The following is a 72089-nucleotide window of genomic DNA, read 5'->3' as shown; positions in this document are numbered from 1 at the left end:
GCAGAAAAACCCCGGGACCTAGTCCAGGTTTGACCACCACACTATATCAAGCCGCTACAGACACTAGCCTACTACAAGTTAACTGCAGACTGGAATGTAATTGATCCCTAACTAAGTCTCAGACCGATTAAGGTACAGTCGTGTTCCTTACGCCTCTAGAACCACGACGAATTCTGTGCACTTGATTCCCTTAGATGATCTCACCCACAACTAAGAGTTGCTACGACCCAAAGTCGAAGACTTATAAACAAATCTGTTTCTCACAGATAAGTCTATTCTGCTAGAAAAATCTGTCTCCCACGGAAGTACCTACGAAGTTTTTGTTCCGTCTTTTGATAAATCAAGGTGAACATGAACCAATTGATAATCCGGTCATATACTCCTGAAGAGCATCCTAGAAATAACAATCACCTTATAATAACTTAACTATATGGTAGTAGAAGAAGTTATTGCGGAATCACAAAGAATGAGACGAAGAGCTTTGTGATTACTTTTTATATCTTACCTATCAGAGATAAATCTCGGGCAAATGTTAGAGAAGATAGTACCCAATACGATGAAACAAGTAAGATCATAATACGCAACTATAGAGAAAATAGTTGGATCTGGCTTCACGAATCCCAAATGAAGACTTCCAGTAGTTAACCTATAATGGTTTTGGAAAAACCTAGGTTAAAGGAGAATCGACTCTAGTCGCAACTAGGACACAGGAAAGTGTCGGGATTAGGTTTTCCCGTTGCTAGAGTTCTCCCTTATGTAGTCTTTCAAATCAGGGTTTGGTTTCAATCAAAGCTAACTAAGATAACTTAGTAGCAAAGCATTCAATATTCACCGTTAGATGAAAACCTGATTTAAGATTCAAGCTAAGTCTGCTTAAAACCAAAGCAATATCTCTCCACAGTTAGATGGTCTTAGCTTGTTACACACAAATGAAATATACCTTCATTTAGATATAGGTAACCGTACCTAAACGTGTATATTGAGTTGGCTCAATAACAGTTAACCGAAGTTAGCCATATGAACACTTTTGTCTTAACCACATTTATCTAACACATCCAGATCCAACTATGATGATCAATCAATCATGAAAGATAATCAAATGAATCTAATTGTGTTTCACATAGAGTTGTTCAGTTGTTCACTATCTCATGGAAATATATATGAACCAATTGAAACAAAATCGGATTGATTCATAAGAATTAATTCATGAGCATTAAGCCATAGTTTGCAAAGATTGCATTTCTCATAAATGTATTAGTTTATAAGTATGAAAAATATACTTAACCGATTTTAGAACTTAAACTACTAAGTTTGCAAACAGGTACACAAACTATAGCTTCCAGACTTTGGTCTTGTACATCCGTTTATAGACGGATATGCAAACAGCCGTCCCAGACCTAACTCAGGTAGAATCATTCGCATACTAGTATGCAAACAAGGTTCCCGGACTTTACAGTTAAAACCGTTCGCATACTAGGTATGCAAACAAGTTTCCCGGAGCTGATTCATACCAAAACAGTTTGCATACTAGGTACACATATTGTGTTGTATCCAGACAAAGGTTTTTGTTTTAAACTACCATTTCAATGATTAAAACATCCTTAGAAGACGACAATAACTGTCTCACACGAAATATTAGGTTCAAGTGATCGAATGATCAATACGAAACATTCCAAGTGATGTAGATTTTACAGTGGAAGTAAGGAATTCGATTCTCGTACTTTTATGAACTGATAAAAAAAAGTACTACAAAAAAAAACTAAATTTGATTTTTGGTTTACCAAGGAGATACGAGTCTAGGATTTAAGATTCCATCACTACTAAGACTATTAGAAGGTTGCAACCACTTCTCTAACACTCTCCTTGAAATTACACAAGATGATTTATGACAAAATATTTACGTCTTGGAAAATATAAAATTATAATCAATTAATTTTTGTCAGAATACTAATAATTTCCTTCACTGTAGAATGCTAATCGCTGGAAAAACAAACATAAACCACTGATCAAGCATTATAGGGCACATGAAGAAAATTATTATCATGACTTAACAAGAAAACAAGGGCCTAAAAAGAATTATTATAGAAAATTATTTCAATAATCTAACAAATATAGTAGGTCTTCCTCTTAATCCTAGAAAAAATAATTTAGCTACTCATGGCAAAATTAAAGAAAGAAAGAAAATAAACCATCGTATTTATTTGAATAGAAATGCTTACGAGACAGAGCCATTTGGGTGCCAAGCAATACTCACCTTAATTTTGATCAGATTTATTCATTTCTTTTTCTTAGTTTACCAAGCACCAATCGATGGACAAATCAATGGAAAGACAAAAACTTCCAAACTATTCCTTTATTTCTTAAAAACAGATACTTTCACTTTTTCAATTTGACCTATTTTTAGGCTAAAATGAAAAAAAAAATGAAAATATCTCCATTTAAGAAACGGAGGTAGTATTAAACGTGAACAGCTTCCCAAACTCCACTAAGTGGACCAAAACTGATGACCCCCCTTCAGGAATACCAATACCCATTTATATACTTGCCACTTCCACTCATTTCCATAGTTACTTAACCATCAGGGTCAATCCAGTTGACCAGGAGCCTGACTCTCAAATAGGAGGTTAGCGGATCGAGTCTCCACTCAAGAATTTGAAAATCTCATGAAATACTCGTCTTATGTAATTTAAAAGATTTAAGTTCTCAATATATCTTTTTTCCTATTAAAAAAACAAAAAAAAGATAGAATATAAATGCATTATTTCTTGAGGTTCTTCTCTTGATCCTCATTTCCAAAACTAGTCGTGCAAATTTCCATTGGATCAGCCTCTATTAATTCTCTTAGTATATAACAGCACACATCCTTAACTAATGATGTCGACATACCATCTGCATCTTTTTAGAGCATCTCCAATGCAAGGGGTGAAGATCTTGAAAAAATATGTCACATATGATTTAAGACTTTTTACACCACACTTTCATCTCTAAGTGTAAATATCAAAGTCAAAAAAGTGATGACATGGCTAAGCGGGGTAGAGGAGAAAGTCTAAATTAGACTTTCTTCATGACCTTGGGTCATAGATCCACATCATCGTTTTGTCTCTAAATTCAAAGAAAAATGATTGAATAAGACCTTAAGGATTGGAGATGAATTTTAGCTAAAACCTTTTACCTTCATCATTTTTTGATCTAGCAATAACCCATAAGTAAGAATGTGTAAATATGATCTCCACCTAAAATGACCTTGATCCTTTGCAAGGGAGATGCTGTTAAGCCAATTCAAACAAGAGAAATGAACAAGTCCGTTGTAGCCTTGTTGGTGACTGATCCCATGTCACAGTGTATAGGACCCACTGGCAATGACGGTTTTAAGTTGTCGTAGCAATAGCTTACCCATGCTTACTACGTGCACAACGTGTGGTCTCCAACTTACGAAGGTCCGATGCAATTTCTTTAGGCTTCGTCTGTTATTGGGCTTGGCCCACTGTTTTAACTCTTGGGTCATTGTGCATCCACTTAGGTCCGCAACTTAGTTTTCATCCATTTTGAGCGCAAAGCTCCACATTTTATTCCACCAAACTTTAATTTCCAAATAAACTTCAAAACTAAATAAAACCATCAAATCTCTAAAAATAGAGAAATAAAAATTGTAAATCGAGATGTAAAAATGTCGTGTTTACACACTCATCACCAAGTCGACATCAAATGATTGTCTCACACATATCATGTAAGATGTTTCAAGGCAATTTCCACATGGTCATCTTTTGATTTAATATTTAGTTTCCAACAAATAAATTGTTTCCCACTAAACTCGTCCAGAATATGATGAACGTAGCTAAAGAAAAAAATCTTCCAACACATATTTTGAGAAACAGATAAGCGAGATAAACTCGGATCGAAATATCAAATGTGTATAATATAAAAATCGATATAGCTATACGACTTAGTCTCATTAGGAGATAGAATAGAATAGACTTCTGAGTGATAGATAAGTTTTAGTCTCCACATACCTTTTGTTGACGAAGTTCCTCCAAGCTCTCCTCAGTAGATCTTCGTCCTCAATCGATGAACGTCGTGAAGTCTAAAGCTCAACTACACATTCAATGTTAATCCGAGACATAGCTATAAGTAGACTAGAAATCAAGACTATAGTTTTGATCAACTAAACTTGAAAAACAAGCTTGAGATAGCAACGCTTGCGAGTTCGACCTAGCAAAGCTCTAACAGAGCTTAATCTCAATTACTCAATACAATCTGCAATCGAACAGATAGAAATCTGTGAGCCTGATTATTATGAGAAATAACTTGGACGGTACCAAAGACCAATTCCCAAGTGCCAATCAATTCATATCCAACAATCAAGGTCGGATTTATTAATTAATTGAACTACACACGACCCGTGATGTTTCAATTATATAAAAATATAATGCGGAAAAGAAATAGCACAGACACTAGAAATTTTGTTAACGAGGAAACCGCAAATGCAGAAAAACCCCGGTACCTAGTCCAGATTGCACACCACACTGTATTAAGCAGCTACAAACACTAGCCTACTACAAGTAAACTTCGAACTGGAATGTAGTTGAGCCTTAACCAAGTGTCACACTGATTAAGGTACAATCGCGTTCTTTACGCCTCTAGAACCACGTCGGATTCTACGCACTTGATTTCCTTAGCTGATCTCACCCATAACAAAGAATTTCTACGACCCAAAGTCGAAGACTTATAAATAAATTTGTCTCCCCCAGAAAAGTCTATTCTGATAAATAAATCTGTCTCCCACAGAAGCACATATGAAGTTTTGCTCTGTCTTACGATAAATCAAGGTGAACAGCAACCAATTGATAATCTGGTCTTATACTCACGAAGAGTAGCCTAGAAATATCAATCACCTCACAATAACTTAACTATATGGTAGTAGATGAAGTTACTGCGGAATCACAAAGTATGAGACGAAGAACTTTGTAACTACTTTTTATATCTTACCTATCGGAGATAAATATCGAGCAAATCTTAGAGAAGATAGTACTCAACAGGATAGAACAAGTAATATCTGAATACGCAACTACGAAGAAAATAGTTGGATCTGTCTTCACGAATACCAAATGAAGTCTTCAAGTCGTTAGCCTAATAGAGTTTTGGAAAAACCTAGGTTAAAGGATAATCGACTCTAGTTTGCAACTAGGACACATGAAAGCGTCGGGATTAGATTTTCCAGTTGCTAGAGTTTTCCCTTATATAGTCTTTCAAATCAGGGTTTGCTTATAGTCAAAGCTAAGATAGCTTGGGAACAAAACATTCAATATTCAGCGTTAGATGAACTCCTAATTTAAGATTCAAGCTAAGTCTGCTTTAAAATAAAGCAATCAATCTCCACCGTTAGATGGTCTTAGCTTGATACACACAAATGAAATATACCTTCATTTAGATATGGGTAACCGTACCTAAACGTGTATATTGAGTTGGCTCAATAACAGTTAACCGAAGTTAGCCAGATGAACACTTTTGTCTTAACCACATTCATCTAACACTTCTAAATCAAATATGATGATCAATCAATCATGAAAGATAATCAAATGAATCTAATTGTGTTTCAAATAGAGTTGTTCAATTATTCACTATCTCATAGAAATATATACGAATCAATTGAAACAAAATCGGATTGATTCATAATTGTACAAAGTACTTATATAAGAATCAATTCATGAATATTAAGCCATGATTTCCAAAGATTGCATTCCTTAACTCATAAATGTTTAGTTCATGAGTATGAAAATCATACTTAACCGATTTTAGAACTTAAACCACTGTGTTCACAAACCAGGTATGCAAACAACAGCTCCGGACCTTGGTCTTGTCCAGTCGTTCACAAACCAGGTATGCAAGCAGCTATCCCGGACCCAACTCAGGTAGAACCGTTCGCATACTAGGCACACAAACAAGGTTCCTGGACCTTTACAGTTAAAACCGTTAGCATACTAGGTACGCAAACAAGGTTCCCGGACCTGAATCATAACAATAAAGTTCGCATACTAGGTATGCATACCTGTTGTATCCAGACATGGTTAATTGTTCTAAACTCTCATTTCATTCATTGAAACATCCTTTGAAGACAACAGTAGTTGTCTCACACAAACTATTAGCTTCAATTAATTTTCAAGTGATCGAATGATTAATACGAAACTTTCCAAATCGACAGCAAAGGATTGTCTCGCACAAATCATATAAGATGTTTCAAGGCAATTTCACATGATCATCTTTTGACTTAGTTTCCAACAAATAAATTGTTTCCAACTAAACTCGTCAGGAATAGTGATGAACATAGTTAAAGCAAAAAGCTTCATAAATATATTTCGAGAAATAGATAACCGAGATAAACTCATCTCTATATATCAAATATGTATAATGTAAAAGTCTATAACTCTATATACCTATACGACTTAGTCTCATTAAAAATATAGATTAGAATAGACTTCTGAGTGATAGATAAGTTTCAGTCTCCACATACCTTTTGTTGATGAAGTTCCTCCAAGCTCTCCTCAGTATATCTTCGTCTTCAGTCGATGAACGCCGTGAGGTATGATACAATTGTTTCCGTAATCCTTTATGAAACTTAGTTAACCTCAATCTAAGTTGAGGGAAGAATCCTATTCTAGGCAGGAATCCTTGTTTAGGCAGAATTCCTATTTAGAGAAGAGTTTTGTTTTAGGCAATACTCTTAGTTTAGGAAATAAATTCCTAATAGAAGTCCTTGGTCGGCTGAGTACGATGAAGGCTATAAATAGAGGGTTTTGGCTAATATCTAAGGACATATAGTAGATACATAAAACCTAGAGTAAGCTTGGAATAATACTTGTGCAAGCTTAGCAAACAGCTTAAGGTTGATCAATTTTTTAGAGAGATTGTGAGCGTAACAAAGAGAGAATTGTAAATTGTTTTCTTGTTCATAATCTAGAGAAGATATTTTTCTTCGAATTACTTTCTTGTGTCTCTGTTTTCTAAGTGTTTTCGTCTATTATTATTCTGAATTCCGCCTCTATAATAATAGCTACCAAGGTAAAGGGATCAAACGTATCAAGTTGGTGCCAGGAGCAAGGTTCGTTTCTAGGGTAGATCCTTGTGGTTTATGGTTTTCACTAGATCTCAATACATAAAACTTGGTAAGGTACTCGAGAAGCTGGAAGACGTTAGGAGAACAAGGGGATTAAGGATGACGAAGTCAGATGATGATGATCCTAAGCAAAGCGAACCACAAACTATGGAAGAAAAGGTGGCTACGCTAAAAAAAGACATGAAGTCGATTCAAACCACCCTTGAAAATTGACTGAATGTATACGTTCTCATATACCCAAGCCGAAGATGAAAAAGAAGATTATATCTTCACCTGAAGTTTCGGAAGAGGGGGACGAAGAAGAGGAATAGGAAGAAGAAGAAGAAGAAGAAGAAGAAGAGGAAGAAGATGAGGACGAAAAGAAGAAAAGTGAGATTCTTAAAAGTCATACTTCAACTAAACTTCATGGTAAGAATTTGAAAATTGATTTCCGTGTTGATATTCCACTTTATGATGGAAATGTTGACGTAGAAAAATTGGATGATTGGGTTGAACGTTTAGAGACGTATTTTTCTTTATTTGAATACGGTTCAAAGAAAAAGATCTTTTTCGCGGCATTGAAGCTACAAAAGCATGCTCTAACCTGGTGGAAAGCTTATCAAAGACAAAATCTAGGTAAGTGAGTATTGTCGTGGAAAAGATTCAAGGCAGTTGTAAGGAAACAATTTTATTCGGTTGGCTACCTTGAGGAGAGATGGTTCAAGTGGTATAATTTGAAGCAATCATACAACCAAACCGTGCAAGAATATACTTCGGAATTTCAAAATCAAGCTATGGTTTTGGATTTAGACTTAAAAGATCATGTTATCTATATGAAGTATATTTTCGGGTTCCATGAGTATATGCGGAAGGAGTTGAAGATGTTTTCAGTTGATAATATTGCTGAAGCAAGTATAAAAGCTAATGTTATTGAAGGAAAGCTTAAGAAATCTGACTCAAAGGGAAATTCCAAGGGAAAATCTGGAGGTACCACTGTGAAAGGAGGTGAAAGGAGCAAAGAATAAAGGAAGTCTAATGACAAGAAAGGTTTAACTTGCACCCATTGCAAACAGTCGGGTCATGTTATCGACAAGTATTGGGTAAAGAATGTTGGAGAAAAAGAGTTTTATTGCTTTGGTTTTATAGTCTTGGTTGGAATGGAACTTAGGACTTTTGAGTCTCTAAGGGCACTTGCTCATTTTCTTATGAGTGAATGAAATATGACCTTTAGTCCCGCATAGGGTATAACTAAAGAGGATCTCCACTATTTAACTATTCCATTATGGATAGTTAGAAAAACAATGTGGGTGGAACGGGTGGGGAAAACAATACTTGTTTTCACTAAGGCTTGGGCTCAAGGCTCGGGCTTGTTCTTACGCCGTGGACATAGGTCAATCAAGACTTATCTTTTTGACAAAAATTCTTTTGAATTATTTCCTTAAATATTTTAATATCAAAATAAATTTTTGTCTTCAACGACATAATGTGGGTAAAGATTTATATTCCTTCCGTTTTGATTTGATGACGACATAATGTGTAGTTATATTTTGTGACCATTTTAAAAAATCCTTTTATTAATTAGAATTTATTTTCTGTCATTAATTCAGATTTTATTCTCATTAATAGCATTAACTATACATTATTTTGTATCTTCTATCTTCTCCTCTGTATAAACTAAACGAGTTACTCATTCCAATTTGTGTTCAAAAGAAGCCATTATCTTCTTCTATTCGTCTTTCTCCCTCTGTGCGGTTTTTAATTCTGTGCTATTGTTATTGAGTTCGTAAGAGTGGGCAAGTACTATAGTGATTATAGTATTTGCAATGGGCAGTTTTATCCTGGATACGACTTCACCATAGGATATGCATCACTCATTATTGAGACGTACCGGTGAACTATCGTGTTAAGGACAGCTTGATGATCAAGTGACTCTGTCCTCTGTTTGTTGTCTTTCTTAGAGTGTCTACTTTTTAGTTTCAGAAATTTATTTCTTAACATTATTACTTTCAGTGTTTTATTATTGCAGTTCCAACAATCTTAACACGATAGTCTTTTTCTCTAACAATGGGAAAGAACGATGTCAAAAAGCCTGCAAAATTCGTTGGGAAAGACTTTAAAAGGTGGCAGTCGAAGATGTTGTTTTATTTGAGTTATCATGAGTTAGATCAGTGTGTTGCTGCTCCGTTTGATGATTCCATGAATGAAGATGGTAATGAAATTGAGCTTGAAGATTGGAACAGACAGAATTATATGGAAAAAAATCATATCCTAAACTGTTTAGATGATGCTATGTATGATTTTATAATGTTAAGGAGAACTTTACTGTTTTTGATTTGTGGGATGCATTAGAAGCAAAATATCAAGCCGAGACTGCAGGGAGCAAGAAATTTCTGGTTGCTTGGATTATAAGATGTCGAATGATAAGTCTGTTGTTGATCAATTTCTAGAGCTTCAACGAATCATTAATAAAATTCTTGCTGAAGGTATGGTTGTTGATGAAACTTTTCAAGTGTCTGTTGTGATTGAAAAGTTACCGTCTTCCTAGTCAGAATACAAGCGACGGTTAAGGCATGAAACTGGTGAAGTCAATATGGTTGATTTGGGTAAGAAGATTCAAGTAAAATAACTATTGTGCACCAAGGACAAGACTGTGTCTTCTTCAAGGGACATGTCAAACAAGGCTCATGTATCTGAACACAAGTGTTCCAATGCTGAAAGAGGTGAGAAGAACAAACACAACTCTAAGCCTGGTTCTCACAAGAAATGTACTTTTCAGAAACCCAAATCTGGCATTAATAAAATTAAGGGCCCATGTTATACTTGTGATGTTAATGGTCATATGGCAGTTCACTGTAGAAACCGTAAGGACCTTAATAATAAAAAGAAAAATAATGCTAACTTGGTTGAAAATAACAAGGACGAGTTTTCTGGTACAATTTCTGAAGTAAATTTGGTGACCAATGTGAGAGACTGCTGGGTAGACTCTGGAGCTACCAAGCATGTCTGTGCAAGCAGAGAAATTTTCACCTCCTATCAGAAGGTAGGGGAAGGCGAGAAAATCTATATGGGTAACTCAACTGCATCAAAGGTTGCAGGAAAAGGCAAAGTTGGGCTGAAGCTCACTTCTGTAAAGACTCTCACATTGAATGAAGTTCTTCAAGTTCCGGATATCTGCAAAAATCTTGTTTCTTGTGGTGTATTAGATGATAAGGGTTTCAAAATTGTAATTGGATCTGGCAAAGTTGTTGTCACTAAGGGTAAGGATTATGTAGGTCAGGGTTATAAGACTGAGGGTCTGTATAAGATTAATGTAAACTTTGTTATAATGAATAAGAATGATTTTTATGCTTATGTTTGTGTGTCTTTGAATGTTTTGCATGGTAGACTTGGACATGTAAATTAAAAGTCAATGCATAAACTGGCTAATGTAGGCCGCATACCCAAATTTAGTTTGGAAAAGAAACACAAATGTGAAATATGCGTAGAATCAAAGTATGCTAGAAAACCTTTTAGCAAAAATGTTCATAGAAATTCTAAACCCTTAGAATTAATTCTATCAGACCTAGTTGACATGAAATCGGTTCAAACTAGAGGTGGTAAGAAATGGTTTGTTACTTTTGTAGACAACTGCACGAGGTATTGTCATATATATTTTCTTAGAGATAAGGATGATGTCTTAGAAGCCTTTAAGATGTATAAACTAGAAGTTGAAAACCAATTGAATGCTCCCATTAAAACAATAAGGTTTGACCGTGGTGGTGAGTACAAAGTTCCGATAGGAGATTTTTTTATAAGACATGGCATAATACACGAGGTTACCCCTCCTTATTCACCTAAATCTAATGGTGTAGCTGAACGTAAGAACCGTGCCCTTAAGGAAATGATGAATGCCATGTTAATTAGTTCGGGATTACCTTCGAACTTGTGGGGGGGAGTTGTTCTCTCAGCTTGCTATATCCTAAATAGAGTACCCTTTAAAGGATCAGATAAAACTCCATATGAATTATGGAAAGGTATACAACCTTCTTTTGCATACTTCAAAGTGTGGGGGTGTTTGGCTAAGGTTGCCATCTGAAAAAGCGGGGGTCTAACAACACCACCCAATATTTCGCTTAGCAATCTGTATGGACAAACTCGAATATACTTTTAAGAGAATCAAAATTACTCAATCAATTAAAAGTATATCAACGAGCTTGTATCTCTCTCTTGATTTGATTTCCTCAAACAGAAACTGCGAGCACTAATAAAATACAAGGAATAACTTGGATGGTACCGAATACCAATATCCAAGTGTTAATCAATATCAGTAAACAACCGTCAGGTCGGATTCTCCAATTGATTGATCTAACGCACAACCTGTATTATTTCAATTATAAAGATAAAACAATATAATGTTGAAATAACACAGACACCAGAAATTTTGTTAACGAGGAAACTGCAAATGCTGAAAAACCCCGGAACCTAGTCCAGATTGAACACACACTGTATTAAGCCGCTACAGACACTAGCCTACTCCAAGCTAACTTCGGACTGGACTGTAGTTGAACCCCAATCAGTCTCCCACTGATCCAAGGTACATTTGTACCCCCTACGCCTCTGATCCCAGTAGGATACTGCGCACTTGATTCCCTTAGCTGATCTCACCCACAACTAAGAGTTGCTGATAGACGCATTTATGTGTCTAATTTGTTCTCAATGTTTCGTATTGTTAGTACTCGATTTCGTACTTATTATGGTGTTTTGTGTGTTTGTAGGCATTTTTGGGAAATAAACATTTTTGGAAAATTCGGGTCGAAAAGTTGATTTTGACACCCAGAGGACACGTGTTATTCGGACTCCCCTGCCTTGATAAGGGGAACCTCAGTTTATAAGGGGCACCCTAACTGGACAACTGCTATTTACACTCCACAGACGGATAGGGGGCAACCCTTCTTCTTCATTTCAAATTCATTTTTTTGGCGGGAAGAAGAGTTCACTCCTGGCAGTTTTCTCGATCGGATTTTGGATGGGTTAGAGGTAGACTAAATCGCTGAAAATTCATGGGTGGACGTGATATAGCCTAAAAGGCTTGGTATGGGCCTTTGTTTCGTATTGTTAGTACTCGATTTCGTACTTATTATGGTGTTTTGTGTGTTTGTAGGCATTTTTGGGAAATAAACATTTTTGGAAAATTCGGCTCGAAAAGTTGATTTTGACACCCAGAGGACACGTGTTATTCGGACTCCCCTGCCTTGATAAGGGGAACCTCAGTTTATAAGGGGCACCCTAACTGGACAACTGCTATTTACACTCCACAGACGGATAGGGGGCAACCCTTCTTCTTCATTTCAAATTCATTTTTTTGGCGGAAGAAGAGTTTACTCCTGGCAGTTTTCTCGATCGGATTTTGGATGGGTTAGAGGTAGACTAAATCGCTGAAACTTCATGGGTGGACGTGATATATCCTAAAAGGCTTGGTATGGGCCTTTGGTTCGATCCAAATTGGTTAAAACTCGAGTTAGAAGGAAACAGAGAAGCACGATTTTTGCAGGAGAATATCACGGGATTACGCAAGATTTAGACGTGTAATGCTTGTGCTTGGATTGTGCCAAACTGGAGCAGAAACGTGTAGAAATCAAATAAGGATAGTTTACAGTAACAGACGCGTGAAGAAGAAGAAAAAGGAAATAAAAATATCTCCGAGGCTGTCAGAGTTAAGGAGAATTATTACGAGTTATTACAAGAGATTTTCATCGCATGTTGTGTATAAATAGCGTCTAAGGGTAGCAGAGAAGAGGGATGGAGAGTTTGGGAGAGGAATAGAGCACCACAGAGTCGAAAAATCAAGCTGCAGAAACTCCATTTCTGCTGCTGCAAAGCTGAAGAACACGAAGAACAGACTTACCAGGACAGTCGTTTTCCAACAGTGACAGCGACACAAGGACGACAGACTTATTTGCTACAACGTTTGCGACACAGAGTCGTGGGTCTTAGAGCTACAGTACCAGTGACACATACTGTGGGTCGTTCTGGTTTGTAACACATATAACTGTTACAAACCCGGTTTTCATTATATTTCTCCCTTTTCATCATTTGTAAACCATTTTTGAGCAATAATAATGAATTTCGAGCGTGTTTCCAACATGATGATGTGTTAATTATCTCACAACCAAGGCAATGAGGAAGCTATTTACGCATGAATAATTTGGTAACTATTATATTTTCTCTAATATTTAATTATAATTCACTCAATCACTGCTTTTGCAGAGTTTTTAGTTGTTTGCATAATTTTCTTCATTAGTTGTGATTCAAGTAGATAGGTTATGCTTTGATTAGATAATCTATGCTTAGGGGATACAATTAATTTTTGAGAATTTGCATGATTATTTGTGAGTTAAGAAAATAAGGGACTTAAAAGATAATTAGAGTTTTGGGTTATTTACCATCATTCATTCATGTGTAATAGTGGAATCAGTGTCTTGGTTATTTCTCATATCTTGAAATCAAATTTTGAGTTAAGTTTTCTTTAATTTTTAAGTCTAAATTCTTTTGCTTTCACAAGTCTCAACGAACCTTATTACTACAACATTATTGAGTCACATCAGTTGCTACGACCCAAAATCGTAGGCTTTGACAATAAACAAATTTGTCTCACACAGATAAGTCTATCAAAGGATCAATCTGTCTCCCACAGAAAAACCCTAAAGTTTTTGTTCCGTCTTTTGATAATAATCAAGGTGAACAGGAACCAATTGATAATCTGGTCTTATATTCCCGAAGAACAACCTAGATTAATCAATCACCTCACAACAATCTTAATCGTATGGTAGCAAAACAAGATATTGTGGAATCACAAACAATGAGACGAAGATGTTTGTGATTACTTTTTATATCTTGCCTATCGGGGATATCAAATCTCAAGCCAATCAATCTGATTGTACTCGTACGATAGAAGATGCAAGATCAGATCACACAACTACGATAAAAGTAGTATCGGTATGGCTTCACAATCCCAATTAAGTCTTTAAGTCGTTAACCTGGTTTTAGAAGAAGAAAACCAAAGGTTAAAGGAGAACCGACTCTAGTACGCAAACTAGTATCACACGTAAGATGTGGGGATTAGTTTTGCACAATACTAGATGTCTCCTTTATATAGTCTTTCAAATCAGGGTTTTACCTTGGTAAAAAAGCAATCAATATTCACCGTTAGATGAAAACCTGATATAGATTCAAGCTAATATTTCTCAACCGTTAGATCGAAAACTTAACTTGTTATACACAAATGAAATGCACGCTTCTAGGTTTGTTAACCGTACCCAAACGTGTATATTGTTGGTTCAACAATAGTTAACCAAAAGGTTATCCATATGAGCATTTCATATCAACCATGTTCTTCTTCACCATAACTAGTTCAAATGACTAAAATGATCTAGTTAGGGATTTGTTCAATTGCAAGGAAATCTTATGTAACTACACAAGACACAATTGAAGCAAAGATGATTTGATTCACTTGAATCGGTTCTTGAACTTTTATAGCCACGGTTTGCAAACTGCATACCTTAGTCTTTTTAAAGTTTAAGTTCAGAAATCATCTTCAGATATATAACCTTCTTAAGTTCTCACACTAGGTTCGCGGATTTAAGCAACCGGACAGAGTTTACAAACTCCAGCAGAAATTCTCGGGATGAGAACTTCGCCGGTTCACGGACTTAGCTCACGCAAGTAGTTTGTCAACTCCAGTAGAAATTCTCGGGTTTGAGAACTTCGGCAGTTCGCGGACTTGGCAACAAGCCATTCTTCCGGTTTCTCTTGATCAACAAAGTTCGCAAACTTTGGTTCAAGGAATATGACTTATACATAAATGTGTTTCCACAACAATGCTTATGTCCATCATTGGTTATGTAATCTTAACTCTCATTTCAATCATTGAAACATTCTTAGAGGACGTTATATAGTTGTTACACCATTTCTCGTCAAAGCAATTTTCAAGATGATTGAAACATATCATGACTTTCGTCACTAGGTAAAGATAAACTTGGTCGAAGCGAAAAGCTTACCAACACATATTTCGAGATATATATAGGCGAGGTATACTCAACTCGAAGTACCAAATGTGTATAATCTAAGTCTATATATATAGCATACGACTTTTTGTCTCAAGAAGTAGGAGATAGAGTAGATAGACTTTTGAGTGACAGATAAGTTCAAGTCTTCACATACCTTTTTGTCAAGAAGTTCCACCGGTTCCTTGAGTAGTTCTTCTACTTGTATGATGAATCGCCATGAAGTCCTTGAGCTCAACTACATTATCTATCCTAGTCCGAGACTTAGTTATAATAGACTAGAAATCAAGACTTATAGTTTTGATCACTAACATTGACAAACATGCTTGAGATAGCAACGCATGCGAGTTCGACCGAGCAATGCTCTAACAATCTCCCCTTTTGTCAATTTTAGTGACAAAACTATCAATACATATGGAATACAAAAAAGATAAAGAAACTTAAGTAGCTCCTATTCCACATGTCTAATCTTCAACATTCCTCGAAATCTTCTTCACTTCCAAGTACTCCAATGATCCCAAAGGTTGTAAGTTTAGCATCACCGCTGTTGAAGATCCATAGCTATAACAATGAGAAAGCATCGGTCTCGATCATTGTTATACAATGTCATAATATTATTACACAGCGTCAAAGTTCAATTGTATCACAACTTCAACAATAATACTATGGTGATATGTATCACCCCGCCTTAGTCAATACTCCATCTCACATGGAAACCACTCCCCCCTACATAATGACCCGAAGACCATATGTATTTGTAGTGTGAACTACATATTAACTCTCCCCCTTTTTTTCAATAAAATTGGCAAAGGTACAAGAACGGGATCATAATGAAATTTTCGTAAGAGACATTTCATGACTAAAAAGAAAGAACACACATCATCTTATTTAGATGCAATCATATAGCCGAAGATAATAGCATTCATCAAGGAGTTTAAATATACAAGATAACCCCTCTAAAATTCCACAGCCGCACACCCCTCAAGATATGACCATTAAGCACAAGTTCAAAAGAACTCTCCCCCGTTTGATGTCATTCCCGAAAGAACAACAAGAGCGACCTTAATTTCAAAAGAAAAGAAGGATTTTATTGGACACCAAAAACCATAAGAATGATTTTTTTTATATCCAAAAACTCAATCAAATTAATCACAAGTAAAACTTGTGATTAATTTAGTTGGTATACACAATCAAATTAAACATAAAAAGTGATCAATTCAAATGTTTGTGCTCAACATAAGAAAACTCATGGAGACACAAAAAAAACTCAACTAGATTAATTACAAGAGAACCCATAATTAATCTAATTGGAATACACAACCAAACTAATTACGAAAGTAATCAATTTAATTGTCAATTGTTTTGCTCGACATAAGAAAACTTACGGAGTGATAACTAAATAACCAAACAAGATGATTAATTTAGTTCAAAATGCTCAACATAAAGTACCTTACGGAACAACCAACAAAGCTAATAAAAAATAATCAACTTGGTTGTATCGTGTTCAACATAAGACACATTACAGAGCCTCACAGTAATACATATGAATATGGATCAGGGATGATGAATACTGCGGAATACACAAGGATTCATTCTATCTTCAATCATTATTTGCATAAAAACAATAATAGACACAATCCTTGAAAATAAAATATTTTAACCTATCTTCGATCAACATAATTGACAATATAGGCTTAACTTTTGTATTTGTCAAAAATCCATTCATCCTTTTACCAATACATGAATACCGAACACGAACGACTTTACTTTTGACAAAGTATGGGACCTTCAAGTTCACGGACACAAACATACACATCCCATAAAAAGTTGCAATATCACAAATCATAAATATTAATACTGCAAAAACATCATCTTCTAAATATTTTTAGAATTTAAAACCAATAAACCTAAAAAATAATACAAGAAGATGAAAAATAATAACTATGTGTAGTCACAATCATTGTTATTCAAAGCAGTAGTTATTCTTCCAACTAAACCAAAAAGAAGACATACTAGGCAATAATGTCTTTGAGAAATTCTTTACCATTCCCGAACTTCTTGTCATCAACAGCCATTGGAATATAAGGTTCGTGGAGGAAGGAGTCAATACCAACAAACCGTCTTGGCTGATGATGTCGAACCAGGGCTTTCTGAATTTCCAACGATCTTAAAACACAAGCCTTTATTTCACTAATCTCCTTTCTTATTTCCTTCAACTCATCAAGAACATCGGAAAACTTCTGAGAGTTAGAAGGGACAGCCATTGGCTTTCTTTTATTTCTCCTTTTTCTTTTCAGGGAAGGAGTTACTGGAGATTTCTCTTTTTCTTTGATTGATGGCTTAACAATCATGTTGACATCTTTTCCATCCAAAGACATGATGCTTGGAGAACAGTTATAAACAACTGGTTTTTGTGAGTGGAATTCACAATCTCAACAAGCAGTCTTAAGATATAAAGGATATCAAAGAGGAAAAAGGAATGTAGGCTTCGCAACCTTTTACACAGGTTCGTGGACGCCCAATTCTAAACCCTATAAAGAGTAGAATTGTAGATAATAACCCTTTACTTTATTTTATAGACAAGAAATACAAACCTAAGAAAAAAAACTTTTTCTGAAGCCTGAGCAGTACACAATCTCATCTCTTTTGATCAGGCACATGAGACAATATTTACCAAACAACACAATTAATTTGTGTTGTGGTGAACAACAATTTGTCCACCATTTTCCTCTTGAGAGGAATCCTCTGACTTCTGTCTATCAAAACGATTTGACCATTCCTTCTTCTCTAATGGTCTAATTTTGTCTTTGGAAACCAACTTCTTAGTCGAAGATAAAATCCTACATACCTCAGCAGTCTTCTGGGCAAGTTTAAGCTTCTTTGCCAATCGATTTGTTCTTCGTTGAAGTTTGTTGGCGTGCCTCACTTGATGCTTATACTTGTAACATCTTGATAGTTCATGACCCTTCTGAGAACAAAATGAGCACGTCAAATTTGGATTGTATTCAGGCATCTGTGATGTGAACGCAGCTATACACATAGTGGATCCTGAAACATTAAAACCAACGTTTCCAAAGGATGGGTCAATTGATTCTTCCAGCTTGATTGTATTCTCCTCTTCACCGAAACCATCAAGGTTGATATATGTATTGCTACAATTATCAAAATCAATGTTTTCACATAGAAGACCGACACTTGATTTCATGTCTTCATCAGAATCATAGATCTCAGACATATCATCAAGTGTTACAGCAAGACCTTTGTTCCCAGTGTATTTTCTACGATTTGGGCACTCGTTTGCAAAATGACCAAAACCTTTACTCTTAAAGCACTGTGGAATATCCTCGTCATCAGCCTCGTCAGCATCCCTGTTTTTAGGAGGGACGTGATTGTGAGGTTTATCTGACGACCTAGGTTTGTCTCTTGAAAACCATTTAATTCTCTTCAATAGACATGATGCTTGGAGAACAGTTATAAACAACTGGTTTTTGTGAGTGGAATTCACAATATCAACAAGCAGTCTTAAGATATAAAGGATATCAGAGAGGAAAAAGGAATGTAGGTTTCGCAACCTTTTACACAGGTTTGTGGACGCCCAATTCTAAACCCTATAAAGAGTAGAATTGTAGATAATAACCCTTTACTTTATTTTATAGACAAGAAATACAAACCTAAGAAAAAAAAACTTTTTCTGAAGCCTGAGAAGTACACAATCTCATCTCTTTTGATCAGGCACATGAGACAATATTTACCAAACAACACAATTAATTTGTGCTGTGGTGAACAACAATTTGTCCACCATTTTCCTCTTGAGATGAATCCTCTGACTTCTGTCTATCAAAACGATTTGACCATTCCTTCTTCTCTAATGGTCTAATTTTGTCTTTGGAAACCAACTTCTTAGTCGAAGATAAAATCCTACATACGTCAGCAGTCTTCTGGGCAAGTTTAAGATTCCTTTCCAATCGATTTGCTCTTCGTTGAAGTTTGTTGGCGTGCCTCACTTGATGCTTATACTTGTAACATCTTGATAGTTCATGACCCTTCTGAGAACAAAATGAGAACGTCAAATTTGGATTGTATTCAGGCATCTGTGATGTGAACGCAGCTATACACATAGTGGATCCTGAAACATTAAAACCAGCGTTTCCAAAGGATGGGTCAATTGATTCTTCCAGCTTGATTGGATTCTCCTCTTCACCGAAACCATCAAGGTTGATATATGTATTGCTACAATTATCAAAATCAATGTTTTCACATAGAAGACCGACACTTGATTTCATGTCTTCATCAGAATCATAGATCTTAGACATATCATCAAGTGTTACAACAATACCTTTGTTCCCAGTGTATTTTCTACGATTTGGGCACTCGTTTGCAAAATGACCAAAACCTTTACACTTAAAGCACTGTGGCATATCCTCGTCATCAGCCTCGTCAGCATCCCTGTTTTTAGGAGGGACGTGATTGTGAAGTTTATCTGACGACCTAGGTTTGTCTCTTGAAAACCATTTACTTCTCTTCAATAGACATGATGCTTGGAGAACAGTTATAAAAAACTGGTTTTTGTGAGTGTATATTGTTGGTTCAACAATAGTTAACCAAAAGGTTAGCCATATGAGCATTTCATATCAACCATGTTCTTCTTCACCATAAATAGTTCAAATGACTCAAATGAACTAGTTAGAGAGTTGCTCAATTGTAAGGAAATCTTATGTAACTACACAAGATACAATTGAAGCAAAGATGATTTGATTCACTTGAATCGGTTCATGAACTTTTATAGCCACGATTTGCAAACTGCATTCCTTAGTCTTTTTAAAGTTTAAGTTCAGAAATCATCTTCAGATATATAACCTTCTTAAGTTCGCACACTAGGTTCGCGGACTTAAGCAACCGGACAGAGTTTACAAACTCCAGCAGAAATTCTCGAGATGAGAACTTCGCCGGTTCGCGGACTGGGTTCGCGGAATTAGCTCACGCAAGTAGTTTTTCAACTCCAGCACAAATTCTTGGGTTTGAGAACTTCGGCAGTTCGCGGACTTGGCAACAAGCCATTCTTCCAGTTTCTCTTGATCAACAAAGTTCGCAAACTTTGGTTCAAGGAATAAGACTTATACATAAATGTGTTTCCACAAAAATGCTTATGTCCATCATTGGTTATGTAATCTAAACTCTCATTACAATCATTGAAACATTATTAGAGGACGTTACACAGTTGTTACACCATTTCTCGTCGAAGCAATTTTCAAGATGGTTGAAACATATCATGACTTTCGTCACTAGGTAAAGATAAACTTGGTCGAAGCGAAAATCTTACCAACACATATTTCGAGATATAGGTAGGCGAGGTATACTCGGCTCGAAATACCAAATGTGTATAATCTAAGTCTATATATATAGCATACGACTTTTTGTCTCAAGAAGTAGGAGATAGATTAGATAGACTTTTCAGTGAAAGATAAGTTCAAGTCTTCACATACCTTTTTGTCGAGAAGTTCCACCGGTTCCTTGATTAGTTCTTCTACTTGTATGATGAATCGCCATGAAGTCCTTGAGCTCAACTACACTTTCTATCCTAGTCCGAGACTTAGCTATAATAGACTATAAATCAAGACTTATAGTTTTGATCACTAACATTGACAAACATGCTTGAGATATCAACGCATGCGAGTTCGACCGAGCAATGCTCTAACACCATCCCTCCTTCTAAGACAACCAAGATGGGACCCACAATTATTGACTGTTTCTTCATAGGGTATCCTGAGCATACTCCTGCATATAGATTTATGGTTGTGAGTTCTAAAATTTCTGAAATTAGTGTGAATACTATTATGGAGTCTAGGGATGTTGTGTTCTTTGAAAATGTGTTTCCATTGAAATCTGACTCTCGTAAGAGAGGTCTTGATCCCCTAGATGTCCCTTCGACCAGTCAGGCTTTACTTTTAGAGGAAAATGAAGTAGAGATTGAGCCTAGGAGAAGTAAAAGGGATATAACCAAAACCTCCTTTGGATCTGACTTCATAACATGCCTAGCCGAGACTGATCCTCGGACTTTTAGAGAATCCATGGCTTCTTCTGAAGCTCCATGGTGGAAAGAGTCTACTATTAGTGAAATGGAATCTATCAAAGAAAATAATACGTGGGAGATAATAGATTTACCTCCAGGGTGCAAAGTCATAGGATATAAATGGGTCTTCAAGAGGAAACGTAACGTAGATGGAACTGTTGAAAAATACAAGGCTAGGTTAGTAGCTAAAGGTTATAAACAAAAGGAAGGTGTAGATTTCTTTGATACTTACTCACCTGTTACGAGAATTACTTCCATTAGGATGTTAATTGCTATAGTTGTGGTTCATAACCTAGAGATACATCAAATGGATGTAAAGACAGCTTTTCTAAATGGTGAATTAGATGAAGAAATTTACATGGAACAACCTGAGGGCTTTGTAGTGAAAGGTTGTGAAAAGAAAGTTTGTAAACTGAAAAAAACTTTGTATGGATTGAAACAAGCACCTAAACAATGGCATGAAAAATTTGATCATGTAATGTTTTCTAGTGGTTTTAAAATTAATGAATGTGACAAGTATGTCTACACCAAACTTGTGAATGGTGCATGTATTATCGTATGCTTGTATGTTGATGATATGCTTATACTTGGTACAAACATGGATGTAATTAATTCCACTAAGAGCATGCTAAATGAGAACTTTGACATGAAAGACTTAGGCCCCGCAGACGTAATCTTAGGGATGAAAATTAGAAGAAATTCTAACGGTTATGGTCTTAGTCAATCTCATTATGTCGAATCTGTACTTAGAAAATTCAATCACTTTCATTGTAAACCTGCTTATACTCCGTATGATCCTAGTTCTAGACTCAAAAAGAATAAGAGTAATGGAGTTTCACAACTTGAATACTCACGAGTTTATTGCGTTAGATAAAGCAGGAGAGGAAGCCGCTTGGCTAAGATGCTTTTTAGAAGACATTCCTCTCTGGCATAGGTCTGTGCCAGCTATATCTATACATTAAATAAAGCTAAAAACAGCTACTATAATGGGAAGTCTATACATATTCATAGAAGACACGATACCCTGAAAAAACTAATCTCAAAAGGCGTTATTTCCATTGAATGGGTAAAGTCCAAGGAGAATATCGCGGACCCTTTGACGAAAGGTTTGTCCAGGGAGATAGTTAATAATGCATCGAGGGGGATGGGGCTTAGGCTCATTAAATAAACTTTCCATGAAGGATACTCAACCTTGCTGACTGGAGATCCCAAGATCAAGGTTTTGAATGAGACAACTAATTTGTGGTGGGTCAAGGTGAACACTATCAGAGAATTTCATTCTCTGTCCCTTCCCTATGGTGTAGATGTGATAGTGTGACTGTATGTGAAGGATGACTTTTAACTAAGTCTTAATGAGTTCTATAGTTTCAGTTTAAGATTGAAGTGGGATGTAGCAGTAAACACTCTTGATGGAATTCACCTATCTGAATGTGGAAGTGGGTCACTTCCTATGAGAATAGAGCTAATTCCCTAGAGCATTCTGAGATACGGGATTTGTCCATGGCAAAAAAGGACACAAGGGCACGAACTTGACAACGCCTAGAGAGATATCACGCGTGGTTATTATCGAGGATTACACTAAACGATGGTAGTTCAAGATATCGCGTTCACTGTCCATCAAGTAGTTCTGGAAATTTCTCACTAAGAAAAGGTTCAAGACCTCATGGATACCTCTTGCCTATAGTGGTATTTCTCGCTTTCCGTTTTCTGATTTTATCGGTATTTCATTCATGTGGGGGATTGTTGGAGAAAATCAATTTTATTGCTTTGGTTTTATAGTCTTGGTTGGAATGGAACTTAGGACCTTTGAGTCTCTAAGGGAACTTGCTCATTTTCTTATGAGTGAATGAAATATGACCTTTAGTCCCACATAGGGTATAAATAAAGAGGATCCACTATTTACCTATTCCATTATGGATAGTTAGACAAACAATGTGGGTGGAACGGGTGGGGCAAACAATACTTATTTTCACTAAGGCTTGGGCTCAAGGCTCGGGCTCGTTCTTACGTCGTGGACATAGGTGAATCAAGACTTATCTTTTTGAAAAAAATTCTTTTGAATTATTTCCTTAAATATTTTAATACCAAAATAAGTTTTTTCTTCAATGGCGACATAATGTGGGTGAAGATTTATATTCTTTCCATTTTATTTGATGACGACATAATGTGTAGTTATATTTTGTGCCCGTTTTCAAAAATCCTTTTATTAATTAGAATTTATTAGCTATCATTAATTCGGATTTTATTCTCATTAATAGCATTAACTACACATTATTTTTTTTCTTCTCTCTTCTCCTCTATATAAACTAAACGAATTACTCATTCCAATTTGTGTCCAGAAAAAGATACTATCCTTCTTTTATTCGTCTTTCTCCATCTGTGTGGTTTTGAATTCTGCGCCATTGATGTTGAGTTCGTAAGAGTGCGAAAGTACTATAGTGCTTATAGTATTTGCAAAGGACAGTGTTATCTTGGATACGACTTCACCACAGGGTATATGCATCACTCATTATTGAGGCGTAAGGTGAACTATCGTGTTAAGGACAACTTGATGATCAAGTGACTATGTCCTATGTTTGCTGTCTTTCCTAGAGTACTACTTTTTAGTTTCAGAAATTTATTTCTTAACATTATTACTTTCAGTGTTTTATTGTTGCAGTTCCAACAAAGAACCCTCATCTAAAACCCAAGGGGTTGCAGAGATAAGAAGCCAAGAAGGCAGCGCTAGTCGCGCAAACTCCAAAAGAAGTCCAAGGACTAACTGAACCCAACTCAAAGATATCTCTTATGAAAGAGATAAAGGAAAGACCTTCAAAAGATGATCCTAGGGAGCGACTCTTCACAGTGAAGATGCAAGTCAAAACACATTGGTTGATGTTGTTATTGACCCGGGAAGTCAAAAGAATTTACTTTCACATTCTTTGGAACATAAGTTGGGTTTGAAAACTTTCAAACATCCAAAACCATATCCTTTAGGGTGGATTCAAAAGGAAGGAGGGCTACAGGTTGGAGAACAATGTACATTCAAGTTTGCTTTTTATGAGTCATACATTGATGAAGTTACATGTGACGTAGTACCTTTGTATGTCTGTCAAGTAGTGCCAGGTAGGCCTTACCTATGGTATATAGATGTAACTCTATATAGGAGGGAGCAAAATTAAACCTTGTGATTCGATCTACAGATTCTCCTATGGAGGGAGCAAGCTTAATTACAGCCACTCAGGCGGCGGTTGGTGAATGTTAGCACGAAGTTCATTCTCCTTGTGATCCGTTCTCTTGAGGAGAAGCCGAGTAAAGTTTGTTTGGCAGCCTTGTCTGCACAACAAGAAGGCGACCTAGAAAGGTTGAAGTTGAAGTTGAAGTATAAGGATTTATTTTCAGATGTCACGAGATTACCGGCAAAGAGGAGTGTGGAGCATGAGATCATGTTGACTGGGGAGAGCTCTCTACCTAATGTAGGTCTTTACCGCACATCCGTATAGAAATCTGATGAGATCAAGAAACAAGTATAGGAACTTCTAGAATTAGGAATGATAGTGCCAAGTGCTTCACCTTGTGGATTAGCGGAATTGTTATTACCAAAGAAATATGGAGGCTGGCGTATGTGTATTGATTATAGAGCATAAAACAAGATCAAAATCAAGAATCGTTACCCTCTACCTAGGATAGACGACATGATGGATCAGTTGGAAAAAGCTCGATTCTTTACAAAGTTAGATTTCAAAACCGGTTACCATCAAGTGAGAGTCCGAGAAGATGATACATGGAAGACCGCTTTCAAAACCAAACAAGGCTTGTTCAAATGGTTGGTGATGCCTTTTGGTTTGTGTAACGCTCCAACGACGTTTAATGAATATTTTGTTGCGACCTTTTATAGAAGATTTTGTGATTGTTTACTTGGATGATATCCTAATATACAACAGAACTTGGGAAGAGCATCGCATTCACGTTGAGAAGGTGTTTAAAGTGTTACATGAAGGCTAGCTGAAGTTGAACGGAAAGAAGTGTGAGTTTGGAAAGGAGGAGTTGGTGTATCTTGGATTCATTGTTGGTGGTGGACAACTGAAGATTGATCCAAGGAAGGTTGAAGTGATCACTAAGTGGCCTAGACCTAGTACTGTAACTAAATCAGGAGCTTCTTAGGGGCTTGCACGTACTTGTGTAAGTTTATCCTGCATTTTTCGACTATTGCAGGACCATTACATGGTTTGACGGGATCTAAGGCAAAGTTTGAATGGCAGCAAACCCATGAAGACGCTTTTCAGTTACTAAAAAGGAATATTTCAGAAGCACCAGTTTTAGCATTGCCTAACTTACAACGTACTTTTGAAGTTGAGACCGACGCGTCTAACTATGCTATGCGAGGAGTGTTGTTGCAGGATGGTAAACCAGTGGAGTACCATTCAGAATTGTTTTCAGGTGCTATTAAGAACTACGCACCTTATAACAAAGAATTTTATGCTTTATATTAATGTATCAAGCATTGGCGAGTGTATCTCTTAGGTAAAGAAGTAGTGGTACATTCAGATCACAAACCATTGGAGTATCTACATGCACGGACAAAGCTACAATAATATCGGCACATGAAGTGGATGTCTTACTTGATGACTTTTAATATTCTCATTAGGTACAAGAAGGGAGTAACAAACAAGTTGGAAGATATATTATCTCGACATCCAGTTCGAGCATTAATGGTGGCCATGAGAATTCAAACAATTGTTCCTCAAGAGTATCCAGAGTCATACGCGTCCAGCAAAGACTTCATGAAGGTGTTAGAAGGTGTAAAAAGTGATTTGAAAGGTGAGTATGAACCCCAAGATGGATTGTTATACAAAGGTCAATTACTTTGCATACCAGAAGATGGAAATCGTTTACAGTAGTTGAGAGAGGCACATACTCCCGAGTTGTTGGACACTTTGGGATGAATAAAACTCTACTTAACCTCCGGCGTTATGTCTTTTGGCCAAAGATGCAAGATGATGTGGCTAAGTTAGTTCGAGGGTGTAAGTTGTGTAGCACTTCTAAGCCTTCTAACAAAAAACGTGGATTATATCTAACATTACCAGTACCATCAAGACCTTGGGAGAGTATCTCTATGGATCTTCTTGGTGGGTTACCAAAGACCAAGTCTGGTTATGATTATTTGTTCGTTGTGGTCGACCGATTCAGCAAGATGATCGCATTAATTCCATGTACAAAGACGGTAATGGGAGATGGTGCAGCAAAGCTCTTCTTTGAGCATGTGTGGAAGCATTTTGGGTTACCTAGTTCGATTATTTATGATGGGGATAGTCGACTTCTTAGTCACTTTTGGGATTATTTATGGAAGATGATGGACACTAGGTTGAAGAAGAGTACAACTTTTCATCCACAAACAAACGTACAAACAGAAGTGGTCAACATGACTATGGTTCACATGTCAAGGGGATATAATTCCAAGCACCCTAAAACTTGGGATGAGAGTTTACCATATCTACAATTTGCATTCAATAGAGCAGTTCATAGTTCTTCGGGAAAATCTCTTTTCCAGACGTGCTATGGTTACTTTCCACCTAGTCCTTTCGATCTAGTATTTTCTAGTGACACCTCAATAGGGGCAAAGGAAGGAAGTGAACGGCAAAAGGCACAAAAGTTCTTGGAGAAGATATCTCAGATTCATGCAACCGTTGAAGCACAATTAAAGAAGTCACAAGCCAAATATAAAGCAAAGCATGAAAAGCATCTTGTGCCTTGTAATTTCGGTCTTGGTGACTTGGTATGGTTAAAATTAGGTAAGGAACGACTGAAGGGGGAAGGTAAGAAATTGAAGCCATTAAGATATGGATAATTTCATATTCTCGATCAGATTGGTGACAATGCCTTTCGTCTGGATCTGCCACCTTATCTAGGAATGTACTCGGTTATAAATGTTGAATACTTGAAGTTGTTTGAACCACCATTACTTGATGATGACGGAGACGACACTATATCTTACCACGAGTAGAAGACTTACGGTTTGATAGAGAGGAACCACTCAAGGAAGACTTCATATTGGAGCGAAGAGTGACTAAAACACGACAAGAAGAGAAAGAAGATTTTCTAATTGGATGTAAAGGTCAAGTTCCTAGCAAGGCCAAGTGGTTTAACAAGGAAAAAGGGACTCTCGAGTTCCCTAACCATCATTTTTAACTCTACAAGAGTTCAAGTTCTTAAAAGAGGGACCCATGATACAGGTGTATCCGTACTCCTATAGGGAACTTAGTTAACCTCAAGCTAAGTTGAGGGAAGAATCCTATTCTAGGCAGGAATCCTTGTTTAGGCAGAATTCCTAGTTAGGGAAGAGTTTTGTTTTAGGAAGTACTCTTAGTTTAGGAAATAGATTCCTAATAGAAGTCTTTGGTCGGCTGATTACGATGAAGGCTATAAATAGAGGGCTTTGACTAATAGCTAAGAACATATACTAGATACAGAAAACCTAGAGTAAGCTTAGAACAATACTTGTGCAAGCTTAGCAAACAATTTAAGGTTGATGAACTGTTTAGAGAGATTGTGAGCGTAACAAAGAAAGAATTAAATCGTTTTCTTGTTCATAATCTAGAGAAGATATTTTTCTTCGAATTATTTTCTTGTGTCTCTGTTTTCTAAGTGTTTTCTTCTATTATTATTCTGAATTCTGCCTCTATAATAATAGCTACCAAGGTAAAGGGACCAAACTTATCAAGGTCTAAAGCTCAACTACACATTCTATCATAATCCGAGACATAACTATAAGTAGACTATGAATCAAGACTATAGTTTTGATCAACTAAACTTGACAAACAAGCTTGCGATACCAACGCTTGCGAGACATAACTATAATTTTGCAACGCTTGCGATAGCAACGCTTGCGAGTTCGACCAAGCAGCGCTCTAACAAGTTATATATTAATAAGTCAGATTTAGATGAATCACCTAAATAAGAAAAAAGCAATCAACCTAAGGCCAAGCATAATGGTACGACCATTTAGCTTAGCTTTAGCTTAATGTAGCCAAACGAAATGAGAATGAAGATGCACCTAAATTAGATTAGGGGCATCACTTAGCTAATAGAGACATAAACTTTCCGTTTTTTTGTTCCCCAATCTTTTTTTGTTAGATTTGGATAAATATTATAATATTTGAATTATTATTAATCATCTTAATTTGCAAAGGAGTTGGTCGGTATTTCGCAACAAGTTGCGCACCGATCCCTTTTTGAATGACAAGCCATATTCTGTGGAAAATAAAATTCCTAATTTTATCATAAAAATCATGACTAGCTATGCAACACCTCAATCTTTTCAGGAAACCACCATATTTTCCCCAAGCTCACCAAGGGTAGAGAAAGCTAAAACCCACAAGCCATACCCTTGAGCATTGCGCTTATCCAAAAAAGAAAAAGAAAATTGCGCTTACGAGTGACGACATTAGTGATGGCAAGGCTAGGCGCGAAAGCACGAACCCTACCACCTGTAAAAGGAGAAACCCCTGTGATATCAATGCACGTATCTTGACAATTTTCCCAGTTATAAACAAGTATATCAGCAGGCCTCAAGGCAGAACCATCATCAGATAAAATGCCCAAAACAACTTCCTTCTTAACAGGTACACCAGCTCTAAAACAAGCATCATCTAAAAAAATCCTGGACAAGGTCATGCCGAAACTTAAGACCTACATCACTAGCTCATTGCAATGCAAGGCATGGTCACCAAAAACGTCCATCTCTCTACTGCAACTGGAACATGAGTTACTTCTTCAAAAAGTGGGATACCCAAACGGTAACATAAGACTGGGGAAAACTGGCGCGACCCAATATTTTGATTAAGCCCATTAATAGGAATAGCTACGAGATAGTCTTGAGCATGGTTTGTTTTGTTACATTGCTAAAAAACTAAGTCACATTCTGACAAGGAATGCTTTCTGACAAGGAATGCTTTTTAGTCATTTATTTCTTCACATCATCGAAGTATGAAACTCTCAGGATTCTCATAAGATGGGGGACAGTGTCGACGAAGCTAAAATAAGAAGGAATAGAGCCACAAAATTGTATGTAATTGTCGATGGCGGACTAAAAAGTGGAGCTGGTTCCCGTAATTGGAGTGTTGTGTAGAATATAATCCTGCAAATTTTTAGTTTGAGCCCAAGAAACAAGGAAGCAATAATTAGCAGTATCGCCCATGCATGGTGCAAATGCCTAGACCACTATCTCTGAGGGGGGAGTGAAGCAATGCGTTGCTGCAAAGGACCAAAGCCAGGTCCATCACCAGTGAACAGTTGGCGTAAATGTCGCAAACGATGGTTGTCAAACTGGGATTGAGATTGTTGCACCCGCTGGGCGCGTCGTACGCACAGAGAAGTATAGTCGAGAGGCACTAGAGCAACTACGAAGAAACAACAACTCACTCTGAGGGTCCCTCAGTGTACGAGTTGAGTCCATCAACTGTATATCCTTGTTCACCCTGTCCAACACCATTTGAGCAGAAAAGAAGCTTAACCCCATTGGAATGCCTGTCAGTGTTATCAGGAAAAGCACCCAATACGCCTCTACGTGGATCAATTGTAGGCGAAACAGTTCCGTTTTGGAAACATTAAGGTGCAAACCTCGGATATGTACGTCCATTTGGGTGATTTTGAGCGCTTTAGAGATCTCTGTGGTATCACCAATTAGTGTACCATCATCCAAATACCAGGCCTGGAGGTATAGGTCACACAAGCTATCGATTTTCTTCACTAAAGGATGCAAAACAAAAACAAAAAGAAGAGGCCAAGAGGGTCACTTTGCTGAATGCCATGGGTAGAAGAAAGAACAGTATCTCTATATAGTATATTCGAGAGGGCTTAGCATAGCAAAATTCAACCCATCTCGAAATAGCATGACAACTAGTCTAAATATTTGTTATAGATAAAAAAAAATGGAGATATAATAGGAAAAAAAGAATTTTAATAAATAAAAGGAGTTAAAAAGAGAAATATTAGAGTAAATGAATGAAAACTGAAAACGGATACCGAACATCCATCAAAAATGTGGTTTCTGTATTGACCCAAAAAGCAAAACTCAGTTTATGTAAAGCAGTTTTTCATACGGTTATCGTTTAGCTTAAAAGAGGAACAAAACTGCTCCACTCTTTAGCTAAGTGAAACGAAATCGCCACATTAAAATCAAGTATTGCCCTGTAGCCAAAGGGAAACATGTAGGGCTGTTCATGGTCGGTTTTGGTTCGGTTTCTAGCCAAACCAAAACCGAAACCAATACTATCGGCTTCTAAAAATCTAAACCAAACCAATCCATTAACCATTGGTTCGTTTCCAAATGGTTCCAGCCGGTTTCGGTTTGTCCCAGTGGTTTTTGGTTAACCAACAGTTATGTCAAACGACTCAAACAAAAAAAAAACACAAATTTACAGATAAAAAAATCGTAGCTGCCGATAGTATTGGTTTACACAAATTTACAGACAAAAAAAAATAAAAAAATATCAAGAATAGTTAAAGCTTACTCTAAATCTAGAGATCAAAAGAAGATATATAATATATCTTAATTTAGTTATTGACAAACAAAAAAGAATGAAGAAGGGAAGAAGAAAGTCGAGTAGCAGCAGTGGCTGCTGTAGTTAGGGGTGGAGAAGGGAGGCGACTGAGAGAAGGAGAAAGAGAAAGAGGGAGAGTATCATAATGAAATATTAGATTTAGGGTTTCTATTTATCCTCTATATCAATGGGTAGAATCTAATACTTGTAAATCAAGGTAGAAACTAAATTTAAAAAATAATCGGTTTTCCAATGGTTTTTGGTTCGGTTTTAGAGGTCAAACCAAACCAAAACCAAAACCGACACCATCAGTTTTCCACTTTCTACACCATAACCAATCCATTAATAAATGGTTCGGTTTGATTTCTTCCTAATTGGTCTGGTTCGGTCCGGTTCCAACGGAAAACCGAAACCATGTTCAACACTAGAAACATGATACCATTGTGCTTGGCCTAATTTATAGAATAGAAATTAAGTAATGCAAACACCATATTCTAGTTCCGGAACCGATCTGGTTACAGTGAAAATGGGGCTCTAAACATTTAATAACAATCTCTATTATTGTATTGCTATTCATTATCAGGTCAAGCAATGTGGTATCAAAGTGTGTGAACTTTGAAGAAGCCAACATAAAGAACAAAACTTTCACTTAAAGCTTTTTAGACGAGGAAACTTCCAAAAATGACCAAATCCTCCAATCAAAGTCTGCCATTTGTACTTGAGCCCCCGACAATCTACGCATAACCACTTTACAATCTGATATCCATAGGCAATTGGCGTTCAATTATTGGCAAATACATAATCTCATCAATCCTAACGTTACAACCAAAGCTTATCACCACGCATATATAAATTTAAAACCAGTTTTTTACTCTGTTTTTTCTTTTTTTCTTTTTCTTTTCTTCTCTTCTCTTCCATTTCCTCATGGAGTAATATACATAGAAACAGCTTTGCTGAAATCCGTTTTTGAAATTTCTCTCCGATGAACTCGCGCTCTGAAACAAATCTCAGGTTGGATTTTGACTTTGATCTTCATTTTAATACTTAATTTTGGGGTGTTACAGAATATATTCTTTTTTATGTTTGAAATGAAATTTCTTGTATTGAAATAGGAAGTTTTCTTAATTTGAATTTAAATTTTCATGGGGGGTACTAAGGAGATTTGGGTTTTGTTTAATTGCGTAAAATATGTAAGCTTTATTTTCTTTTGGATCTCCTTTTCCATTTGGAGTGTTAATGCAGAAAAGCTGGTAAATTTATTGGAGTTCTCTATCTTTAGTTTCGTGTTCAATTTTTTTTCTTGCTAGATCTGTCTCACGTCACTCAGTTGATAATTGAATTGCTTTGATGTTGGATCCATTGTGGGACAATTAAGAACAATTTTTTTTTATGAAATTAGAGCCAAATTTGAGTCTTTTGATTACTTTACTGTGTCATTTAGAGTCTTAATGTAATGAAATCCATTGTAGTCGTGGTGGGCACATTAGTTGTAGGTTTAGTCGTTCCTTGGCTGTGTTCTGTGAACATTTTGTTCTTATCTTTTGCATGTTTGGTGGTTGTAATTGTGATGAATTGCCTGAATCACTTCACAAATAGGAATTGTGGGCCTATACATAGAATAGAAAAATCAAGTTGCAATGAGGAAAATTTTGCAAAATTGTGAATCTGTCAAAGTTAATAGATTTCTCTTTTAAAAGGAACTAAAGATTTCTACAGATAGATCTTAGAGTTAGGTGAGTATTCGGTTTATTTTATGCTCTTGTTTACTTCTGAAATAGTTTGTAAGGATTCTAGTGATTGCCTTGGTACTTGAAATGTTTTTTGATCTCTTCCAGTGAGTACTTGATATATTTATTTGATGGCACTTTGGTTTGACATGTAATTCAAAAGTTCATCGAAATTGCTTGCTTTTGTTTCGAAGAAATAAGTAGGAAAAGTATTTGATGTCGATGCCTAATAGCTGTTTGAAGTAAAGAACTTTGCTGGAATTACTTTTTGATGCCTATAGTGCGTGTCTTAACTACACCATTTGAGACAACAGTGTGTCTTAACTGCAACATTTTGCGATTCCAAACTCTCAGGGACACATTTGTCAGATAGGCTGGGCATGTCGGAACCCCTGCTTCTTCAGCCTTCGGTTCCTTACCCTCCATCTGAATTGGACGTTAATGACAATGATGGGATGGAGCTTTTGTCGGCATCCTGGAATCAGGACTATGGATGCTTTGCTGCTGGGACAAGCCGTGGTTTTCGGATTTACAATTGTGACCCTTTCAAGGAAATTTTCAGGAGGGATTTGAAAAGTGGGGGGTTTGGGATTGTTGAAATGCTGTTCCGCTGCAACATTCTGGCCCTCGTTGGTGGTGGATCTAATCCACAGTACCCTCCTAACAAAGTTATGATTTGGGATGATCACCAGAGCCGATGCATTGGTGAATTTTCGTTCAGATCTGATGTACGTGCCGTGAAACTTAGAAGGGAACACATCGTTGTGGCTCTTGAACATAAGATATATGTTTATGATTTTACGGATCTGAAGCTTCTTCATCAAATAGAGACATTTTCAAACCCAAGAGGGCTTTGTTGCCTTTCACACCATTCAAATACCTCCGTGTTGGCTTGCTTGGGTCTCCAGCGAGGGCAGGTACGAATAGATCACTTTGGATTGAAGATGTCAAAATTGATTGATGCTCATGACTCTAGCTTGGCATGCTTTACCTTAACTATGGATGGACTTCTTCTTGCTACTGCAAGTACAAAAGGCACTTTGGTTAGAATTTTCAACACAATGGATGGGACTCGCTTACAAGAGGTATAGTGATTTTACATGGAACCTGCGTTATGTTTCTCGCTTTATTTGTGTAATTAAACTTTTAAAGTGAGCTCATTCTGAACGCTTTAGTTTTTGCTTTACATGGTTGTAACCTTCAAATGATTCAGCATTTATTGAAATAGTGTCCTTATTGTGGCAAAGCATGAGCTGTTGCTTCGTCCATGTGGACTAGGTTAAACTTCTTCTGTGTTTGAATTCTTAGCACTAGATGCTGAAGCTTTACTGTATATTTACTCCTCTGAACATACTATCATAAAAGAGTCAAGATTATGGTTTGACCTTAGTACTAATTAACGTATTTTGATCAAGACTTTAGAAAAATCTTTTTATAAACCAGGATAGATTTGTGACTATCATATTACTCAATGTCAAGTTGTCTTCCTGATGAAACAAGTTCTTCGGGTTCTATCCTTGCTAAAGCCACTGATCAGTATATTTCAATTGCTTATCCATCAAGGGTTGTGATCTTTGATTTCCGTTTAGCCTATATGCACGTAACCACTCTCTAACTAGAAGACAGTTTTCTTTAGCCTTTACTGGCATCCATTTCCATCTTGAAGAGTATTTACCGCAGTAGACCACCTCATGGGTGGTCACAAAAACTTAATGCCTAAAGTCTTTCTCATATTCATGTAACTAGAGAGAACCGCAAGCCCAAATTTGAATTCTGCCTTGTTTGCAAATTATTAGTTGTAATCTTGAACACAGTGTGGCTTCAAATTTGCAAATTAATGACAGTAAGTTTGAACTCTTTACAGTCTCTGATGTTAGTTGCAGAATTCTGAACCATAAAATCGACTTCCATCTTGTGGTGTATGATGTTTATGTTGTTGGGCAGAAGTTCTTTTTGGACTTAGCAAAAAAAAAATTGTTTATGTTGTAGCAACTGAAAATAAACTAGTTGCATAATTATGGTTGCTCCCTGACCACGTCTTATTCTCAAACTCACTACTGCCCTGATATGCTAATGGTATAACACCTGTAACTAATTTACGTGCACTGCTTCCCTTAGTAGGTCCGCAGGGGGGTGGACAGAGCAGAAATATACAGTATTGCACTCTCTCCAAATGTCCAGTGGTTGGCTGTATCGAGTGACAAAGGCACAGTCCATATCTTCAGTCTCAGGGTCCGAGTGGTGGGGGAGGAATCATCTAACCATTACAGCACTGCTCAATCGCCTACTGTCCACCAGAACTTTTCTAATAATCTTCTATCCCCAAATACTGGTGGTAACCCTGGATCATCCCTTTCTTTTATGAAAGGTTAGTGAAATTTTAAGATGAAAGATGCAGTTTCTAGGTTTCCCTGGTATTTTTCTAATCATAAAATTGCTTCCACACGTCAACTCAGTACTTTCTGTTGGTTCTTTGTCAGGAATGTTACCAAAGTATTTTAGCTCAGAATGGTCATTTGCCCAGTTCTTTGTACCAGAAAACAACCGGTTTGTTGCAGCATTTGGGTCTCAGAACTCTGTCATGATTGTTGGCATGGATGGCAGGTGAAAACTACAGACCGACTGCTTACTTTGTATCTCTCTTCAAAGCATGATGTTTGCTAAATGCAAAGTACCATCTAGTTTATTCTCTTATATTACTTTCAGCAATTGAACTAATAGTTGTCGCTATTGGGAATTCTATACCCAGTTTCTATAGGTGCACTTTTGACCCATTAAATGGAGGGGAGATGTCGCAGCAAGAGTACATCAGGTTTCTGAAAATTGACAATAGGCCAAAATCAGGAACCACTTGAACACCATAGAGAAAATCAATTCCGATTGTCTTCCTAATGTTCACCTTCCCATATGTAAATTATAACAGCGGACTGGTCGATGAAAATCATCACCCAAATATTGCAGCATCTTATGGCTGCTAGTGTTTGTTTCGGCTCCGTCCCATATGGTTGCTGTTGTTTCCAAGCAGGTGATGCTCCAAATCCACCTCATGGTTTGATTGTGAATACCCCTTGATGAACTTACCGTTTTGTACATAAACTAATGTTTGGCTATTTAATGTCAAAATTATGTGCACGTATGTCTTTACTATTATAGAGGCAGGCTTCTGAATGGCTTGTGTTCGCTCAATTTCCCTTTGTAGCGTCTTTATCTATATCACCGTTCACATCTTACTTGGTCTAGGAAACTTCTTGTCAAATCAATTTTTTTTCTTAATGTGATTTACTGCTTAACATTCCCAGCAGTAGTAGATTCGAAAGTCTTTCAACAACATGAGCATGTAACAAATTTAAAACATTCCTCATAAGTTGTTCGATGACTTTTTCTCTGATGGTGTCTTATAAGACATCATATAGCACATGTGCTGTGCTATTTGAATACTAGCTTTGCAGATACTCTTGTTGGCCTTATGGGAGTTGAGGACTTGGTGCATACTACTGCATAACATAGAAGGGTTGGGGAAAAGATCCTTGATCCGACAGTCTTGACCGCTTTCCTGGTAGTTAAGGTAGGATTTCTCGTTCTCCCTGACAGGTGGTAACTCATCATCCGTAGGCTCTCAAGTTAAAGCAATATTCATACAGCTACCGATTAAAATGAAACTCACATAATTTGCGAAAATGCTAGTCTTCCCCCACTCCCTTCCCCCATTACGTGTCAAGCAGATAGCGGTGTGATGTCACACAAAAGGGCCCCCTGTTAACTCCAATCCAAGGGATCAAGGGCTAAGATCGCTGCCACCTAATTTGAGTCAGCCAAGCTGAGTTGACAGAGATGAAAACACACTAGACTTTTTAACATTGTAACAGCAATGACTTCTTTCATTAGATATTCTTTATTGTATATTTCATTCATGTCTTACAAAAGAAACTACCAGTGATGTCTTTAACAACTCCATAGACAGAAGAAATCGGAAGAGGAAGGGCATGTGATGATACAACGACATTATTGAGTTATATTGATTGCGAACAGAAAATCAGAGCTTTGACTTAACAGTTTTATGATCATCAAAAGCAATCATCACTTTTCCAATGACTTTCCGATCTTTGATTGCTGAGAATGCAAGGTTTGCCTGTGAAGAACATGATTAAAAACTAGTGAAAGTGTAAACCACATCAACAGTTTAAGTAGCAAAGCTTGGAATATTTTAGCCAAAACAACAGAAGCTCAAGTGGAATATAACAAAAGTGTAAGTAGCAATGCTTGGAATATTTTAGCCAAAACCCATCATGTATGATAGTAAGGTTATAGAATCTCGAGTAAATTCAGCACTGTTGGCAAAAGCTTGCTTGATTAAGCATCAAATCGGTAAGCAATTTAACATAGGTAAGAAAAATAATATGCAGTAAAGCCCATCTTACCTCTGATAGGCTGTATATATGAGAAACTTTGATGCTTATTAAACCCCTAGCTAGCCAGGAGAGAAGCTCCTTGAGAGACTCTTCAAGGACAGGTGGCCGGTGCATTTTGTAACTCCCCCAGTAGAGTCCATGTATTGTCCAATTCTGTACAGCCACAAATAAGATCAGATTGTCAAAACTAAGAAGTGGGATCCCCAGCTTGACCTTTAACCGAACTTCCCAAGTAATGACCGGACAGTTGCTTGCAATTTTGGAGTGTTGGACTTACGACTCCAACAAATCTTCATTTATTTGGTGCAAGCTTAAAAACTGACTGCGAGCCCTCTTTTCTTCCATGAAGAGGAAGGTAAACCAAGTCCAGCTCATACAAGGAACAGCTATTTTGAGTAAGGTAAACCAAACTGATTTGGTGAACAATTGAGCTTTAAATTGATAGTATAGCCACATCTAGGCAGTACCTTAACAAGTGCAATATTTGCAGGAATAACGGGGACTTCTCCACTTGCAAATCCTATGACCAAGATGTGTGCCCCCCAGTTGAGTAGCTTCATGCTTTCTTTAGTAAGCTTTCCCCCGACTGGGTCGTATAGGACATCAACTCCTTTAAGCTTCCGGACCTTCAGGAACTCTTTTACACTTTCAATAACACTCCCATTGGTCAAGTCAACAACATGATCAACACCAAGCGACTTAAGAGACTCCACCTTTTCAGCTCCCCTGAAACCCAAGAATATACATTAAGCCTTGATTATATCTATTAATCTATACATGAAAAACGGATTAATAATAGAGCAAATGAGAATACCTAGCAACTGCAATAACAATTGCACCACAGACCTTCCCAATCTGTACAGCTGCAAGTCCAACACCACCAGCGGCACCAAGTACAAGCAACACCTGCACTTTTATCACCATGGTTTAATATTGAGTAAGGAGCATTTAGAACGAATACTAATTGCTTGCCCCATGTTTGAGTGCAATCAGAGAAACAACTAGCTAACAATTTCAAATTTTCAGGTTCAGTATCCGTAAAAAATAATTAATGCCACAACTGATTAACATAACCGGTATAATTATTTCAGTATGCTCGAATCAAGTAACTGGGTTCATTATGATTTATGTGGATCTCAAACTCTCTCACCATACTGTTCATTCTTTGCATTCACCTACCATATGGCAGATTCATGGCTTTGGGTGCATGAGTGCCACAGATCAACGTTCAAATGTATTCCATTCTAAACCAAGACCAATTTCTAACCAGTTTGATTCATTCAGCCGTGTAGGAGTCCATTTTTCTAATGTTCTAGTAAACATACAGTAACAAAACCTACAAGTAGTAATAAAATCTCTAGAGGAGGAGAGTTACTGAATTACCTGACCAGGACTCAATTGTGCTCTATGAACAAGCCCTACATGTGACGTCCCAAACGCCACAGGAAGCGCTCCAGCACTCACCAAATCACATCCATCGGGAACCAAAAACCTTCAAAATTACCCAATAAATCATCAAATTCTTTACACAAAAAAGCCAATTTCTAAAGATAGGTTGTTAATGAAATTGATATTACTTACAAATCATTTTGATCGCAAACAAGAAATTGAGCAAAAGAGCCAAGACTGATGAAAGAACAAACCCGATCTCCAATTTTGAACTTTGTAACTTCATTTCCAACAGAATCGACTACCCCAGAAAAATCAGAACCAGGAATGAACGGGAGGGCGAATTTTTCTTGATATTTTCCAAGTATTTGAAGGTAATTAGCGTAGTTTAAGCTAGTAGATTTCACTCTTACTCTAATGGAGGTAGGGGAATTCAATTCAGGAATTGGTTGAACTGTTGAGACTGTTATTGCTGAATTTTGTGATATTGGAATCGTTGGATCACCGAGTTTTCTGCAAACTAGGGCTTCCATTTGATCACTGAGTAAAATGAAACAGACGAAAAAGAGAGATCAGACAGACAAATGATGAGAAAATGATCTCTTTTTGTCCGAAATCCAAGAAAAATAAATAAAACGGATAGGATTGATACGTCATCAATTATTATTACACTCTAGTTACACTGATCCTGCTCTTGAGCAGACATAGCACGATCAACATTTTCTGTTTGTTTTCAGACACTAGCCGACACCCTGACTTCCGACTTATAATCAACTCAAGAGTTCTGTTGAGTTCCGATATCTGAAGGCATTTCCAAACCAAGCAGCTCTTTGACAAAATGGCGTTTCAAGAATAGAATTTATCAAATGGCACGAGAGTTGGGGATTCTCTTTACAGCAAGAAACGACCCCATCCTAAATTAGACAAGCCGTCTGTATTCATGACCTGCTGCAAGTCTGAATTGTTTAAAATCCGACTTGTATGAATATGAGTGCCACACTCCAAAATTTTAGATGAAATTTATCTTTACAATAGATACAAACCTTTTGGGTTCTTAAAGAGAAGATTACAAAAGCTAGGCAAGTCATAGTTCAAGCTATGGTGGGTGGGTCTCTCAAGTTTGCCTATGTAAAAGATGAGGTAAGAAGTAGTTTCCAATGACGATTAAAATTAACAACACCTGCCAATTCAAGGACCTCCATCTTCTGCATACTAGCACGACCTCGAGTTGACGGATGTAAAGGCTATCTTGACGAAGGAACTAATAACAGCATCCGACCTGCACTTGTGAATATCTGATCACATTTTGTATCAGAACTTGACGAGGTTCTAGTATAAATCATTGTGGTAGACGCCAGCATGTCCTCTCCAAATCCGCATGCTTCAAAGAACAATCTGCCAAGCATTCATGATCATGATATTATTCTGATTTGGCTACAGTTAAAAACCTTAGAAGAAGTGACTTTGGTGTGCAAAATTAATGAGTCCTCCGCTAATAAATTAACATATCTTTCAAAAGGTTTGTTTTTAGTTTTGATTTCATTTGCTACCAATCAAAACTGAAAACCCAAATTGCCACAAATATGCCCAGTACAAATGATGTATCCTTGTCTCGATACAAACTGTGAATAGAAGCAACAGTTTTTTACCAAAAAATAATAATAATAGTGTAATCCCCCTTGAACCATCATATTACATTCAAATTTATCAGGGTTGAAATTTAACCATAATTTTGCCATCTTTTGGTCACAGTGAGGTTGGATAAATCGAATGCATCTCATAAAGGATAAACAAAAGGAAAAAGAAGAAAAGAATGTGCCTCATGGAGGAATGACAACAGCAAAACATCACAAGATGCTAACGGAGTTCTTCTGGAGAGATCGCAAGGGTCCTCTAATCCATTAGGATGAAAAATCTAACTACACCAAGGATTTTCCTAGAAATAGGATAGTACAAGATTGTTGTTCATTTGATTAACTAGTAGTTCCCACATGAGTTATTGCTACTTGATCAAAGGTTTTCATAAAAATTGGTAACATAAGAATGTTGGGCTTGATTGATTGTGTATCATACATTGCCAATAGTCAGTTCTATGAGTTCATTCAAAGTTTCAAGAAAAGAAAGATTACCTCTCTTTTTCTGAGCAAAGAGCTGATATATCATAAATCTCTTTGTTCGAAAGAACCCTGCGTGTCAAGTCAATAAGAAAACAAATCTTTAGTTTACCATCCCAAACTCCACTCAGTCAACAATCTTATTATTCATTCCAATAGTAAAGTTTGTTAACAACTTCACTACCAGCATAGGAAACATCATATTCAATTTTCCACATGGTTATTCCAAGAAGAACAGCAAAAGATAAGTAACCATCTAACCGCCAGGATTTCCTCAATACTCTGCTCTAAGATAAATTGTATAGGAACTCCAAAAATTTATAGAAATGCTACTGTCTTGCCAAGAAATGACACACCTTAAAATCCTTTTAACTATCATTCGACCGATTCCTAGTCCTCGTAACGACGGAAGTACCTGAAAATTGCTGAATCAAAACTATGTCAATAATGTAGAAATATGAAAATTTCCAATTCTGGAAAAGAATTTTATGTTTCTCACCATGACATCATGAATTGAAGCGGTCAATCCATTATCAGAAACAACACGACCAAAACCAACCAATCTCCCATTATATTCATTAACTGGTATTGCTTTCTGAAACAATTCACCAAACCCTAATTCAGATTTCTGAGTCATCAATCCCTCTTCTTTCGGACAATCTTCATTTGAAATGGATAAAGGTTTGCAGAAAACAGAAACAGTAACTGAACTATGGGCGAGAGCGATTCGAAGTTTGTTTAAATCAACCGGTTCAACTCTACCTTCTGAATCCATGTTTGAGAATCGGTGACATGAGAGGTTGCAGGAGCTGAAAAGATCTCTGAGATGGACTGGATTTATGTGAGATGGGTTTGTTGAGATGAAAATGGGAGGTCTGACTTTTTTCAGAGGTTTGCTGGAGATTGATGCTGAAATTGGTGGAAGATATAGAGTTGCAATCGCCATGAAAGCAAAATTAGAAGCCTCTCACTCTCCCCCAAGTGATTACTTCACCGAGTTCACTCCACAGAGTGAAGCTATTCCGGAGTTATAGTACCTGGCGAGATTGGGGTATAGCTATACCCGGTATAATAAGACAAAATCGAGTCATTATGAAGTAAAACCAAACCACCCCTTAATTTTGTATTTTCTAAATGGCTAATATGCCTTTGTTTAATTAACATTAATCTGATTAGGTTAATTAATTAAGTAGATTAAAACTTCTCAAATTATGAAATTGAGTTATGAAATTTTGTTTTTGATTGAACTTATTTGGGAAGGTTTTTGATGAAAAAAATTTGTTTTGAGAAAATCTTTTGGAACGGAAATGAAAGCACACTACCTTAACACTTCTAAAAAGGGGATTGCAAAGATGTTGTATGAAATCATACTCAAAATTAGATCAGAAATCAACACTTTCAGTTCTGAAAGTATGAAATGTCGGCAAGGTCGACGATGAAGACCTTGCCGACTTTTTTTTTGACATACAGGAGACGACAGATAAAAAGTCGGCAAGGTCTTCAAAAAATATCCTGCGGGCTGTTAAAAATACTCTGCCGGCTGTTGAAAATATCCCGCCGGCTGTTGAGAAAAATGTATTAGTCGGCAAGGTTTTCAAAAAATACCCTACCGGTTGTTTATTAGTCGGCAAGTTCTTCAAAAAATACCTTGCCGGCTGTTGAAAAAATTTACAGTCGCCATGGCTATTATGAAAAGTCGGCAAGATATGCATGTCACGACCTTGCCGGCTGTATTGGCTGGCAAGGTCTTCAAAAAATACCCTGCCGGCTGTTGAAAAAAATTTACAGTCGCCATGGCTATTATGAAAAGTCGACAAGATATGCATATCACGACCTTGTCGGCCGAAGACACATAAATCATAATTTTTGATTTCTAACCTAATATAACAATTATATAACAACCAAATCACACAACAAAATGATGGGTTTAAGTTTAGACATCACTTAGAGTCTTCTTTTCGCCGACAAATGTTGGAAAATCAATGTTGAAGATTTTCGGTTGATGGAAGAAATGGAAGAAGATGAAGGGGAAGAGCAGAGAGAGATTACGGAAGATTAAGAGTTTTTTAATTTTAGAGTTTAATTTTCAGTTAATTAGTTCAAGGGTATTAAAGTAAAATCACCAATTTTGACCACCCATTCGCAAGAGCACTAGGTCCATTAAGATTTGGGTATACCCCAATTAATCTGGGTATACCCCCATCTCGCCAGGTTATAGTAACCAACCTTCTGCAGGATGGATAAAGGTTGAGGGCTCGAACCCTCGCAATAGCGGAAAAATGCTATTCTGACAAAGCTGAGGAAACTGCAGAGAATCAGTAACTGGAAAATATATACTATGACATCATTTTAAGCAGTAAAAGAAGGATTGCTATTCTAAAATGATAAACTTATATTATAAAAAAATCAAAGTTATTTCATATCAAATGCAAAAACTGCTTAAAAAAAAAAAACAAAAAAAAAATGCAAACTTTTCTAAGCAACAGACAACATTTATGTCTGTCTATTATTTTCCCACCTATTTCTTCCTATTTCCTATGTTTCTATTTCCAATTTCTTTTTTTCTATATGGTTTTCATTCATAACTGAAGTGCTAAATCAGGCTGTTGTTGTTGGTCCAACAAAGGTAAGGTATTCAATTCAGTTTGGTTACCATATGTTGGCCTCCCACAGAACCCAACAAGCGCTCCCTCTGGAACCGGAAACTCCCTCTGGAAACTACCCTCCTGGTTCAATGAACTTACCCCAGCTTGCGGGTTCTGCCAGTCCAACATGTCAATAACTTGAGGAAATGGTTTTAGTTGGTTGCATTCTGCATTTGGTTCAGGGGGCAAACCGCCTTGATTCAAATCGACTCCATAGCCTACACCAGATAGGTTCAGGGATTGATGCTGTCCACCCAAAGAATGTGAATTGAAGTTGCGTTGAATCCACTGGGGGGCAGAACTTGGCTGCACAGACTTTGCGCCATACAAGACACTTGGTGCTGGTGGTCCCATTACTTGTCTCTCTGTGCTCAAAGAGTGTGAAGTAGAGCTTGCTTGAGCTGAGTTGATTCCATGTAGTGCACCTGGTGCTTCCATTAGTTGCTTCACATCCCTTGAAGAGTATGGAACTGGATTTCGTCTATTCCAGTCCAAGACTGGTTGCATCGCAGCTAAACCGACAGTGCCTGGATCTGGTGCAGACATTATAAGATTCTCTCCACCGAACGAGTTTGAGCCCAAGTTCTGGTTGCCCCATTCCATTCCATGACCTACCAGAGACGCATTATTCCCGTTCACAGGGGCTGGTGCAGTCCTGCCTTGATTCTTTAAAGGCTGCCAAGCAGGGTTAGGTTGATTCCATTTTGGAACTGGGTTAACTCTGTAGCTTGGCCCTGGTAGATTAATTGCTCGAGTATCTGCAGCTTGTGCGCCTGAAGTATGTGTGCCGTTTGAGGCTTGCTTTGAATTGGCTCCCATCATGGCTCGGAAACGTGCCGAAGTATCTTCAGATATGTTATTATTTCTACCTACATATTCAGGGAGTCTCGAAACCAAGTCAGGTGATGGATTGTTGTTGCAGAGCTTGCCAGAATCTACTGCTGCCAACCCATTTCTGTGAATTTCCACCCCATTCAATGGAAGATTAAAATCCCTAATACCAGTAGTGGGGAGATCGGAACCCATTTGAATATTGGAGTTCTGAATCTGATTCTGATTACTACTTTCTCCTCTGAAAGAACCATGAGAATCTGATTTTCCAGAGAAGTTTGTAGGAAGAGACTGGTGTACCGGTAAACTAGATAAGCTGTTAAACAAATTCTGGGACTTTGGATTACAGAAGGTACTGATTCGACTCGGTATAGTTGGAAATGCTGGATTATTGTTAATAACATTGAGAGTTGTAGAAATATTGATGGCAGGACTGGGTGTGGTCGAACGACTGGGAAAGTTGTTGTAGAAATCCTGCGATTTTGGCATGTTCACGGCATTGTTTTGAAGATTCAAACTTTGTTGGTCAGATGCTGTTGCTGCAATCAGACTATTCCGAGCAGCAATCTGAGATGCTAACAATAACTTCCGGTCTGCAACTGTCTGAACCCTTTCTCCCATACCTCTCGTGTAGTTCGATAAACTTTCCTCGTACGTAATACCTCCTTGGTTCACCTACAAACAAAAAATATAGAACCGGAGACAAATTTCAAAAGAGGTAGAAAACTTTCCCTTATCACTACTTATATATGCACCTTCTTTTATCAATAAAGTACATTGTTAATATATAAGAATACGTATATGATCATGCATAAATGACTTACATTCACTAGTTGTTTTGAGCTGTCATAAACTGTTGAAACGATAGATTCCTCTTGACTGATGAAATCCTTCCAGGGCTTGGCATTTCGGCGACTTTCTTCTGTAACATCTGTTTAGGGAGAGATAAGGGGAATAAACAACCACGTAATTCCTCAAATAACAAGAAAAACCTAGCATAGGTAACAGCTTATCACAAGTGCTTGCTTATGCCATAGTATGTAGTAGAATTTACACACAGAGACTCTAAAAATCCCGAAGCTGGTCTCATTGACCGTGTTAAAACTTAAAAGCAGGTAAAACAACATCAAATATATCTCTAAAGAGAATTTCATTAACTATTTGACCCAGATATGTCATATTGTGTTCCTGATTATTAATAGCATATTCAGTGGTCAATTCTTACCCGAATCATTTTCCTGGTGCCTTTGGGAGTGGGTTCTTCTCGCAAAACTCGAAGAACCATGTAAGGAAGGCCTACCCCTTCGAGCACCACCAGTGTTTGTGCCATTTGATCTCTCTGCTCTACTTTGAGATCCTGGTTTCCTGCCAGGTTTCGGTATTATCTCAGCCAGTACCACTTCATAGTTCCTGTGATCATTTCTCACGGCATACAAAATCTTCTGTGCTAGTCCATACATGGTAAAAGCCTGGAGAAAGATAAGGTTCTCAATTATTTTATAATAAGCACGTAAAAGATCTCCACAATATGGCCGTAAAAGTTTCATGATTACAGAATATGTTTTACAAATTATTCACATCATAAAGTTATGAAACTCTAACCTGCTTGTAGTAGAAGGTACCGTCCCTATTGTAATGCATCGCATTGGTAAATATCAACATTACATCAGTCTGTACAAGAATTCAAAGTTCTATCAGTCACTTGACAACAAAAAACGCAATCAGGTACGAAAAGCAGAGTGCTACACAAAACTTATTTGCCATACAACCACCAGATGTATAGACTCAATTATCTATTTAGTATTTTGTTTCAGGTTTTTTGCCAGTATCATTTATGCAAATAGGACCGCAGAAAAATAACGAACTGTGATAGTGATATAAACCTCAAACGCGTCTACGGATGTATACAGCCCATCATGAATCTTTGTCTTAATGGTGCTGAAATCCATTGGTACTTTAATTTGCTCATAGTATCCCTCCGCCTCCTGAAGCGAGAAAATGTTTCACATCAGAAACAGCAGGATAAGTAGAAACTGAAATTGTCAGGATTCGAGAAATTAGATAACTTGGAAATAACATAAATACAAACCTCAGGGTCAACTGGCTGAGCAAATACTTTCTGCTTATCACGCCTGTACAAACAAAATATACATTCAATTTTACCTATCTGAAGGAGAATTTAAATGAAAGCAAAATTTTCTTGGAATAGCTCAAGCTTTTCCCTCTAGTTATGTTGAAGCAGTCTCAACTTTGCTCGAGTATGAAAAACCCCAAATATAAAAGACAAAATGAAGCTGGGAGAAGTAATTACTTTTCGAGTATATCAATGATAAGTTCGAATAGACGTCGTTCAGCGGGTCGATTGATTGTAACTGGCAAGGGCAGATTTGAATCTGGCACAGAAAAACAATTAAATTATCAAGTGAACCCTCCTTACAAAGATGCAATTATATGCCGTTTACGTCTTTGATTAAAGAAAGTAGCATACCATTATTGCTTGGAGGACCTTCAGATGAGATAGCAATTATCTGCAGTTGACATGATATTGTAATCAGAATACGAGTGTGCACGAAAAAACAATATACTGGACTTACCAACAGAACCTTGTATATGAACATAGGAAAGCTTAAATTTGTACAAATGAAACTTCCTATTACTGCTGAACTGGACAGAATTCACAGACACATACAACCAACAACAAGCAGAAAACTTCCTATTCGAAGCGCAGAAGCAGAAAACTCCTAACACTGGAAACTTGTTAGTTAACCAACAACACAACCAATACCACGACAAAATCGAGTTCATCGACAGTCTCATGTGTCTTACTAAGACTGTAAAATGACATTCACAACTAAGTTATATGGCAAATAAGTTTAATTCTCTGAAGGTCTTATTTGTTCATAGGATTTGTCGAGTTCATATGAACAAATAGACAATCTGGTACAGTAAATCCAAGATACTGAAATAACTGTATTCTAGATTCTAATTCTCTTTCACCCATTTGGACAAGAAAAAAAGAAGTGAACTCAAATTGAAGACAGATTAGTTCTTATACGAATAGCTTATTGTTTAGTTACTTAACAAACTTAAAATCTCCAGCACCCAGATCTTCATATGGGACATGGGTTTTTAGTCCTTGTCCATTTAAGATCCTAACTAAGATCCTTTTAAAAACCCAAATACAAGCACAACCCAATTACAGTACTTCTAAATAACGCAGCATTAAACAACTTTATCATATTTTTTATTTTACCCCAAAATGTAAAAACATTCTTAGTTTTGACTTCTCAACTATTTCATACTTACTTTAACTAATTAAGATTAATGATCCCATAATTCCACCAAAAATGCAAGTAAAAAACATAAAGTAGAGAGAGGGAATAAACAAATCCAAGCACACACACACCTGTTCATGGGTAAGATTAACTACCCTTTCAACAGGAATAACTGCTGCTGCAACATCTTCAACTGCTCTTAGCTTCCTCTTCCTCTTACTACTTCCTCCTCCTCTTCTTTTCCCAGTAGAAAATTCCTGACTAGAGTCTGAATCCTCGAAGTAATCAATCTGTTTTCCTTTGTCTCTCTCTTGTTCTGTACCTTGACAAATCCTAGAAGCCTCTAGTGCCGAGATTCTGGCACTCCTCCTGTGCCTGACTTCCATTTTTTTCACTTTGGAAGTAAAAACAAAATCCACCTTGAAAAATGTATTAAACATAAAACAATTAGATGACCCATTTTATTATTCTCTGCAGTTTAACAACAGAGATTATAAGGACAAAGATCAATGATCTTTTTTTTAGTTGCAGGTACCAATACTTTCTAGGATCTGTGAAAAAAGGGTTTTTGTTTTTAATATTTCTTTCTTATAGTACCCCCTGAATGTGTACAGACACTTTACTGAAGGGGGTTTTGTGTAGTCACATCAGAACTGGAAAATGCAACTCAGAGAAGTGATTTTTGACCGAGATAATCAAGACCCAGACAAGAAAAAATCTTGCATCAACCAGATTTTAGTCTGTTTTTTCTTTTTTTACTGGGATTAAAAAAAAATCTGAAAAATATAGGAAAAAAAAAAAAAAAAAAGGGTCTTTTAGTTTTTCTGTGTAGAACTAGTGGAGATTGAAAATTTTCTCTAAAACCCCATAGTTAGAGAGGAGGGTTTTAGAAGGGAGTGATGTGACTGAACTCACACTACTCCTCCTTAGGGTGAAATGGGGTTTTGTTTGCAGAGATGAAAAATTGATGGGAGAAAAAAAGGAGGAGTTCATGTGATTTTATTGATTTTTTTTTACTTTTTTTTTTTTTTTCTTTTATGGCCTTTTGAGAATAAAACAGATACGATGATTAATTGAAGAATTTTGTACTACTTTGAGAATCTTGTATTTTTTTATATAAATTAAAACATTAAAACCACTGCATGAAGACTTTTTTGGACTTACAAGTAAACGTTTGAGTCCCCAACACAAGTCTTTGGGTGTGGGACTCAGCCGGACCCCAATTGACCGAGCAAAAAGAAAACAAGGAGACCCACATAATAGATTTCGACATAAAGAACCAAAAAGATGATAATAATTGTTGTAATGAAAAGAGGTAACAACATATTACACTAAAGAAATCAAACAACAAATCAGTTCGCATAAATACAATACAAGTGATGTTGAATTGAATTATCTTTTAAAAACAAAAGGCGACTCAAAAATCTCTTGTATTTGTCTTGTTTATAAGGGAGTCGAAAATTCCAAAAAAAAATAAAACAATTGATTTTAATTCGGACAAGTGAAATGAAACTCAAGTAACAGTACAAGTAAGAAAAAACATGGAAATCACCTATAAATATTTGGATCTAGAAACTTAAGCACTGCTATTGGTATCTAATATGAAACTCTAGTAATATCATCAAAAAGAAAAATAGTGGTATTGCTACTATTTTAAAGCTTACTGCTTGTAAAATATCATGTGGGTAAAACCCTACTAGATCAAAAACTTAGTGCTACTACTATTACATATTTGGATAAAAACTTGTACCTCATGCAAAACTTGATACCAAAAAAGATTAGGAACTACTACTAGAATTTGGATCAAATGTTATTTCTACTACAAAACTATGAATAAAAGAGATAGTTTCTTACAGTGATGAAATGATAGTAATTTCCTCTTGATCTAACAAACAAGTAATGAACACTGACTGAATTGCACTATATTTTCTTTTACTCTAAGAAGCAATGAACTTCTATTGAAACTCCTATCAGAAAATTTTATCAGATGATGCACAATCTCTAGTAGATCCCCAATTTATAGATTTTAGTGTAACGTCGTCAACATACTAATTTAGCGAGCAATTAATGAATTTTTCATCTTTGGCCTCTCCTTCATTGGTACAGTCGCCTCAAGGATTCTATAATAAATTTCGGGTGGGTTGGTTTCATCGTAAAAAACAACAAAAATGGCATAAGTCTCTAACCGTTGGGACGAACACGCGTGTGGTAGTAGTTTCTTTTGTAAAAATGGAAGAAAAAATTTAATGAGAGAATATAGTAGAATCTTAGCGGAACAGTTGGCATCACAATGCTGAGGACACGGGTGGCGTAATCCAGTATCATGTAACGCTCGATTTGAATAGGACATAATAAGAAAGTAATCTTTACCGCAACATTGTGAAATTTGAGCATAAATGGCACAACACAATGCAGATATCTCTGATGTTCAAAATTAAGTTGTTTTGAATGCATGCATCTCCTTGGTACATATCCATGAAGTTGAAGGATTCAAAAGTTGGTTTACATTCGGTTGCGGATATATATGGTGTACCTAGTTGAAAAGGAGAGGGTACCAAGTATACCACCAACTTTTCATTCAACAACATGTATGGAGAAAACCTAATACAATTGCAAGTAGACCAACTTAATAATCCTTGAACAATACGCATATAAAGTTTATATCTTTACCTCTTCACAATCAGAAAGTCAAGACAATAAAGTTTGTGAACCTGATTGTATGGAAAAGTGCTTGGACGATCTTAAAAATCAATATCGAAGATCAATCTAGTCGTATCCAAATAATTGATATGGAATTCTTCCAGGTATGAAACTTGTTATCTATCTTTCAAGATACAAATTCTACAAGAAATAGTATCGTAATCGATCACACTTAAGATGAACTTTATCTACTATAATTGATTACATACTACTTGTGATATTCATATTATAAAGATAAACAACATAATGCGTAAAAGGAAAACACAAGACACTGGAAGTTTTGTTAACTAGGAAAACTGCAACTGCAGAAAAACCTCGAGACCTTGTCTAGATTTAAACACCGAACTGTCTTAAGTTTTTACATACCCTAGCCTACTATCAGATTTCAGACTGGAATGTGGTTGTGACCGAATTTACCCTCCAAGAAATTCAGCTGGATTCGTGCACCTTATGTCTCTTAACCTGGGAAGACTCTACGCAATTGAATAAGACGTAGTAAAAAATAATAATATTTACCGCAACATTGCAATGTTTGAGCATAAGTGACATAACACAAGGAAAAATACCTCTGATATTCAAAATTGAGTTGTTTTGAATACATGCATCTGAAAAAGCGGGATCTAACAACCTCACCCAATATTTCGCTTAGCAATCTGTATGGACTAACTCCAATATACTTTCAAGAGAATCAACTACACAGTCAGACTCAATCTTAAGAAAAGTATATCAAAGAGTTATATCTCAATCTCTCAATTTAATCCGCAATCAAACAAATAAGAATTTGCGAGCCCGATTGAATATAAGAGAGATAACTTGAACGGTACCAAAGACCAATGTTCATGGATCAATCAATTTCAATCAACAACCAAAGGTTGGATATACCAATTGATCGATTCAACGCACAACCTGTGATGTTTCAATTATATAACAAAATATAATGCGAAAAAAAAATAACATAGACACCAAAAGTTTTGTTAACGAGGAAACCGCAAATGCAGAAAAACACCGGGACCTAGTCCAGTTTTGAACACCACACTATATTAAGCCGCTACAAACACTAGCCTACCAAAAACTAACTTCGGTCTAGACTGTAGTTGAACCCCAATCAATCTCACACTGATTCAAGGTACAGTTGTGTTACTTACATCTCTGATCCCAGCAGGATACTACGCACTTGATTCCCTTAGTTGATCTCTCCCATAACTAAGAGTTGATACGACCCAAAGTCGAAGACTTAATAAACAAATCTTTCTCACACAGAAAAGTCTATAGGAATAGATAAATCTGTCTCCCACAGAAATACCTACGAGTTTTGTTCCGTATTTTGATATATCAAGGTGAACGGGAACCAATTGATATACCGGACTTATATTCCCGAAGAACAACCTAGAAATATCAATCATCTCACAATAATCTTAATCGTATGGTAGCGAAACAAGATATTGTGGAATCACAAACGATGAGAGGAAGATGTTTGTGACTACTTTTAATCTTACCTATCAGAGATAAATCTCAAGCAAATCTTAGCAAATATAATACTCAATCACGATAGAAGAAGTAAGACCAGAACACACAACTACAGAGAAGTTGGGTCTGGCTTCACAATCTCAATGAAGTCTAGTTGGTTCAACAATAGTTAACCAGTGGTTATCCATATGAGCACTTTCATATCAACCTTATTCATCTTCACCATAACTAGTTCAAATGACTCAAATGAACTAGTTATAGAGTTGTTCAATTGCTTAGATCTTATAGAAGTATACAAGACACAATTGAAGCAAAATTGGGTTTGATTCACTCGAATTGATTCATGAACATTATAGCGACGGTTTGCAAAGATTGCATTCCTTATTATATAGATGTTTTAGTTCACGAACAAACCGATTTTACAAAGTAACCTACCTAAGTATGCGAACAGGTACACGTACTTAAGTTACCGGATTGAGTTTGTTTTTCACTTTCAGAATCCAGCAGAAATTCACGGACGTGAACTTTATGCCAGTACGCATATGGATACGCATACTCACCCGGATTTCCAACAACCGCCAGTACGCGTATGGGTACGCATACTTTGGGTTTCCGGTTTTGGACTTTTAAACAAATGTGAGAACACACAATGTTTATATCTAAAGATGGTTACCTGTTCTAAACTCTCATATCAATCATGAAACTTTCTTAGAGGATGTCATATTATTGTTATTCACAAACTATTTTTCATCAAAGCGATTTTCAAGTTATTGAAATAATCAACATGACTTTCGTCATGAGTAAAGATGAACTTGGCCAAAGAGAAAGCATACCAACACATATTTCGAGAAATAGATAAGGGATATATACTCGGCTCGAAATAACAAATGTGTATAATCGAAGTCTATATAGCTATATGACTTTTGTCTCAAAATAGGAGATAGAATAGATAGACTTTTGAGTGATAGATAAGTTCAAGTCTCCACATACCTTTTTATCGATGAAGTTCCACAAGTTCCCTGAGTAGTTCTTCGTATTCATATGATGAACGATGTGGAGTCTAGATCTCAACTACACTTACTATCCTAGTCCGAGACTTAGCTATAAGTAGACTAGAAATCAAGACTTATAGTTTTGGCAACTAAACTTGACAAACAAGATTGAGATAGCAACGCTTAGGAGTTCGACCGAGCAGTGCTCTAACAACATCTCCTTGGTACATATCCATAAATTTGAAGGTTCGATAATTGGTTTTTATTCGGCTGTGAATGTATGTGGTTTACATAGGATACATTTTAACTTCAGTTTCTAGCTCTCCAATATCTGGACTTTCATAGTTATGTGGAACTGAATCATTGTTACACTTATGGATCAAATAATTGTGTTAAGTTATATAAAAATGCTACTACATTTGGATTCTTCGTAGCATTTATTCTTTTTTCTTATGAACATTTTATCATATATTGCATATATACTAACCTGTAATAGAACTTGTTCTGAATGAGTCAAAGACTATAAGGAAGTTGGTCATAGGAACAAGAAAATGAACACTCGTAATTCATAACCTTTTACCAAGGCTTTGGTTTATTCGGATATATATTATGTCTTGCAAAGTCAGATGGTAAAAGGGGTTACTTCTAGTTTGGTGATAGTGTAGGATATTAGAAATCCATGCATGATTCATAGATTCAAAACTAAATTTCTTCAACGATACTGCCACAAAGGTTAGAATCAAAATGTTGCTTATGTTAGAGCGAGCATCGCTCGGTCAAAATTAAAAGTTCTGGTATGTCAAGCTTATATCAATATTAGTTGCACAAAACTATATCTTGATTTATAATATACTAAAATCGGCCTCAGACTATGATTAGAACATGGTAGTTGAGTATCATAATCCACCAAATGCCCCATGAAGATTGAAAAACAACGGAAAAATCTAGGAGGACTTCATTAACAAGCGAATGGTGAAGACTTATTATCATATTTAATCATTTTTTCTACATTCTATAGTCGTAATCTTAAAAGAAAATTTCAACTAATAGATATTCATATGTTTATCGCTTTTGGATTTGAAAATAATTTATTGTTCAAGAAACTATGGCTGCGAATTTATAAGAACCTAAAAACATCAAGTTTTTTACGAACTAATTAAGGGTTCGCGAACTACGCAAAAACTTGATGTTCCTGAACTCCAAGGTGCTTAAGAGATCACGTACCTATTATGAGTTCACGAACTATGCGCTTTGAAGGTATTAGTGTATACTTTGCAAATTTACTCTTGTATTCACGAACTTTTAAGTAGGTTCGTGAACCATGTACTTTTGGGTATGTTCCTGAAACTTTTGAAAATTGCTCTTGTGCACGAACCAACTTAAGGGTTTGTGAACTATGTACATTTGTATATGTTCTTAGAAACTTTTGGAACATCTTGTACACGGACATTAAGGGTTCGCAAACTAGCATGTTTTGGGATGTTACTGAACTCCAACATTGTTTGGCGATTCACAAGCCTTTTAGGCTATAATATTGTGGGATTGATATCGTGCACGGCGCTAGAACGACAATCTTATGTTCACATTCTTCTTTATAATTCAAGGTAAACTTCTCACATGCTTATATGTGTTAGAGCATAGCTCGGTCAACCTCGCATGCGTTGATATCTCAAGCATGTTTGTCAATGTTAGTGATCAAAACTATAAGTCTTGATTTCTAGCCTACATAGCTAAGTCTCGGACTAGGATAGAAAAGTGTAGTTGAGCTCAAGGACTTCATGGCGATTCATCATACAACGACGAAGATATATACAAGGAACCGTGGAACTTCATCAACAAAAAGGTACGTGGAGACTTGAACTTATCTATCACTTAAAAGTCTATCTCTTCTATCTCCCACTACTTATGAGACAAAAGTCGTATGCTATATAGACTAGATCATACACATTTGACATTTCGAGCTGAGCATTCATTGCTTATCTTTTATCTCAAAATAGTGTGTTGGTAAAGCGTTTCGCTTTGATTAAGTTTATCTTCACCTAGTGACGAAAGTCAAAAAGTTTCAACCACTTTGAGAATTGCTCTGACGTGAATCGGTCTGTGAATAACGGCTACATAGTGTCCTCTGAGAATGTCTCAATGATTGAAATGAGAGTTTAGATTACATAACCATGTATTCCTTGAACCGAAGTTTTTGAACTTTGTTGATCAAGAGAAATCGGGAGGATTATGGAATTGGCTTGCTAAGTCCGCGAACCTAGTTCGCAGACTCAGTCCGCGAACTGTCAGAAGTTCTCGACCGAGAATTTCTTCTGGGTTTTCCAAAACTCGTTTGTATGCTCAGTCCGCGAACTGGCGGAAGTTCTCTTTCCGAGAATTTCTGCTGAGTTTGGAAAACTCAACCGATTAGCTTAAGTCCGCGAACTTGTTTGTGATCTTAAGAGGTTATGATCTAAACATGTGCTCTGAACATGAAACATTAAATTACTACGGAATGCTTTATGCAAACCGTGGCTATAATGTTCATGAGCCGATTCTATTGAATCGAATCATCTTTGTTTCGATTGTGTCTTGTGTAGTTACATAAGATCTCATAGCAATTGAAAAGCTCTTTAACTAGTTCATTTGAGTCAATTGAACTAGTTATGGTGAAGAAGAACAAGGTTAATATGAAATGATCATACGGTTAACTTTTTGAGTTACTATGTTGAACCAACATACATGTACACGTTTTGGCATGGTTTTCACAAACCCAGTAAACGTCTACCCAAGTGTGTGTGACAAGCTAAGTTTTCGATCTAACGGTTGAGAAATATTAGCTTGAATCTAAATCAGGTTTTCATCTAACGATGAATAAGGATTGCTTTGTAACTAAGGCAAAACCATGATTTGAAGGTTATATAAAGGAGACATCTAGCATTGTGAAAAACTAATCCCCACACGTCTGTGTGCTACTAGTGCGCCCGCTAGAGTCGATATCCAGTAACCTTTGATTTTCTTCTCTAAAATCAGGTTAACGACTTAAAGACTTCATTGGGATTGTGAATCCAGACCGATACTACTTTATCGTAGTTGTGTGATCTGATCTGCATCTTCTATCGTACGAGTACAATCGATTGATTGACTTGAGATCGTGAGAGTTCTCCGATAGTCAAGATAAAGAAGTCACAAACATATTCGTCTCACTGTTTGGGATTCCTCGAAAATCCGCTTGTGTAGTCAGGAAGGATTGTAGAGAGGTGATTGATTAATCTAGGTTGTTCTTCGGGAATATAAGACCGGATTATCAATTGGTTCCTGTTCACCTTGATTTTATATCAAGACGGAACAAAACCTAGGGTTTATCTGTGGGAGACAGATTTATCCTTTGATAGACTTTTCTGTGTGAGACAGATCTGTTTATTATCAAGTCTGTGATTTTGGGTTGCACAACTCTTGGTTGTGGGTGAGATCAGCTAAGGGAATCAAGTGCAGTATCCTGCTGGGATCAGAGGCGTAGGAGTACAACTGTACCTTGGATCGGTGGGAGACTGATTGGGGTTCAACTATAGTCCAGTCCGAAGTTAGTTTGCAGTAGGCTAGTGTCTGTAGCGGCTTAATACAGTGTGTATTCAATCTGGACTAGGTCCCGGGGTTTTTCTGCATTTGCGGTTTCCTCGTTAACAAAATTTCTGGTGTCTGTGTTATTTCTTTTCCGCATTATATTTTATATAATTGAAATAATACAGGTTGTGCGTTAAGATCATCAACTTCTCTAATCCAACCTTTGGTTGTTGATTGTTGATTGATCCTTGGACATTGGTCTTTGGTACCGTCCAAGTTATCTCTCTTTGATAAAGACTCGCAGATTTCTATTTGCTTGAGTAAAGATCAAATCGAGAGATTGAGATATAAACTCTTGATATTTTTTAGATTGAGTCTGACTGTCTAGTTGATTCTCTAAAAGTATTGGAGTTGTCCATACAGATTGCTAAGCGAAATATTGGGTGGTGTTGTTAGACCCCCGCTTTTTCAATTGGTATCAGAGCAGGCAAACACTTTAAAGACCTCAAAAGTCTGTGTTTGTAGCGATCTGACTAGATGGACTATAAAGTCTCAATTGACGCTTCACCAGGTTTAAAAAACAACCGCAAGAAAAGTCTGACAAACTGTATCTCTTCAAAAAGGGTTGGATGAACAAATCCGGATCAACATGATCTTGTTGCAGAAATTGCAATTCTTAAGGATTTGATATCTGGAAATACTCCCTTTAGAAGTTGAAAAACTCAGTTGTTCCTCTTTCCAGAAAAGTCATAGTCAGATAGTAATCAACGACAGGATGTTGAGAAAACTGATATGACAAGGAACCAGTCAGACAATCTTCAAAGCATAGGCTCATGTTGTGATCCATCCAATCATATATACAAGCGTGTATGTCCTTTCAAAAGAGTCTTAACGTTGCAAGTAATCTTTGTAAGAAAGCTAAACAACTGTTGATTCTCTTAAAAGTCATACAACACTACCAGGAAACTCTAAATCGAGAAGTACTAGTAGTATGGGTGCCTTTGCTTTTATCTACATCTCCCTTTCAATGGTTTCTTGATAGTGGATGTAGTCGACATATGACAGGTGATCTCACTTGGTTTTTGTCTGTTGACTATGAAGGAGGTCCTGTAACGTTCGGAGATGGAAGTTGTTGCTACATAGCAAAAAGGGAACGATCAAGCTACCCGGTGTTCCAGAAATCATGATGTGGTATACGTTAAAGGTATGACGCTAATCTCTTTCTATTAGTCAAATTTGCGACAAGGGCCATCGAGTTGTCTTCAATGCGAATGGATGTGACATTGTTGACAAATCCGGGAAAGTTTTTCAAGGAACTCGGTAAAAACAACTGTTATCTTCTTGATACTCAGTTAGCAACCGCTGCAATTTGACTAAGGTGGAATCTACACATCTTTGGCATGAGCGTTTTGGTCACATCAATTATCGCCTTCTAACTAAGATCATTAACAAAGAACTTGTTAGAGGCATTCCCAAAATCAATGCAAAGATTGAAGGTGTATGTGGTGCCTGTCAAAAGGGTAAGCAAACGAAAGTTCACCACAAATCATCACGAGATATTCTCACTAAAGCTCCACTTGATTTAATTCATATGGATCTCTTCGGACCAATTCAACAACCCACTGTTGCCGGTAGAAGTATGCTTTAGTTATGGTAGATGATTACACCAGATTTATTTGGGTTGCATTCCTATCTCATAAGAATGAAACCCTTGGTGAATTCAAGATTATTATTAAAAGGTTCCAGAACGAACAAGGCCGCAAACTAAATAAAATTAGAAGCGATCGTGGCACTGAATTCAAAGACACCAAGGTATTTGAGTTCTGTGATGAACTGGGAATCATTCAACAATACTCACCACCAATTACTCCTCAATCTAATGGAGTTGCTGAAAGAAAGAATAGGAACATCCATGAAATGGCTAGGGTAATGCTCCACAACAAAAACTTACCTTCAAGATTTTGGGGAGAAGCTGTCTTTACAGCATGTTACTTGATCAACCGTGTGTATCTGCAGTCTAAAACCCTTAACACTCCTTATGAGTTATAGTATGGAAGGAAACCCAACCTACACTATCTCAGGGTGTTTGGAAGTAAGTGTTATATTCTGAAAGATCGAGAACATAAAGGGAAATTCGACACCAAAAGTGACGAAGGTATCTTTCTTGACTATGCTTCTGATAGTCGTGGTTTTCGAGTTTATAATCTCAGAACACAAGTCATGATGGAATCTGCTAATGTTATCATCGACGACATTAACAATTTTCGTCAAGGTAGTCCTCCAGCTGAATTGCCTCCAACAGAGACGATAAAGTCAAAGAAATTCCAGAATCAGTTGAAGTTATCCCTACTGTTACTGATCCTGACATTTTTAGTGACGAGAAGAAGAGCACTGATCAAGCCATTCCTGATGAACAAGAACGTGTCCCTCCACGACATCTTTGGGTTCAAAGGAATCATGACCCCAACAGTATTATTGGGGGAAGGGATTCTACAGCCAAAACAAGGGGTAAACTTCAAAATATATGCAATTTTGGTTGTTATCTTTCGCAGGTGGAACCAAGGAATATTGATGAAGATCTGAAAGATCCCTTCTGGGTGAATGCGATGCATGAAGAGTTAAATCAATTTGAAAGACAAGATGTCTGGGAACGTGTACCTTGTCCTCCAAATGTCAATATTGTTGGTACTAAATGGATATTCAAGAACAAGTCTGATGAATTTGGCACAATTGTCAGAAATAAAGCTAGACTTGTCGCTCAAGGATATTCACAGATTGTAGGAATCGATTTTGACGAAACCTTTGCACCTGTGGCACGTCTTGAGTACATTCGACTTTTATTGGCCCATGTCTGCTTTCTCAAGATCAAGCTGTTTCAGATGGACATAAATCAGCGTTTCTGAACGGAATTTTAAAAGAGGAAGTCTATGTCGCTCAACCTAAGGGGTTCGAAAACCCTGATTTCTCTGATCATGTGATGAAGCTCAAAAAGGCATTATATGGATTGAAACAAGCACCGAGAGCCTGGTTTGAGAAACTCACTACCTCTCTTATTAGAAAAGGATTTTCAAGAGGAGTAGCTGATAAAACATTGTTTACCAAATGGAGTGAGAAAAATGTTGTCATTGCTCAAATCTATGTAGATGATATAATCGATGGATCAACCTCTGAAAAATTTGTAAAAGAATTTCAAGTCTCTCTTGCTAAAGAATTCGAAATGAGCAATGTTGGTGAATTAAAATTCTTCTCAGGATTACAGACTCAACAACATAAGGAGGGTATCTACTTATCCCAAGAGAAGTACGCACGCAACCTTGTGTCAATATTTGGTATGGATAAGTCGTCTCCTAAGTTGACTCCTATGCCTACTACTGGAAAATTGCACAGGGATGAGAAAGGAGCAAAAGTAGATCAAAAATTATATCGATCTATTATAGGTAGCCTTTTGTATCTTACATCTACTAGACCTGATATTTATTTCAATGTTGGTTGTTGTGCCAGGTTTTAGGCGGATCCAAGAGAATCTCATCTTGCAGCTGCAAAGAGAATCATACGATATATAAATCACACTAATGGGTATGGTCTCTCGTACACTTTTGATACTAATGCTGATCTTTCTGCTTATTCTGATGCTGATTGGGCAGGTTGTGTAGAAGACAAAAAAGTACATCAGGGGGCTTCTACTATGTAGGTCTCAATCTTGTAGCATGGAATAGCAAGAAGCAGAATTCTCAATCCATGTCTACATGTGAAGCAGAATATATTGCTGCCGGATCATGTTGTACTCAACTCCTATGGATGAAACAGATGCTTGTTGTAGTCGCAGGAAATCCTACACTACACCCCTCATATGATTTCATTATTACTCAACTCATTTTTAGGTTTATACTCTTAATTTTATTGATCAATCTTTGAATGTTCTTACAAGAAAAGATAAAGGATTCAAGAATGACCTCTGCTCTAGACTTTCTCTCTCCTATTTACTTGTTTCTTACTCAAAAAAGATCTCCCCCCATTCTTTACAACTTGAACGACTATTTATAGGGAAATACATAGTGGATGACAGCTAATCTGTCCTTTATTTTCGGGTATGGTCTGCGACATTCTCGCAACCTTACAAATGTTAATTTCGTAAGCTCTCTAATTTTCGCAGGACTATCACATCTTTCTCGTGATTCTAGCTGACGTCGTTTATCGTATCATTTCTGAAATTATTTTGAGACGCTGTTGTGTTGTGTTGTTAATAATTTCGCTGAGACATTATCGATGCGAGATTTTGATCCTACATCTTGCCTCTTCTCATATCTTCACTGCAAAGTAGAGAATGATGTGAGAAATGCCGCAGCTGTTCATCTCTTCATATTCTGCATTTATCACATGTATTCTTTCTTCCATCTGTTTCTTGACACGTCTTCTGTAACCGCTGCTTTTCAACCACTCACGTCTTTTCGTCTTAATGGTGTTTATTTCTTCGAGTAAAAAAAATCTCCTTTATATACTCTTCTTACTCTTCTTTCCACTTTCTCTTCTCTTTTTATTCTCTCATCTCTGCAACTCTGTTATTCTTCTGCAAGTTTTGCTACTGTAATTTTCCCCCCTTCAATCTTCTTACTTTTTATTCATTCCCATACTCTATATTCAAATATGGCTCCAAGTGGTCATAGACATGAGAAGAATTTAAAAGATGTCCAAAAAGATCTTGCTGATAAAGGTTTCACACTCTCTACCATTCCTGGTGAAAATACCAAGTCAATTTTTTCTGTCAAACTTTTCTCTGATCAGTACTGTGATGATCAATCAATCATAATTTCGCTAGGTCAGTGATAGGTGTCTAAAATACCTAATTTTATATCTAGTATTTATGATTTCTTTGCGAGTTTTCTTGTAAATTATGTATCTTATGTTTGCTTTTGAGTTTATTAGGTGCAATGGAGCCATTATGAACAAAAGAAGGAGAAAACGTCCATTTGGAGCATAAAGCGCAAAAAGGCTGATTCACAGGCGAGTGATACTTGGAGCCAACTAAGGTTACGCGGGAAGAGGTGATGAGTCGGTTCTTCATAACTGGCAGTTGAGTTGAACAAAGAATTAGTCTGTCGGTTTTCTAGATCCGACAGGCTACTTATCAACAGGTGGCCCTTATCCCATAACGTGGAGTGCCAATATGAATCCTCATCATTACCTAAACCTAAAACTAAAACTGAGAGAATAGTCTTTCTCCCAATCATTTGTCGGCTGCATTTTCATGGTGTCGCAGTTGAGAAACTCAGTGAGAGTTAGAGGCGCAGATCTGAGCCGATTTCCATCTGAAATTCGAGAGATGAATCTAGAGAAGAGGAATAAACAAGAGTTGCTGAGATTGAAAAGATGAAGCTGGTTCTGAATTGGAATTGAGACAGAGATGAAGAATTGAAGATGATGAAATCGATGGGTTTCTGTGATTATTCACTGAAGTATCGATTGGGGTGATTCAGGAATTAGAAGTTAGGGTTCGAGTTCAGATAAAATGGGTTTCTTCTTGAGTTCGAAGAGACAACAAGAAGATTGAAATTGGGTCGAGTCTGTGAATGGTCAAGGTAAATCTGTGGTTGATATGTGAAGAAGAAATGGAGTCTGGGTTCGATTTGAGATTTTGATTTTCAAGGGTTGAGACGGTTCTGTATCTGCAATTGAACCGAGAAGAGGAATTGAAAAAAAAAAGGTTTTGACGATTTCAGAAACTGAATCGTGAAGAATTAGATTGTTTATTGAGATGGGGTTCGAACTGAGTAAAAATTGGATGGATGGAGGATGAGGTCTAATGGGTTGCAGGGATTGAATTGAAGTTGCAGATGTTATTGCTGCTGCTGAGATGAATGAATTGCAGGAGATAGCTGCGGCCTGAGTTAGGTGGTTATGAAAGCTACAAAAGGCAGTTGCTGGTGCTGGTATTGAACTGCAGATGGAATTCAAGAAGGTGTTGGTTTGTTGTTCATCAGAAGGGATGTGATGCTATGCTGACATTGCAGGTGATGGCTCTGGTGCTGTTGAAGATGTGCAGTAGCAGGTTGAAGGGAAGTGATGACTGGTGAAGCTGCAGTTGTGTCTATGTTCAGTGGTAGTGATGTCAATTACAGGGAGAGCTGAGAGGAACAAGGTAGTGGTGATGTTGTTGAGATGCCAATGGATATGTTGGTGATGATAAAAGAAGATGGAAATGGAACTGGTGGAATCAGAAGGCAGGACTGATGCAATGGCGAGTTCTGCGAGGAATGGCATGCTGCCTAGAATGTGCAAGGCTAGTTCTGGTAGAATTGCAGCTGCAGTGCGAAATGGTGCTGGTGTGAAGTGTGTATCTGCAGCTGAATTGAAGGTTGCTGCCAAGGGTATGATGGAAGGAGTTGGTGATTACAAACTCATAAAGAATCTGGTGGAATCATGCAGCTGCAGTTGAGTCTGGTATTGAACATGACTTGTAGGTGATCGAGTTACAGGACTGATGGATAGGAGTGTTTGATTGTTGCTGTTGGCTTGAGATAATGATAAAGATGGGTACTGTGGTGTGAGATTGAACGGTGTTGTTTTGCAGTGGACTAAACTGGGTATGGCAGCTGTTTTAGGTGATTCTGAGTTCAATGGAAGATGCGGGAGATTTGTGTTGCTGGAATGGTGATGCTTACGAGTCATGGATGCATATGGAGTACAGGGGATGTGGTCTGCCTGTGATTCAGAGCTGGCTGAGTTTGTATGAGCTTGAGTGATGGCAGATGCTTTCGGAGATCGAGCTGATGGCTGGATGGAGATTGCAAGGGTTCTGGTGCTGCAAGCCAACAAAGAAGACATGGGATGAACATTGAAAGCTCATTTGAGCTGAGATGAAGAAGAATTGGTGGAGGTTATGAATGTTTAATGTGATAAGAAGGATGGGTTTAGCCTGAACTAGATGTTGCAGCAGTTAAATCTGATGAATGAAGAGTATTTGGGTCCTTTGGGTTATGCAGTTGAGTACCAAGGGTTCATAGTGCAGGAAACGGAGAAAGAAAGAAATTGGACGAGCAGAGTTTTGCTTTTGCAATGTCTCGACTCAGTGCTGATATAGGCATGGCTTGATTTAGAATTGGAGATGCAGTTATTGGTAGGACCTGATTGAAGTCAACAAAGAGACAGAAATGGCAGCGAAGGCAGTGGTGGTGATTCATGAAGTTGTACAGAGAGATGCAGATGGTCCTGCTGGTGCAGTCACGGCTGAAAGGTACTGAGGAAATTGCGAGTTGTGCGAGAAATGGCTAGATGCAGTTATGTGCAGGCTTGTAAGATGAGTGGGTGCTGATAATTGCAGTTGAGAGAGCAATGAGCTGATGGTTCTGAAGTAGTTATGGCTGTGAATCTAGTTGAGAAGAGTGTGTGGCAGGCGATGTTGACTGCAGTTAGAGTGCGGCGGATGAGTAATTGGTTAAGCTGCACAAAGGTTGGACAGGAAGAAGTGGATAAAAGGAGTTGTGACTTGCGTGTGAAGTGCAGTTGCAGACAACTTGAAAAATCGAAGCTGCAGTAGGAACTAGAAGCTGTGATGCGGTTATGAATGCAGGTGGTGCTGTTTCGCAGAAGCAGCCTGAGTTTGAAATGCAATGGATGTTGCAGGGGTGGAATTGAGATTTGGCAGGGATATTAGCTGTTAATGCTGCTGCTTTAGATTGGTGTTGCAGTTGAAGCAACAAGGAATTGTGTTAGCTGAGTTTGGACTTGATTCGAGTCTGGTGGTGCTGTTCACTTGAAATAAGGGATTTGAGGTTGCAGATGAATGATTGAGTGAAGGTGAATGTTCTTTAGATGCATGCTGGGATGATTGAATGATTGTGCAGGGAAAGAGCATAAGTGTTAAAAGGCCTGAAATTGGCCTGGATCGTTCAAACTCTGCCAGAATCGGTTAAAGTGAGTTGACTCACCGATCCAAATAGTTAACTCAAATGGACTTGGACCTGGTCTCGGCTAATGGGCTGGCAGAGACGTATTTTGGAGGAGGTAACCTAGTTTCTGACAGAGAAGAGAAAGCATAAAAGGGAGAAACCCACGGTTATTCTAGAGCATCTTTTATCTTCTCTTCTACTTTTAGTCTAAGGTTTAGAAAGATGGAAACTATTATTTTTTTTCTTGTGATGAACTCCTATGCCATGAGTACCTAGATTTTATTACTGGTTAAGGAATAAGTTGGATTTCCAAATATGGGTTTTCATTTAATAAATTAGTTTTGTCTCACAATTATCGATTATGATTCACTAGAGATATCGCATGTATGATTGATTGTTAGTTTCGTCAAGTTGCAAATTGGTAAAACTCGTAATCATATCTATTGCTAGTTTAGGGTTTATTATACGTAAACGTGATACACCTTGAATACAAGTAGCATAATTGTGATTATTGCTTGTAGTGATACATCCTAATAGTCACAAGTGGATAACCTTTGTCAAATCGGATTAGTGCTTTTACACGTTCGATTGCTTTGATTGGCCTGATTTTATAGAACTTAATGCATCTAGGAAATTAAACTTGATTAGTGCTTTTACACGTTAGGTTGTTCTCTTAGATAGAATTCATATTCGCATCTTTTAATGTGTTTGTTGATGATAAGAGGAGATTTGCGGGATAAACTTGCGATCAAGGTATCCTAGGGCCTTTGATAATGAGAGATTAAATATCAATTCTAGTTATTATGACAAGAGCATGTTAGTGAATGAAAACGAAATCCTTAACCAATACTTTCGCATACTTTATTTGATTTGTTTTATTTGTTTCTTTGCTTTTATATTTGTCTAGTTTATCAAAAATCAGAAAAAAAACCCATTGTTATTTATAGGAAACCGAAAATATATTGACAACCTAGTCCTCTCTATGGGAACGATCCTTTCTTGTCCTTGTTATATTATATACTTTGAGTAGTGAGAAAGTAATTTATTTTTGACGCATACGACAGCGATCAGTCAGATTCTCGCAGGTCTCCCTATTTCTCTTTATGACCCAGATCTCCCTTTATTCTATGAAATTCTCGCTCACTCGGGATTTTCGCGAGCTATCTTCCAACTAAGTGGGGACTGCATCCGTCTGATGCTAGAGTTCACTAACCGTGGTGCTGGTAAAGGATCTCTGTACTTCAAAGAACTTAGGGATAATTCGCAGACCTAGAGATAATTGCTGAGAAATACACAATAGCGAGTTTCTTTGAGAACTATGAACTTATCTCCATGAAGAAAGAGAATACTCGCTGGGGTATTCGCTTAAAAAGGAAAGATAACATTGATGAAGCTAAAATTCTCATGCAAGATATTGACTGGTATTCTGGTAAGAACACAACTCCTCGCCAATCCAAAGATGATAAATGGTGTGTTTTTCCTTTAATGCTAAAAGGACCTTACATTGCTGGGTCAAATGTTCTTCCTGCGAATCTCGCTGCTTATCAACCTTGGGTTTTCTCTTGTCCAGAGAAGGAGAAAGAGGTATGTTTCTTCCTGTTTAACTCACTTTATATTTTTTTTATTTGTCCTTATTATTTTGTTCGCTAACTCTTGCGACATTCTGCAGATCCAAAAACTGAAAGATAGTTATAACAGGACTGGGAAAGCTAGTACCATGTTAGCTCTTCGCTCATACACAGATGAGGTAAGAAATTTTCTCTTATGATTTTAAATAGTATATTGTTGCTTCCATTTCTTATTTCTATCTGTGTGTGAAGATTATTGCTGAAATAGAAGAGCCTGCTGATGTTGCGAAGACTGGTGATAAAGGTAAAGGTGCTCTTCGCAGAGAAAAATCAACTGCTCCTCCTTCAAAGAAAAGAAAAGTACGTTCCTCTTCTCCTTCAAATATTCCTCCTCATGAAAATTCCGAAAGTGACAAGGATGATGAGGACAACGATGATCTTGCCGCAAGTGAAGATTTTCCACCTGAATCTTCCATGGCTAAGCTCTCTGGACTCTTTTCTGATTCTCTACAAGGAATGGGAGATAACCAATTCGCTAACACCTGCAAGGCTCTCGCTACAATTTGCGATGTCCCTTTGTTGGATGGTGATAGTTCTCTTCGTGGAGTTTCTAGATCAGTGACTCTCGACTTCTTGCATTCCCTCAATAGTCTGGTATATTTTTATCATTTTATTTCTTCATTGTCATAACTCAAAATTTCTTTCTATATTAATATTTTTTATATTTTCTCGCAGGCTGGAAAAGCTTCTTTCGCTGTTGCCTCGGATCTGAGAGGAGACGCAAAAATCTTGAAAAGAAGAATCTTCAATTTCGCACAAAGAATGAAGAATTGGAAGATGAAGTTCAAGGTCTTCGCGAGAAAAATGGACAACTAGAAATTGATTCTTCTTCGTATAAGAACAAAATCTCTAGTCTTCAGCAAGCTAATAATCAGCTTTATGGTATGTTACTTTTCTCTTTTCCCTTCATTCATTCGTCCTGTTGTTTTATCTTATTTAAATGATCCTTTTTGCAGACATTTATGGTCTTTCTGATGAAGCTACCCTTCTTCGTTCATTTCCTAATGCCTTGGATAATGATACCCTTCTTGAGCGTCTTAACAATTCCTTAAATAGTTTCTCAAATGATAGAATTTCATCTCTTTCTCTAAATGAGCTTAGATCTAAATTTCGCCTCTTAGAAATTGACCATAGATCTAGTTTAGGCTTATCCAACCGATTTAAGCGTCTCTTTCTTGATTCTAAAGAGAAAACAAATGAGTTAAGAACCAAAATTAGCGGTCTCATAGATGATAAGGATCGCATATCTGATCAAGGTGCTAAGGCTTTGGCGAAATTCCAAGAGACTCTTCTTGAAGTTCAACTTGAACGAGATGAAGCTAGTCGCAAGAACATCGAACTCTGCGAAAGGAAAAATCAAATTCGTTCTCGTCTTCTTATAAGTAATGAGGACGAATTTGTTTGGGCTGCGAAAATCTTAGATATGCCAGAAAAGATTTAGGTGTAAATGTTAGTCTCCAAGTTGAGCATACATCCTTGATTAGAGATATGATTTCTGACAGAGAAGGTTACTAACTGCTCTTCTTTACTAATCTTTTGTTTCTTATGAATTTTCATCAAGTTAATAATTGATTGTCTTTTGCTCGCAGATTCTGAGAGTAGATATCGTGAAAAGATTGAGGAACTCGAAGCTGAAAAGGAAGAACTCGCAAAGAATCTTTCTTCTCGCAACGACAAATATTCAAGATTAAAGAATCAAATCAAGATCACTGTTTTTAAGAATGATGCTATGCATTTTCGCAAACAAACTATCCAAATGGTTTGTGACGATCATAATATCCAACATTCTGATTATCCTTGTCTCTTGGAAGAAATCCCACAGAATACTCCGAGTCTGATTATTTCTGATAGCGAAGCTGATGATGAAGAATCTGATGGTGATGAAGGTTCTGATGGTGATGAAGATTCTGATGGTGATGAAGATTCTGACGCAGACGAAGAAGGGAACAAGTCTGATGAAGATAATGAAGGATCAACTAAGAAGTAGTCTTTGTTTCTTTCTTTGATTCTCTGTAATACTTGTACATTTATTCCTTCTTTCTGTATATTTGTGTTTCTTTCATTTTGACATGCATTCATTATAACAATTCTTCTTTGCAATACAGTTAATCAATATAATCATTACTTTTTGAATCTTTCAGTAAATCTATCATATGGAGACAAATAACATTTTCTAATTTCATTCATTCCTTGCCTCTGTTATTTGTATCCAAATGAGAGATTTTATAAATTTTTCTTATTTTATGCCTCAATTTCGCAGTTAATTATGTATAATTTCGCTATCATATGCGAAGTGAATTTTGATTCTTTTCAAAATTTCATTCCTGTGTGGTCTTATTTTGCCTTCCTAATTAAAGGTCTTATTATGCCACCTCTTGTCATTGTGACAAAATCGCAGGACGTCCTTGCACTTTCATGCAAAAACCCATTGATCTTGCCTTAACTTTTCTTTTGTATTGTGGCCTCTTCAAGAATGTTGCGACAATATGACAGGCCTAAATATTCTTGCGAAAAATAAAGCCCCATGACATTGCCGTCTTGCGACGAAATCGCAGGACGTCTTCGCACTTTCATGCGAAAACCCATTGATCTCGTCTTATCTTTTTCTTTTGTATTATTTCCTCTTCAGGATTTTTGCACAAATATGACAAGCCTTAATACCCTTGCGAATAAAAAGCCTCATGACATTTGCGTTTTAAGACACTTATCAGCTCCCTAATGGAGGGTGCCGCCCTTATCTCCCCCTGGTTTCCCCTTCAAGGAGGCATACTTCTACCATACAAGGTTAGCTCCTCCCATCCAATCTTAACAACAACCAGTTGTTTTCGAAGCCTCTTATCCCTTTTACCTATAGGGCTCATGGCTACGAGACTGCACCCTAAGTGGGGTTTTCTTCAGGCCGAGTGCAGTATAAGCCAAGACTTGTCAAGAATGGAAAAGTACGCTTCAAACGTCCCTGGAACTCTTGACTCAACCGTGTACCTCGGCGCCTTGATCAGATCTCCAGTCCTTGGGAGAGTCCTTATTACCTTAGTCGCCCAACCTAAGTCATATGCTTAAGCTGAGAATCCAAGGTGCCTCTCCCGGATGGGCTTTATTAACCCCAAATATCCATGACTCAGGTTCCGGTGGCGGTGTAGTCTTTCCCTGAGCCATGCAACAGGTACCCCCTTATATGACGTACTTTAGGTCTTACATTTTCCTCTTGCGAAATTGTATTCGCGAACTAGGGTGTACGCCATAAAGGTTCGCCTCTTTCTCTTTTGTCATTTTTCTCTGTTTATCTTCTGTAAAATTCATTATCTCTGCGAGAGTCTCATATATCATCATATTGTATTTTCATTTCGCAATCTCAATTTTATCATTCAATAAAACGTATTCTTGAGAATTTTACTTATTGCGAGAGTGTCGCAACAACTTAATCATTCATACATTTCCTGTTTTTATTACCTTTGCCATCCTCTGCTTCTTTATTATTTTCTATTACTGCTTCCTTGGTAATGGTATATTCATCATTTTTACTCTGAGCTAGCATTAGTTTCGCAACATCTCTTCTTCTTTTCTTTCGATTGCATCCACCATCAACCTCTCACTTCTCTGTGTATCTTTGATTTTGTGTCGCCAGTTTTCCTTCTTGTTTGCTCTTCCTTCGCAAGATTCTATCTCAGTTTCGTAACACCTCTTTCCTTCAACCCAATCTCCCTTTATGATTTCTACACCACTGGGGTGAGGGAATTTGATGCACTGGTGGAAAGTTGAAGCTACACCTAGAATCCCATGTAGCCAAGGTCGACCAATTAACGCATTGTAGGGTGATTCTACATCAACGACACAGAATAAGATTTCGGAAGATATTCCCTTCAATGGAATTCACATAGTAACCTTCCCTTTAGGCTTGTTAGCAGTACCATTAAAACCATATATCTTATATGTTGATGGTATAAGATCATCATCTCTTCCACCCATGGTTTTATAAGTATGATAAAATAATATGTTCACAGAGCTTCCAGTATCGGTTAGAATTCTATTAATTGCCCATGAATCTTCAGCTTCATCATCCTCATCTACTTTTGGTTTTGGATTAATTTCTAATTTTACTACCAATGGATTATCATGCACCTCTTCTCCTTCGGGAATTTCTTCTGCGGTAAAAGAAATGATCTGTTTCTGCCATTCCTCTAGTGGCGAGAAACATAATAGATTTTTTGCTTTTGCACCAACTTCTATGAAGAATGTTTCCTTCTTTTTCATCGTGTTCACTTTGTGATGCTCTGGTGGTGGTGGCAGTGGTTGAGATTGTGGGTGCCCTACCAAAAAGTGGTTTAGTTTTCCTTGATCTATCATTCTCAAAATAATTCTTTTTACATTTCTGCAATCATTTGTTGTATGTCCATGAAAATGATGATAAGAACAAAACTCATGGCTTCTGTGGTTTGGAGGTGGTTCCGTTCCCATGTTCCATGGTTTTGGTATATTCTCCATCAAAATTATAGCTTCCCATATTTTCTCCACACTTGCATTTAGAAGTGGCATCTTGATTTCTTCCCGTACTACCTTGTGACCTCCTTGTCCTCTATTATAGTTTTGTCTTTGACCTCCATAAGTTTCTTGTGGTTGATCGAGTCTTTGAATCTTGTTATTTCCACCACGATTGTAGAAATTTCTTTCTCTTTCATACTCCTCTTGATCTCGGCTTCCCATAGCCACTAGTTTCTGTTGACTGTTACCCGTCACCTTCTCTTGTTGTACTTGCGAAGTATTCGCTACTGTATTTATTAGCTTGGGTAATAAGCTTGCATTCGCTGTTTGTGAGTTGGTGTTCGCAACTGGATATGATTCCATTTCATTTTGCCTTTCCTCTAGAGCAATGTATTCTTCTTGAAGTTCTCGCAATTCAGTCATTGTGATCGTATTCTTGACTCTGAAAATTTTGACATACAATAGGTTTGTTGCAAACATAACATTGATAAATGATAATATAAGATATCTCTCATCTACACGGCCAGCCATTTCGCTACACATAGTTCTCCATCTTTTAGTCAGGTGTTTCAAACTTTCGCCAATCCTCTGTTTTAATCCAAACACATCTTCTATACCAGGTCGCGAAGAATTATTACTTATATATGCCCCTAGGAATGTAGTCTGCAAATGATTGAAGAATGTTATTATATTCTTTGGTAGACCTTCAAGCCATTTTAATGCCTCTCTTGTTAAGTTGGATGCGAAATATTTGCACAATACGACATCATGATTTTCCCATTGCAACATGAACCTCACATAGGCATTAATGTGTTGAATTGCACAAGTTTATCCATCAAAAATGCTAGTTAATGCGGGCAAATTGCATTTCGGTGGTATTCCTCCTAATTGTACTTCCCTTGTAAATGGAGTTTTCGCAGCTTCTTCTATTGCTTCATCCAATTGTCTTCTGCCTACTTCTCCTCTATTATTTAGCATTCCTCTCATTTCTTCTAACTCTTTCAAGATTTGTTTATTTACACCTGAATTTTGATCCACTGGTCTTTTTAATTTCACCTCTCTTCTTCTGCGTTCATGTCTTTCTTCTCTCGCGAAATTTTGCATTTCTTCCTCATTATTCTCATCTCGTCTTCTTCTGCGATTCTCTTCCTCATATCTATCTTGAATTCGCATATGATGATGCCTTTCATTTTCCCCTCCATGATTTTGTTCATTTCTTATCAATACCATTCCCTGTCTTTCAGCCATCCTCTGTACTCTATCATACTCTTCATTGAGATTACCGTTATTCCGGTTTTGTGTACGCTTATTTCTCGATTGTCGTGATTGTTCTGGCGAATTGTCTCCTGAAGCTCTTGTTCTACCATTTCCACTCTCAATCTTTCACGTTCGCAGATTAAACGTGCTTGTTCAGCATAATGTCTTTCAATTTCTTCTTCAATCGTTTGTTGATTTCTTTGAGTTTCTCTTTCATGTAAAATTCTTCTTCCTTCCTCTCGATTTCCTTCGCCATCTTGGTCATTTCGTCCCTGACGTTGTCCATTCTCTTGATTTCTACCATTTTTCCCATCATCAAAAGCTTCATTTTGTGGAACGTAACGATCATCAGCTCTTTCTCTATTTTCGCGATATTCTTCATTAGTATTTGATATTTCTTCTTGAATATTGTTTCCAGCATTGATTGTGGGTGAGTTTCGCCTCATTTCTCTTCTAATCGATCTTGAATATGATTTTGTAATACTTCTCGATCTTCTATTATGTAGTCTTATATTCTCCATCCTTAATTCGTGATTTTGCCTTGTTAGATTTGCTCGTTCTTCTGCCTCAGCTCTTCTTTCTTCATGTATTCTTCGTCTCAACGTTTCTAACGCTCCAATTTCCTCATCTCTATGAATTATTCCTTCATCTGCTTCTTAATTTCTCTCTACCTGTCTATGGTTTCTGTTTTGTTTCTCTTCTTCTACTTCTTCTGCCGAATTTGATTGCCAAGTGTGTATACTCACCCTATCATAATCTGCATTCCTCCCTTGTACTAGTTTTTGTTGAATTGGTGGTTGAATTTGATTTTCTCTGTTACTTCTCATTCTAGTAGATTCTCCCATTTCACTTCTTTCTCTCCCAGCAATTCTCTTGCTTCTTCTAACAGTAGTCGGTTGTTCGGATGTATTTCTTCTTCTAGCCATTTCTTCAATGTTAATAATATTGCAAGAAATTATGGAAAATTCTTAATCAATCACTCTAAATCTTCACAAATCTCCATATTAATCTTCAATTTTTTCTA

The 72089-nt window shown here is 37.1% G+C and overlaps 4 protein-coding genes across 4 annotated transcripts; 1 reads left to right on the top strand and 3 right to left on the bottom strand.

Moving 5' to 3' along the window:
• Positions 1-31553: 31553 nt before the first annotated feature.
• LOC113310842 (autophagy-related protein 18c-like) lies at positions 31554-35636 on the top strand. Its single transcript, XM_026559641.1, has 5 exons — positions 31554-31734; positions 32805-33535; positions 34572-34818; positions 34931-35054; positions 35200-35636. The coding sequence occupies exons 2-5, from the start codon at positions 32831-32833 to the stop codon at positions 35303-35305; spliced, it is 1182 nt and encodes a 393-aa protein (XP_026415426.1). The 5' UTR covers positions 31554-31734; positions 32805-32830; the 3' UTR covers positions 35306-35636.
• A 662-nt stretch (positions 35637-36298) lies between these two features.
• Positions 36299-38849, bottom strand: LOC113310409 (quinone oxidoreductase-like protein 2 homolog). Its single transcript, XM_026559075.1, has 6 exons — positions 38441-38849; positions 38243-38351; positions 37674-37765; positions 37327-37585; positions 36869-37012; positions 36299-36579 (listed from the first exon to the last, which is right to left on the bottom strand). The coding sequence occupies exons 1-6, from the start codon at positions 38779-38781 to the stop codon at positions 36484-36486; spliced, it is 1041 nt and encodes a 346-aa protein (XP_026414860.1). The 5' UTR covers positions 38782-38849; the 3' UTR covers positions 36299-36483.
• A 318-nt stretch (positions 38850-39167) lies between these two features.
• Positions 39168-41397, bottom strand: LOC113310410 (uncharacterized N-acetyltransferase ycf52-like). The gene is made up of 4 exons (XM_026559076.1): positions 40862-41397; positions 40719-40777; positions 40378-40434; positions 39168-39643 (listed from the first exon to the last, which is right to left on the bottom strand). Exons 1-4 carry the CDS (start codon positions 41306-41308, stop codon positions 39493-39495), a joined length of 714 nt encoding a protein of 237 aa, XP_026414861.1. The 5' UTR covers positions 41309-41397; the 3' UTR covers positions 39168-39492.
• A 1482-nt stretch (positions 41398-42879) lies between these two features.
• Positions 42880-47637, bottom strand: LOC113314044 (bromodomain-containing protein DDB_G0270170-like). The gene is made up of 9 exons (XM_026562819.1): positions 47245-47637; positions 46327-46366; positions 46150-46231; positions 45928-45970; positions 45722-45823; positions 45441-45509; positions 45064-45307; positions 44663-44769; positions 42880-44513 (listed from the first exon to the last, which is right to left on the bottom strand). Exons 1-9 carry the CDS (start codon positions 47551-47553, stop codon positions 42942-42944), a joined length of 2568 nt encoding a protein of 855 aa, XP_026418604.1. The 5' UTR covers positions 47554-47637; the 3' UTR covers positions 42880-42941.
• Between the last annotated feature and the right edge of the window lie 24452 nt (positions 47638-72089).

This window comes from Papaver somniferum, chromosome 9 (genome assembly GCF_003573695.1).
Source record: "Papaver somniferum cultivar HN1 chromosome 9, ASM357369v1, whole genome shotgun sequence".
In the NCBI taxonomy this organism is placed as follows: Eukaryota; Viridiplantae; Streptophyta; class Magnoliopsida; order Ranunculales; family Papaveraceae; genus Papaver; species Papaver somniferum.
The sequence above is the reverse complement of the archived record's forward strand: the minus strand, read 5'-3'. Positions and strand labels throughout refer to the sequence as shown.

Excerpts from the sequence above, each read along its gene's own strand:
- LOC113310842 (XM_026559641.1), top strand. The coding sequence starts at position 32,831 with ATGTCGGAACCCCTGCTTCTTCAGCCTTCGGTTCCTTACCCTCCATCT. Across the intron at positions 33,536-34,571 it reads ATGGGACTCGCTTACAAGAG|GTCCGCAGGGGGGTGGACAG; the intron begins GTATAGTGATTT and ends TTCCCTTAGTAG. Across the intron at positions 34,819-34,930 it reads ATCCCTTTCTTTTATGAAAG|GAATGTTACCAAAGTATTTT; the intron begins GTTAGTGAAATT and ends GTTCTTTGTCAG.
- LOC113310409 (XM_026559075.1), bottom strand. The coding sequence starts at position 38,781 with ATGGAAGCCCTAGTTTGCAGAAAACTCGGTGATCCAACGATTCCAATA. Across the intron at positions 37,766-38,242 it reads CACAATTGAGTCCTGGTCAG|GTGTTGCTTGTACTTGGTGC; the intron begins GTAATTCAGTAA and ends ATAAAAGTGCAG. Across the intron at positions 36,580-36,868 it reads ATATATACAGCCTATCAGAG|GCAAACCTTGCATTCTCAGC; the intron begins GTAAGATGGGCT and ends TGTTCTTCACAG.
- LOC113310410 (XM_026559076.1), bottom strand. The coding sequence starts at position 41,308 with ATGGCGATTGCAACTCTATATCTTCCACCAATTTCAGCATCAATCTCC. Across the intron at positions 40,435-40,718 it reads ATAGTTAAAAGGATTTTAAG|GGTTCTTTCGAACAAAGAGA; the intron begins GTGTGTCATTTC and ends CTTGACACGCAG. Across the intron at positions 39,644-40,377 it reads CTTTGCTCAGAAAAAGAGAG|ATTGTTCTTTGAAGCATGCG; the intron begins GTAATCTTTCTT and ends AATGCTTGGCAG.
- LOC113314044 (XM_026562819.1), bottom strand. The coding sequence starts at position 47,553 with ATGTTTAATACATTTTTCAAGGTGGATTTTGTTTTTACTTCCAAAGTG. Across the intron at positions 45,971-46,149 it reads ATCATTGATATACTCGAAAA|GCGTGATAAGCAGAAAGTAT; the intron begins GTAATTACTTCT and ends TTGTTTGTACAG. Across the intron at positions 45,510-45,721 it reads CATCCGTAGACGCGTTTGAG|ACTGATGTAATGTTGATATT; the intron begins GTTTATATCACT and ends ATTCTTGTACAG.